This window comes from Rhipicephalus sanguineus, chromosome 7, assembly GCF_013339695.2.
Source record: "Rhipicephalus sanguineus isolate Rsan-2018 chromosome 7, BIME_Rsan_1.4, whole genome shotgun sequence".
Classification (NCBI taxonomy): Eukaryota; Metazoa; Arthropoda; class Arachnida; order Ixodida; family Ixodidae; genus Rhipicephalus; species Rhipicephalus sanguineus.
Genome location: NC_051182.1, coordinates 42493074 through 42565162, shown reverse-complemented (window position 1 = coordinate 42565162; position 72089 = coordinate 42493074). Strand labels below are relative to the sequence as shown.

Genomic DNA, 72089 nt, shown 5'->3' with positions numbered 1-72089 from the left:
GAGCACAAAGTTGCATGATGCCTTTCGATGTGCTATAAACACTTTTATCCAGTGAAATCTTTTGCTGGAGAAGTTGGCTGACATCAAGACATATCGAAGCCAGCTGCGTGTACTCAATCCCTGTATTTTGATAGGCTGCACAAAGAATATACTCCACTGTTTGTACTTTGTTGACAGCAGGTAGCACTTGCATATTTACTTCTCTGCAGTCTTCTGTAGAAGTTACTTAATTTTGCAGATCGCCACCCTTCCATTAGGACATTCTGCAGGCAGAAAAGGCCTGGAATGCCTCATTATTTTGACACGTGGCACATAGGAAAGGGTATGTTATAGATATAGCTCAATAAAGTAGCAATGTATGTACTGATTGCATGCCATTTTATGTAGGACTGAGGAAGAAGCTCAGAGCAGCTGCTAAACTACGCAACTGCGGTCTGATCCAAAATGGACTCAGAGCATTATAAATCATCTATATTGGGTGGCTGCTACGGGAGAAGGTGATGGGGAACTGATGGTCAGCATGTGGAAATCCCTGCTCAATCACATCTGCGACCAGCACCACGGACATGAAGGGCCATATTCAGAATGTATACATGGGCCTCTTGAAGACAGAGCGTGGATGAAACGAGGTAATGTGGTCAAAGTGCTCCCCTATTATCTAATGTGCAATTAGTAAGTGGTCATCTGCTCGTACTCATGCAACGCGTCAACTACTTTCAAATTTTCCTTCCATGTGCTTAATTCGAACACCACAACTTTCTCTTGTGTATGTAGATCAAAGTTACATGAATGTATTTGTACTGTGTGCAGACTGTTCAGCAAATTTGTAGCGAACTTGTGCCAAATTTATCAACTTAAAATTGATGACAGCAATAAGCGCGAAAAAACGTAAGACTAGACGAATAAGGCTACAGCACAAGCGCATACTAACAACTGAACTTTTATTAGAAAGACGAAAATATATAGGCAACCCAAACCACATGTTCACCACAAACACAACCGAAAACCTTAGATGTGCGCATCCAGGTATGTTATCTCTGCCTTAGTTAACGCAAGGGAAGGCTTTGCCACACAGTCATCTCCAGCTTTCAAAATGAAAAAAGCCTCAACTAGCTCATGTGCCGTCTGGTCCCTATGACGTGCGAGCACTTTCGCACCAGACAAGCGAGGAGTGCACCTACACTCACGGCGGTGCAGGGCCAAATTAGACGACGGCTGCCCATTCAAAGATCGACGGTGATCTTGCAGGCGCGAATTCAGACAGCGGCCTGTTTGTCCTATATAGTATTTACCGCACGTCAAAGGCACCTGATACAGTGGAACTTCGATTATACGTCCCCCGGTCCTGCGACGACCCGCGTTTTACGACGAATTGGCTTGGTCCCGGCAAAACCCCCATAGAAATAATGTATTAAAAACCTCAATTGTACGACGCAATTTTACGCCGGCCCCGCCTCGTACGACGCTTTGCTGGACTGTCCGAGAAAAAAAAAAGACCTACGATGACGCGGGCTGGCACGCAAACACACTGCGGCCGGGCGAAAAAAGTCGGGAAACCGAGGAACCGAGTTCGTATCCGCGCTGCCACCACAGGGCCTCTTCAATTTTTCGACACGCGGTCGGCCATAGCTAGCCAGAGCCAACGTTGGCCGGATCCAGCCGGAGCGCATTCGTTTTGTCGCATTGCACTGCGCACTTCCGTTGTCGCCTTTTTTTTTTCTCTCTCTCTTCTTTTGGGTGGTTTTGTAGTGACCGTGACCGTTGTGACCGCAGTGACCGTTGTGAGCAGATAACATGGCAGATAATCTCGAGCTCGCTTTCTAGTATACGATAACTTTCACTACATTTCGTTGTTGAGCCAATGTTTGCGACAGCCGCGGGAACCGGAACTCGCCGCTGTCTAGCTACCAGAGGGCTGGGGCGTTTTAGCCGCTCGCGATTGGTCGAAGCTTGCAAATCGAATAGGCCTACTGCCGTGCTGCCATTCAGCCATTCCTTCACGTGTTTGCCTCATCGGTTGGTTGTGCTGCGCCGCAGCTGCTGTGTCCACGTGCAAAATTTTCTGTGTTCGGTCATTGGTGTGCGAGGAAGCTTTCGAACTTTTGGTTGCGAGTGCTGCGTCTCGCAATGTCGCGGAACCGAAAACCGCTGACGCTCGGAGAAAAGCTTCGCATAATCGAGGAGGCAGAGAAGCGGAACGGAGCAACAAAGGCCAGCATTGCCCGCGACCTGAACATTCCCGAGTCGTCGCTGAAAACGATCCTCGCGAAGAAGGACAGCATCCTACTAAATGCGGCAAAGTTCGGCCTGAACAGGAAGGCCCCGAAAGATGGCAAATATGCTGCCATGGAGAAGGCCCTCGTTGAGTGGTTGCGTCAGGCCCGCAGTTCAGGAATCGCCGTGGATGGCGCAATTTTGAAGGAGAAGGCTGAGACAGTTGCATTGCGCTGCGGCATTGACGACTTTAAAGCCTCCAATGGCTGGTTGGATCGCTTTAAAAAACGCAGTGGAGTTGTGTACAGCCGCTGCTGTGGAGAGAGCGCGTCAGTCAGCTCCGACACTGTAGAAAAGTGGACTGCGTTGCTGCCGGAATTGATACGGGAATACAAACCGTCCGACGTGTTCAACGCAGACGAAACTGGATTATTTTATAATATGCAGCCAGAACAGACATTGGCATTCAAAGGAGAGAGCTGTCACGGGGGTAAGCGAAGCAAAGAGCGTCTTACCGTATTGCTTTGCGCTAATGAAGACGGCTCTGAAAAGCTTCCTGCCCTCGTGATCGGCAAGTTTGAGAAGCCGCGATGCTTCAAGAATTTGAAAAGGCTGCCGTGCCAGTACACGTTCAACCGGAAAGCCTGGATGACGGCTGCTATGTTTTCTACATATCTGCAGCAGCTGGACTCCAAAATGGGGGCTAAGAACAGAAAGATTCTTCTTCTGCTTGACAATGCGCCATGCCATCCATCAGATATGTCGCATTTGAGAAATGTGAAAGTTGTATTTCTGCCCCCCAATTGCACTAGCCAGCTGCAGCCACTTGACGCTGGCGTCATCAAGTGCATGAAACAGAAATATCGGAAGTTTCTGGTGCAGCGTCGGCTGGCGGGCATGGAACGCAAGCAGTTGGATAAGAAACTTTCTGTGCTTGACGCAATGCACTACATTGCTAGTGCATGGGACGCAGTCACGCCAGAAACTATCGCCAACTCCTTCAGGCACTGCGGCTTTAATAGAAGTGGTGCTTGTTCTACCAGTGAAGCTGCACTGCCTGTTGACGATGAACCAGAGTTCGGCAGCCTGGAGCTGCCTGGATCTTTCGCGGACTATGTTGGTGCCGACGACGACGTTGCAGTGTGCAGTGAAGTGTCGCTGGATGACATTATCGAAACTGTGCGTCCCGACACTGCGGGAACTTCCGACGAGGAAGAGATGGACGACGCTGCAGAGGCTAGCGTGTCCGTTCCGACTTACGCGGACGTGTTGTGCTACGTCGACCACATTCGGCGGTTTGCTTGCGCACGCGATGAGATCGGCGACTTGCTGCCAGATGTTGCAGCTATCGAAAGAAAGCTGATGCGTCGTGGCTGGGCAAACTCTCAGAAGAAAATCACAGATTTTTTTAAAAGGTGAGAAATAAAGGTTCGTTCACACCTCCGATAAAATGCGTGGTTGTCATTTTTTCAATTAATTTAATCTACGTTCCTCGGAGCAGCGTACGTTTGTGCCGCGGACTTTCTTAGGCATTATGTGCCCACTGTTGTGGGGCAAAAATGACCGTCACTGCCTATATTCTCGGTTTTTCGATTATACGACGCCCGGATTATACGACGATTTTGCGCGGTCCCCTGAAAGTCGTATAATCGAAGTTCCACTGTATACAACCCCCTTGCCACAAACCGAAGGGCTGTCCCTGTGTTTCACCTTACACTCATGCCATTTCTGCGCAGTCCCATCCACCTTCCTTTCAACAGCGGCGCATACTCTACCAAGCTTATTCTTGGCCGAAAAAACAACATCTATATCATATCTGGCACCAACCTTCTTGAGACGATGGGAAATACCGTGCAAGAAAGGGATACTTGCGAGAGGCTTCTTCTCACGTACCCTATCATTTTCGACTGAGCCTTTCAACTCAGATTTCAAGGTCGCGAGAATCCTTTCACACAGGCGGCCCAAATTAGCAGTAGGATAGCGCGCTTCTCGGAGCCTGTCCAGCTGCTTATTGAAACTTTCACACAACAGGTGCGGGCACATTTTCTTTAAAGCGGAAGTCAAACAAGAAACCGCAACGCCATTTTTCACTAACTTAGAATGACAAGATTGGAAGTCTAAAATTGGCTTCACTGAACGCGGGGAATACAGCCAACAAGTGTGAGCACCACCAAAACGAATGGTCAAGTCTAAAAACTGAATAGCGCCTTCCCGCGGCACTTCAAACGTGAAATTAAGGCCTGCCCCCTTCTCCTTAAAAAGTTTGAGAACGCTCGTCCTAGTGGAAACACACCAGCAGGAATCAACTAGAACCAGGTAATCGTCCACATATCGAAAAGTTCTTACAGCAACATCACTCAAGTGAGGTTCAAGTTCCCGGTCCACCCTGCTCAAATAGATATCGCTCAAAACTGGGGCGACCCTAGAGCCGATGCACACACCCGACTTCTGCGTGTACACATCACTCCGCCACCCGATCACTGTAGACTTCAAATACAGACCAAGCAACTGCACAAAATCCCCCACAGAAATGCCACATTTGTCCTGGAAAACTTGCTCATCGTTGTCCTTTACAATGCAATCATGCACATAGGACAGTAGCTTATCGTGCTGCAGAGAATAAAACAAGTCCTCGACGTCAACGCTGAACCCAGAGACGGAAGAGCATGAATCACTCTGAAGGAACTTGATCACCTCAGACGAGTTCTTGACTCGAAAGGGATCCGCGATATGTAGTGCCGACAGGTGTTTCTGGAGGAACACAGAAACACTGAACCCAGAACCCAGCAACACGCGGTTTCTGGGTTTCTCCAGAAACACCTGTCGGCACTACACATCGCGGATCCCTTTAGAGTCAAGAACTCGTCTGAGGTGATCAAGTTCCTTCAGAGTGATCCATGCTCTTCCGTCTCTGGGTTCAGCGTTGACGTCGAGGACTTGTTTTATTCTCTGCAGCACGATAAGCTACTGTCCTATGTGCATGATTGCATTGTAAAGGACAACGATGAGCAAGTTTTCCAGGACAAATGTGGCATTTCTGTGGGGGATTTTGTGCAGTTGCTTGGTCTGTATTTGAAGTCTACAGTGATCGGGTGGCGGAGTGATGTGTACACGCAGAAGTCGGGTGTGTGCATCGGCTCTAGGGTCGCCCCAGTTTTGAGCGATATCTATTTGAGCAGGGTGGACCGGGAACTTGAACCTCACTTGAGTGATGTTGCTGTAAGAACTTTTCAATATGTGGACGATTACCTGGTTCTAGTTGATTCCTGCCGGTGTGTTTCCACTAGGACGAGCGTTCTCAAACTTTTTAAGGAGAAGGGGGCAGGCCTTAATTTCACGTTTGAAGTGCCGCGGGAAGGCGCTATTCAGTTTTTAGACTTGACCATTCGTTTTGGTGGTGCTCACACTTGTTGGCTGTATTCCCCGCGTTCAGTGAAGCCAATTTTAGACTTCCAATCTTGTCATTCTAAGTTAGTGAAAAATGGCGTTGCGGTTTCTTGTTTGACTTCCGCTTTAAAGAAAATGTGCCCGCACCTGTTGTGTGAAAGTTTCAATAAGCAGCTGGACAGGCTCCGAGAAGCGCGCTATCCTACTGCTAATTTGGGCCGCCTGTGTGAAAGGATTCTCGCGACCTTGAAATCTGAGTTGAAAGGCTCAGTCGAAAATGATAGGGTACGTGAGAAGAAGCCTCTCGCAAGTATCCCTTTCTTGCACGGTATTTCCCATCGTCTCAAGAAGGTTGGTGCCAGATATGATATAGATGTTGTTTTTTCGGCCAAGAATAAGCTTGGTAGAGTATGCGCCGCTGTTGAAAGGAAGGTGGATGGGACTGCGCAGAAATGGCATGAGTGTAAGGTGAAACACAGGGACAGCCCTTCGGTTTGTGGCAAGGGGGTTGTATATCAGGTGCCTTTCATGTGCGGTAAATACTATATAGGACAAACAGGCCGCTGTCTGAATGCGCGCCTGCAAGATCACCGTCGATCTTTGAATGGGCAGCCGTCGTCTAATTTGGCCCTGCACCGCTGTGAGTGTAGGTGTACTCCTCGCTTGTCTGATGCGAAAGTGCTCGCACGTCATAGGGACCAGACGGCACGTGAGCTAGTTGAGGCTTTTTTCATTTTGAAAGCTGGAGATGACTGTGTGGCAAAGCCTTCCCTTGCGTTAACTAAGGCAGAGATAACATACCTGGATGCGCACATCTAAGGTTTTCGGTTGTGTTTGTGGTGAACATGTGGTTTGGGTTGCCTATATATTTTCGTCTTTCTAATAAAAGTTCAGTTGTTAGTATGCGCTTGTGCTGTAGCCTTATTCGTCTAGTCTTACGTTTTTTTCGCGCTTATTGCTTTCATCATGAATTACCAACTCGCCCAACAATCAATCCTTCTAAGTTAAAATTTGAAGCATGTACTTTGCAGCAGGCTTAGTGTGAAGGAAATTCTACCACTACCACATATACAAAGACACATGGGCAAGTGTCAACACACAACCTTTTAGCACTTGCCTGCATGTCTGCATTTGTGTGGTTGCTTGCTTACCACGAGTTCAAGCAAGTAAACTAAGTTCACACGCATGCATAAAAAGTTAAATGTTTGGCATGGCTTGACCTATAAAGAAAAACACAAGACAAATAATCGCGCATAACACAAAATAGATGATAACAATCTTTTATAATTCTGATCACATAATAAGAATAATGTTACACACTTTGCTTTCAGGATAAAGTGTTCCTTAATATTTCCATAAAATATTTGTCTCCAAAAGAAACGTCTTTAAGGTGACAAGACTATAGTCGGATATAACTTTAGAAGTCTGTGGCATTTCCTCCTGCAAGGCGGATGCACACAAGCCTGCACCAATGGGCGTGCACTCCAGGGTGACGTCATGAACCGGACGACCGGTGACCCGGCCTTCGAAACACATTGCCAAGTGCATGAATGGGACTTTAGTCACGGAGGCGATCGGCTGTCGCACTTCGGTCGTCTGGGCGGGGTCTCTTCAGACTTCTTAAGTTGTATCCGACTATAGTGCTTTTTTATCAAGGCTCGTTGTTGGCCATGGACCAAGTACTTTCTTTATAGTGAATGGTCTGCCATATAAAAGTAACAAATTTGCTCGTAAGACTTTTCATGTCGAGTTATATTTCCTGCACTTGAAGAGTAGATGCTGTTGTACATCTTCGTATGGGTGTCCACATGAACACTGAGGACTAGACGCCTGCATTATCCGGCATAGGAAGTGCTGCATAAATGCTGGACCAACTCACACGTGGTGCACTAATGTTTAAAATTGCCTATTTTTTCGAACATTTGTGAAAAATTTTCTGTTGCAATATTTTGTCATCACTGAAACAAGGAAATAAAGTAACTGATAAGATCAAAGGTCAATTACATGTCTCTTTAAAGAAATATATTTTATGTATCACAGTAATATGCTCTCACGAAGCAAAAGTATTAATATCCACATATAAGTTCGGCATCTAAAACGATGGTAACTCAAAAAACAGCTGTGGTTTAGTTTCCACACATTACTGATTAAGAACCCGGGAAGTACTCGACACCACTTGTATTACTTCTTGTGAAGTCATATTTCTAGTCAGATCAAACTGCTTCTAAATTGGCTCGGTCTGATTGCGCAAACTAGTAGAAGTCCTAGCAGGATTGTTCATAGTGTGCCTTTACCAATATTTCAGCCTTGATCAGATCCACGCTGCATCAGCTAAGTCACTGGTACCGGCGTGAGTGAAAAAGGTCCCTCTGCGGAAGCATTAGTCACTGGAATGCTCAGCCACCACAGTCAAAGCATTTGTCGCCACCGTGCACCAGCCGTGTGACGAGCTGACGTTTTTGTATGCTTGCACCCAATTATCGTACAGCCGAACACAAAGTCCTGCTGACAATAATAATCAAGTGCGAAATGCGGGACATCTTTGAAGATTTTCATACCTCTTGCGGGACGCTGGACAAAAGCCCTTCATGCGGGACAGTCCCGCAAGTCACGGGATGAGTGGTCATCCTACATGCACCAACACCATTTATAATTTCCACAATGAAGCACGTGCTCCTGTAAGATTTCAGGCAGCAGCTATTATACATGCCAGAAAAATGCTGTGGTTCTTTAGTTCAGTACTAAAATAAGCAAGCGTTGATTATTTCATAATAAGCATTAAATGCTTTCACATCATAATGCTTCCCAAATATGCCAAGTTCATCTTTTCATGCAAATGCCTCCTTGCAGGTAAATTTAACATGTTTCAATGTGTCTTTTGCAAGCAGATTCACCTGCCTTCCAGAAACTGAGATCAATATTGGAAAGCCCTCGCTTGCTGAGCGATTTGCACCACCTTTCACCTGCAGCACAAACATGCTCGTTGGAGTCGTTCAACAGCTTGTTGATTCGCTTTGCACCTAAATCTGTGGCCTACTCACCAGATGGCATGAAAGCAAGGTAGGCTGCCTATGTGGCATTATTGAAAAGGAGCATGCAATCTTCTAAATTTGTTTTCAGGACTCAACTAGCTGTTCTACACCACAATGAGAATGCTACAAGGCATCAGGCTCGCACCAGGAAAGGATCTTTGCAGTGGAAGTAAAGCTCAGCAAAGCAAGAAAGGGGCACTTTACTGTTTCCCCATACAAGGGATTGCCAACCTATGGTACCGAAACAAAATTCTTTTATTATGAAATTTACTACGTTCACGGCTAATGCTAACACTGCCTGATGCATGCCTATAACGTTTGCCTTGGTAACATATTGAAGATACTTAGCGCACGTTGGCATTCACTCAAAAAACACGCGCAGTCTGGGGTGTGTTCTTGAGTGGATGCGTGTGTGAATGAGAGTGTTTTTTCAGTGAATGCCAAGTTGCGCTAAGTACCTTCAATATGACAAGTAACCAACTAGCCCAACAACAAGTTCTAATAATGTCTTGGTAACATGTTTTATATGGCCAGCCCACTTACAGAAAAGAGTCACACTGTGACATGACAGTTCATTTTATTTACTTGTAGGGTATGTTGACGAGCTCATCACAGCTGTGATCATGAAGTGTGAGGCCAGCTCACACCGGAGCAGCCTTGCCAGCAGCTCATCGGGGCCACCCCTGCACATGACGGATGAATTTGAAAGACCAGCGAAGGAACAACTTATTGCTGCACGACGGTCACGATTTACTGACACAAATTAATCGTTTTAAAGGCAGACATCACAGGGACGTCATAGTGGAGGACTCCGCAAATTATGACCACGTGGGGTTCTTTAATGTGCACCTAAATCTAAGTACACGAGCCTCTAGCATTTTTGGCTCCATCGAAAATGCGGCCACTGCAGCTGGGATTCGATCCCGCGACCTTTGGGTCAGCAGTCAAGCACCATAACCATTAGACCACCACAACGGGTGCCGAGGAAAAAGAGTTTTTAAGTGATGTACACAGATAAAATGCCTCGACGTTACAATTACTTCTAATTTTATCTAGAACAAGCACATAGTGAATATTTATTGTTTGGCTCAACATAAACTAGACGTTTAAAGGCGAAAGTTAAGAGATGCCATGCCTGAAACAAAGTTGATGTATTGAAGTGTTTAGCGTAGATTTATCACGACGGGACAAGACGAAGGAATAACACGTACACAGCGCCTGTGTACGTGTTATTCCTTCGTCTTGTCCCGTCATAATAAATCAGCATTACACTTCAGATATGTCGTACCAACAAGGCCAGAAGTCGGCCCTTGCAAAGTTGATTACTTATAAAACAATAGTGCCCCCAACTCTAGAGTGCGCTACCATTATCTGAGATCCTCACAGTCAAAAGCTACTTGCAAACTGGAACGGATATGGAGGTAAACTTACAGTGCGAAAACACAACGACAAAAAAGAAGATGAAACACTGCGCTGTCTTACAACATAGTTTATTTATGCAGCACTTTCATATGACGAAAAGATTGCTATATTGATTTCCCTCCTAGTGAAATTACCTTTCTGGATGGGTCGTGATAGTTTATGCGGCCCCCTTTTGAAGTTGATAGTGCTTACTTTCGGCATGTACGCTGTACGAACGCCTTCTTTTATAATTTTATCCAAAAATGTTTTCCTCTTTCTTACCCTTCTGCGCATGCACCCGTTTTGCATATAAGTGCATGAAAGTGCTGCAGCAATAAACTATGTTGTAAGACAGTGCAGTGTTTCATCCTCTTTCTTGTAATTGTGCTTTTGCGCTGTAAGTCTACCGTTATGGAATTCCAACAAGCCCGACCCTCGACCCTTGGAATGGATATGACAATTAGCAGCCAGGTTTATTTGTTCATGTTACCACAGGACACCATCAGTGATGGCATTACTTCACAGGGCTAACCTTCAGAAGCTCTCTGAGCATGGACAGATAACATGCTTCAAGTTTCTGCTCCGGCTCTATGATAAAACACTATACAAAGACCCTAGTTTGTGCACGTCTTTCATAGCCCGAGTCATTTTGGGACGTTAAACCCCACAAAACCAAAACCTACTTTCTACTTGCACCTGCCGGCACGAGTGTCGCCGTCTATTGATCACCCGTATGCTATTCAAGTTTTCCTTTTTGCCCAGTACAATTACTGAATGTAACCAGCTCAATTCAAGTGTATTTGTGGATTGTCAATCAGCTGAATGTTTCCAGCAACATGTGGAACTCCTTTGTACATAGTACTGTATAATATCCTTTCCCTCTCCTGTAAGAGGCCGTGATGGCTTATTGTAAATAAATATTTCAAAAAATTTACCCAAATATTGTGACATGGCTGTTCATATTCTTTCATAGTGTTATTTTTATGCTGTTTGTACCCACCTCTCAAACGCACTTTTGGGCCCTGATGGGGTAAACAAACTGCAACAACATTGCAGTTTACTCTTCACACTAGCACCGTGCTACTAAGGTGAGAAATCATGGCACTCAACGACTGACTCTCTTAACGGTTCTACAGTGAGTGGTGAAGGTTGACTGTATGCACAAGATGGTTATAGTTATTTCTAATGACTATTCATGAGTTCAGCAGACAATGCAAATGCATGTCTCTAAACAACGTTTCATCTCGGTTCGTGAAAGTGTAACTGTACTTTCCCTACCGTAATTCATAGCGAGGGGTACTGGAAGCCAACGTAAGATGCTGATGGGAACTCCTTCCTTATCCTTGCTACAACGCAAGCAGGCAGCACAACCCTGTTGTTCCTCCCAAGCTTCTTCCATATCCACCTGGTGAACATCCTGTACGCCACGAAGCGATATTTTCTGTAAGCAAGAAGAATGCATGAGAAAGCCACCTTAACTACACGCTTAGCAGGTGAATTTTACTTGTGGATTTCTCCCATGATGTTAGTGCCATTCTCCGTCACCTCCCAGTACATAGCTTCCAGGACAGCCGGGTTCAAACAGAGGCTTGTGAAGTGTGCATGACGGGTAATGCAGTCTTCATTGCCTTTTTCAATTATTTTCGGAATATCCCGACAGCACAGGTTTTCTACTGCATTTTCGCTGGCCAAGCACAGGCCACAAGTGCACCTGCATAGTACATAACCATATGCATGGTTATTGCACGTTGTCATACCGGTTGCCTGCCAGCTCTGCGCACATGGCGCTGAGGTAGGCGCACATTAGCTACGTGCAGTTTGGAAGCTGAAACGGCAGTGCTATAATGTGAAGTATGCAACAGTTGGACAAGCGCTCCGGTTGCGTATAGCTCATTCTAAGCTGCCACAAAGTGCACAATAACAGCACCGTTCAGTGTCGGCGCGGCTTACAAGCAAGTAGCGATTACATACACGAGGGTTTCTGCCTGCAAGCCACGAAAACGCGATGCCATTTCGCCGAAACGACGTCTGCGACGAAAAAGTAACCCTGGTTGCGATGGGGCCTCCGGATCGAGTGCTGCTATACAGTCACTTTCGGTCGTGAGCTTGCTCGATCCGAATACAAGACGATCGTAGGGTAGCGCAATACCCTTTCCTACAAACGGCACACAATATATTCTTAAAAAAAAATCAAATATGTTTTATATTTACAACTCTGACTACTTATTACACAAATATGATATCTGCTTTGCGCCTACGATGGTACGCGCGAGCTCACCCAAACCTGTCCGGGTCGTTAGGCCACATCGGAGCTGCAATTGTCGATCACGATCAAGAAATTTGACCCGGGTCGGACTCGATCGCGATAGAAAGTGACGTTGTGAGAACGACATAAACAAGGGAACACACCACACTTTCAGCAATTAAACATCTGCGGCAATTTTAACACTTGATCCAAAGCATGCTAGATATGAACTATGACGAAATGTTTACTGCCCGGTGAAGGAAACGTGCTGTGTTGCGGTATTTCACGTACCAATTCATGTCGTCGCCGCCACGTTGTGGAGGTCCTGGAGGCTCTGGGTCGTCCGGTTCCCGAGTTGCAGACCTTAGTGGTGAGTCACTATAAGGGTCGAAACGCATTTCCCGTGTCTTACGTTCGATCCGTGCTCGGAGCGCGGGATCCATCGGCGTGCTGTTACGCCTGCTGCTGGCGTACGCGCACGATCGAAAGACAAGCCGCACACAGAAGACGTAAGCATGCGCGCTTCCAAGGCAGTAGGCGTGCGGCTAAGGGAAACACAGCGGCTTAGACGACAGTAGTATCAATGCAAATATTCGCGTCAGCGCCTAGACCCCACACCAGCCCACACGCGATACACCGCGCAGCGAGAAGCAGCCGACCGGAACTATGAGTTGCCAGCAGCAGCTGTCAGCACCTCTAAGTTACGCGGAAAGGAGACCACACAACATTGAAACGAGGTGACGTAATGCACACTGGGCGGGGCTCCTCGAACGGCGCTGTCCTCTCCTCCGGAATGAAGCGAGTTGAGAGGGTAAATATTGCGATCGTTATATCTCCGGTCCTACTTTAGATTTTCGAAAAATTCTTTCGGCTATATATTCGTGAGAGGGGTCCGACTCATTCCAAGGTGTTTTTCACGCCAAGCGCGAGGGGTGGTTCATGACCCCTTTAATGGTTATTGTGCCAAAATGACATAAAAAACAAGTGGTGATGATGCCACAACAGAGTTCCTTCACTGGCCCACCATGGTGTCACAATTTTTGACATCTGAAACATAGAAGACTGTAGGATTGGGCATGCTGGTACAACATGATTATGAGTGGAAATTAGCGCAACCGACAGGAGGGGACAGAAGAGAGGACACAGAGCGCTGAATTTCAGCCTGGAGGCTGGATGTTCAGCGCTCTGTCTCCTCTCTTCTGTCCCCTCCTGTCAGTTGCGCTAATTTGCATTCATATCTTTGACATCTGGTAATGACAAATAAATTTCTTTACCAGTAAATAGGGCTATATTGTGTTCTCAAAAGCCAGACATGACGCAGCAAACTATGAGACAATGCAGCTGCGATAGAAAAACAGTATTGTAATATTAGTGACATCACACGTACTGATGTATCTACTTTGTGGTTTCACTAAAATTCCAAAAATAAAAATCTCCCCTCTATTTCCTTTCTTTAAATAAATAATGTGCCCTCAATAATTGAAAAACATAGTTCTCAAAGAACAATCAGTCAATTTAAAATGGTTTAGTGCTTCTTTAGTGCACGTTTAGGATTGCAGCCTAAGAGTAGAACACGCCTGTTGCTTGGCCATACATACGTGCTTTTAGTATCGTGGAAAATCAGCTAACTAACAAGACTGCTGAAACCAGTTTTATTTTTGTTGTAACCTGACGTCAGCCTGCAATCTTTGTATCGTGCTGTCACATCACATGGTTTCTCTTCTCAAGCCGCCGCTATTCAGTATCACGGCGTTCAGTATCACGGCAATCTGCGTACTGTCGTCATTGTCCTGCCACCTGTGGTCACTGTCTGTAACGTAGGCGGGATTGCAATTTTACATGGTAATCATGAAGTTAATGAAATGCCCAACAAATGCAAGTTCTTTAAGCTTATGTCTGTGGTCTTGCAAGAAGTTGTATCACAAAATTTTATTGAATGTGATAGCCATCATTTAGAATATCTTGAGAAATGCAAGCATATCATAAATAAAGTATTTTCAACATAACATTAATGCCATGAAAATAAAGGTGACACATTTTTATAAGCTTACAAAATGTGTCATGCAATCGAACACTTACCATCAATCACTTCGCCTTGCTGCAAGCACCAGCTACATCCAAAGTACCCATTGAACTGTTTGCAGTTCAGGATAGCTGCCCTTGCTGGGGAGTCAACACAACAGGCAACCGCATGTACCGCCGATCTTATGGTTTGTCCAGCATGCGACCACACTAGTGTTCCAATACTGTTGACTTCAGCGACAAACTGTGTCATGAAGACATTCATGGGTGGGTGTGTTCTTCGAAACCACAGCCCTGTAATTAACACATTTTGCCACCGAATCAAAACAGGCAGTTCATTGACCACCACTTGAATGGGCCAGATTGTGCTTTTGCTGGAGTCGAACACAGGTGCCCCATCACAGTTGAACTACAATGTCACATCGCTCCACACCATTTTCATTTGTTTCCTTATGCTACGGTACAGACTTCCACCTGTTATGTCGGTAAACACACCTGGCACCTGGGATCCGGATGACAATTTGAGCAAATTGTCATGAAGAGCTTGACCGACTTGTTTTACGAGCTCATGCAACTGCTGCTTCAAGATGAGTATTAAAAAAAAACTCCCCGAGCTCATTAAGTCTTGGAATCTTTTTTCTTCATGACATGTGGCACAAATCACACTAGACTTAGTTTTCGCATGACAGGATAAGCCGAGGTACTCGTGGCAGTTTTGGCAATACAAGTGTACCTTTAAGGCTTCTTTTCTGCTTCCCCATAGCTTTCTCAGGGAGTAGGTAGTAGAGGGAAGAACGTTTACCCCAAAGAGAGCATTGATGAGTGTCAGAAGTCCTTGCACTTGGACCCATGTGAGGCCTGCACTGACTATATATGTAAGTGCAAGCACGAAAGCTTGTGCTTTGGTTGTTTCCTGATTAGGGAGGGTCTCCTAGCCTAATTTTCCAAAGAACTTTGCAAAATAATCATCTTCTATATCTTCACTGCCACTTCCATCAGCATCATGCGGCTGTGCAATGCTTTCATCACCACTGTCGATTCCATCTGGTTCTTCAACAGTATCACTACTATCGCTCAACTCAGCAGCAAAACAACCCTCATTACTATTGGAGCTTGGCGTATCTCCACAACCTAAGACATCTTGCTCACTAGCAGCTTGGCTCATATTCTCTGTAGCTTCCTCTTCCACGCACATGCCAACTGCAAGTAAATCTTCCCCAGTACGTAATTCTGAAGTGCTATAGCAGACTTGGCTGGAATCACCAGCACTGTGGTCAAGAGCATTCGCAACAGAAGTGCCATCGGTGGAAGGGCTGAGCGGGTTGACTGGTGTGCTCTGAAACAACATGGAGAAAATAAAGGCCGATTATGTTCGTGCACAGTTTACAAAAGAATAATAAGGAATGCTGACAAACACCCCATAGCTTTCTCAGGGAGTAGGTAGTAGAGGGAAGAACGTTTACCCCAAAGAGAGCATTGATGAGTGTCAGAAGTCCTTGCACTTGGGCCCATGTGAGGCCTGCACTGACTATATACGTAAGTACAAGCATGAAAGCTTGTGCTTTGGTTGTTTCCTGATGAGGGAGGGTCTGCTGGCCTACTCCATTTCCATTCACCACTACCGTTCTATCTCACCACTACCGTTCAGCACTGTCAAAGCTCCAGATATAATTGACTTGCATTTGGCAAGGTTGAGACATTTGCTGCATCTGCTGCTGCACATCAACAAGTAACATGTTTATTCTTCATCGCATTTACGACATACTTATTTAATTGTTGTATCAGTAACCGCCGGTAACTGTGCTTAGAAATCAACATGGCAGCGCCCATGCAGACGCAACTGGCCGTTTCAATCCGGACTTGCCCTTGACGCTCACCCAAAGCGCTCAGAGCAACAAATGAATGGTGTAATGAGCTATCGCTTTGTGCCATCTCACGATCAGGACAAAGCATCAGGTACGCTCTGTCGTTATTGGCCAGATAAGCTGTTTGTTTACCCAAGCCTGCTAAGCCTAACACGCCAAGAATTTGATAGCGGTTCATGGAAATAGCGCAATGTAGTCACGAATACATTGTTGCCGAAGCTCCAAGACATAAATCTAAAGCAAATACAAGCGTCAGTTTGGAACCTACGGGCCACAGAGTGTACGACGACGTGATAAACTCGAGGCAGAGGGCACCAGCGTGGATTGGAGCACTAGTTCCTATTTCTCTCAGTAGGTACCATCATTATTTTAACCATAGACGTGAAGGGCACATTGCTAGTATCCCTACGAACGACCCAGTACATATATCTCCTTCGTACAAGCCTGACATCCCCCACGTACACAATGCGAAATGCTCGAGAGTGATACATGACAGTTCTCTCTTATGGCAAATTCACGTACTGCAGAAAAAGGTGTTCTGACAGTTGATATATCGCAGAGAATAAGAAACAGAATATCAGAGATGTGCTGAACTACAGTGTTATCAATACACAACATGTACCACGTGTGCTATAATTTGGGTGCATTTTATACCATAGGAGACCACGGGGGCAGCGGGGAATCGGGACTCCCCCGGACGGCTTCATGGGGGGAAGAGCCCCCTCTGGTGTCGGCCCGGGATAGTTTTTAAGAGCTTCACTTGTGTGCGCGTCCACTGACAACGGACTATTAGCTGTCCTGTCTGGCAGCTATTTCACAGGGGGTTGTATATATCCGCTTCATTTTCCTTTCAGGATTTTAACATTTGGATCATGGGCCAGTGACAAGTGAAACATTCAGTGAAAATGTCCCCCAAATGAATTTGTATGTGCAGAATATGTTGCATTAATGAACAACTGAAGCGACTGCTCAAGCTATGACAAATTAAAGAGAAAGAAAGTAGATGTTTAATAGCGATCCTTGAACCTTAAAACTAAAGTGTGTGGGGCCCTTTGTCCAGTGCTCCACTGGCTTTATAGCTAAAAGAAGTCTTGAACTCTTGAACCGCATGCAAGTGGTATCCAGGAAACAGATATGTTTCTGAGAATGCAAGGCATCCCCAACACAGTTGGCCAAATGAGTGGTAAGCTAGGTTAGTTGGTATGGATAGTTCGTGAATGTGTACATTGGGCAGACGGGGCACTGCGTTAATGTGCGCCTGCATGAGCACAATTCTCTAAAAGGCCATGCTAGCTCGCACTCGTTGCCACACTGTCATGATTGTGGATGTGTTCCTCTGTTTGGCAACACCGCCATTTTGTATCGTCACAGGGGGCAAACAAAGCGGGAAATTGTGGAAGCTGCCCACATCAGTGCTCTATCCGATGAACGATTCGCTCAGGCCTCGATTGCCTTGCTTGACGAAGAGCTCGACTATCTGAACTTACGCAGATAGTTTTCAATTTTGCGGTTTTTTGTATCTTCTTTTCGAACTGGCCCCTCATGCACACCTGGTATGCAGCCTAGTTATTTTAAGCATGAGTTATGCTCAATACATGTTTCAGTTTGCCGTCAGCGCTTGTCCTGTGTAGTTCTTCCCTTTTGTAATTTTTTTCGTGCTGTTTATTATTATGCACACTTGGTCAGTGAATGCTTTCGCAGACTTGCTCACCAATAAAAAGGTGTTATTTCTTGGTTGTCGACAAATGGGTACCCGATGACATGCCGGCCTATAAAAGTGCCAAGAAAAGATGGCACACATTTCTTTTATTTATCAGAAAAGGGTTTTACTACCAGTTCAGTCACTGAGGAGCAACTGAAATACTTGCCCAGAAAACAACATTTGGCAGGAAAAGTCGTAACCCCAGCTTCCTTCATGGTGTAATGGTAGCAAATGGTATTTGCTACCATCTGAAAATTATGTTTGGCCATCTTAAATTTAATTCAATGGCATGACTGAAGCTTCCTGTGCCAGCATTAGCCCTGTCTCTCCTGTCTGGTGCATGTTTTAACAAAGTAAGTAAAGCATGAGAACAAGAAAATTTGGCAGATCCCCTGCATTGTGGGAAATGATTTTATGTGAAGCAGTCAGTGAGTAGCAGCCTATGTGGCCCTTTTCACTTTGAGCCGAGCGTTATAAGGTGGACCGACGTCTTTGTAAATTTTAAAAGTAAACCTGGAGTCTCCCGCCAGAGATCGTCATAATGATATCGCAGTGCTGGCCCCTAAGAGTCTAAAGTTATATGAAACATTTTAGTTTGGAAGTCACACTTGCTCTCTCTATATTACACACACACACACACACACACAGACACACACAATGTGTGTGGAGAGAGAGAGAAATGTGGGTCGGAGGGGGGGCGGCACTATCTGTGTGCTATTACTATTTGAGAAAAACGCATATTTTCACTATTTTATTTTCGGTAAAACACCGCTATACATTGACAATTGACATAATAAGGAAGGGGCCGCTGCGGCACACCGGGCCCGTGCCCCCCCCCCCCCGAAATTCTTTTCCCCGTAAGATACGAAGCACAAGATGACACTCGACCCCACATATGTCACCAAGCTACTATCCCTCGGCCTTGGTAACGTGTTTTGCGTACTTTTGCAGTTCTTAATGCATCTCATGGCATAAAAAAGCTTTATGGGGCGTTCATTCTTAAGCCGATAAAACTATCAAAATGCCTTTCCTACGTTGAGGAATTACAGGAATGGAATCGAACCCACCGGCCATTCGCGGAGTGGGAATGGGCTAAGTTTTTCATCCCGAGGAATTGAAAGGAATGGAATTGCGGCCTAATTCACCGGAATGGAATTGGAATGAGATGGAGGCGCCCATTTCGCAATACTGGCGAGAATACACACACCGCCTATGGAGACGGCGCATAGGTGCTTGATCAGGTGCAAATTGCTGCTTTGTAACATGCCGATGCGCCATTATTAAGCTGCTTGCAAACCGCTTGTGACTTTGATTTCAAATAATAAGCTTCTAATACATACATACCTTGGTAGCAGTGGCAGCGTGCTTGGTTCTTTTCGACACATAATTCCGAGTTTGCCTCGGAACCTGGGCGCTCGATCCAGGCTGCAGGTACTGCTGGTAACGTTTCGACGGCGTTTGCGAAATTGCGATCACCACTTCACCAACTTCACCGCAAAACCGCTTAGCGTAGCCAGCATGGCAGAAAACAGAAAAGGCGCGTCGTTATTAAACATGGAGGGAAAAAAACTACACGTCGGTGTATGAGTGCATGCATGAATGTGAATGAAGTGGGCTAAGTGGAATTGATGAATAAGTGAGTTGGGGTGTTGATAGGTTGGTTGGAGCCTGGTGGCGTGCTGATCAAACAGCGAAGTTTACACAATTTGTTGAGGGAAACCTTTTGTTTCGTACTGTGCTCTCCATGTCGTTGTTTCATCATGCAGAACTTCTCAAGCGATACGGAGCACCTCTGCATGAATGGATGCTGACGAAACGGGAATATTTGTTGTAGTTTCTTCGCGGTCTCGACAACGGTGGAGGACTCAACACATAACTCATTGACAAATTTTTCACCGTTGTGATGCGATAAAGCAAATTTCATTTTACAGTGTCCCTCTTGATGAATTAAGCTTTTGCCCCTTTTCACATTGCTACACTTTATTTCATCCTGTGTAGTTCATTTCATTTGGCGTGTCCCGCGTGGTACAAAAGAGTATCAATATTTTGCTGAAAATAAACCACACATGAAATAACAGTCAGTTCTACAATCCAGCCGGATGTAGCTCTTAGGACACCCGTGGGTCTCATATTGCGGCTAAACTATTTCCTGCCTTGTTTTCTTTTTTTCTTTTCGATTTGGTTTCTAAAAGTACTAAATGCTTTTTCGCAGGCACCAGGTAAGTACATATTAAGCCCAGCTATGACCTCCGCTGAGGAAAGACGCGTTAAAACCTCGTTGGCGCTCTTTGGCCATCATTGGCCCTTGCGCCACAGAACACATATCATCAAAACCTCGTCACACAAATGGAGTTGAATGAGCTGTTGTTTGTAAATGTGTTAACGTTCTCGTATAAGAAACGTGCGTAAGAGGGCACGTCGTACAGCCCTTGATAATTCACATTCCACGAAAATATGTGCCAAAATGGCACCAAACAGTACATTCACAATGATCTAAAGGGCAGTGCCAAAAACGAATGCAGAGGATCGACGCGAGTATATGACATCTCGTCATTGGCATTCGTTTCTGACGCTGCCTTTTCACGTCAGTATATGTATGTGAACCCAAACCAACTCGCCCACCTATCTGCTCCATACATTGACTTAATCGAGAGGGGGGGGGCTGCGATGAACCTTCGCCTTCCCCGAAGGGGGATCCTGCGCACGCCTGTGGTCATAAAACACTACATTCACGTAGTGAACAACTGCAAGAATTGCAGTAGCATAGCTTATTTCAGCTGGGTACGTGAAGTAAAAAGAAAGCACGTACGCGTTCATGCTGTTTTCTTTGTGTTTCTGTTCTATGGACTAGGACCCTCGTCGTTGCAACAACGAACAACTAACCACCCTCTGTGAATGTCTTGAGGTTTTATTGTAGTGCGTGGAAGTGGCGCCCTGTATTCACTCATTGTATGTCTGCATTCTTATTGAATAGCGGCAGACCATGAAGCCAGGAAGGAATATAGGGGTCGTTAATATGGTGCTGTTTCAAGTGTAATGTAACTGTGACATAGATTTGAAGAAAGTAGGAAAGTGGACGAAAAGACTGCAGGTTTTGTCCCTGTTGTCCCTGTTGTCTTATCGTCCACTTTATTTTCTTCATATCTATGTCACAGTTCACTACATTCCATTTTTAAAGTTCATTGTAGTTTTCAGTGAGGTTGTGTCAAACAATTAAGAAACTAGTCCTCAAGTTTCCCTTCATTATAATGGATTGCCTATTTTATTTCTTGTGTTTTCTATGATACTTAGGGAGTCTTCGAATAGGGGCCTCAAAGAACTAGCGCAGAGGCCACTGCGCATGTGCGAGACCCAAACAGCTTTTGGGTTTTACGTTGGGGACGTTATTTCTCGAATTTAGTGGGAGCCCCAAGCCTGCCACATTATTGTAAGAAACTCTAATGCCTGCCAAAAAAGATTTGCGTCAAACAATCGTGGCGGCACCCACAGAAGCGACGGCTCCAGGCAAAGACTAAAGTGACCAAGAGTAGGGGGAGTGTACAAAGCGCCGCAGACCCTATTTCTTTCTTTCAATTATTACAAAGAACATCCCCTATACTTTCCTTTGCAATATTGTCTGTTAGTTCTCATTAATATTGTGTCTATAACAAAGAAAAACGAGCCATTAAAAGTAATCTGCTTATCTTCATTTGATAACTCGTAGCTCCTGCTTGACCCATAGCGAGCACACGCAAAGGGCTTTGGGGCCCCTATTGGAAAACTTTCTAACGAAGTGAAACTGAAGTGAAAGTGATTGCAAGCAGGGACGTAGCCAGAAATTTTTTTCGGGGGTGGGGGGGGGTTCAACCATACTTTAAGTATGTTCGTGCGTGCATTTGTATATGCGCGTGTATATATATGCAAGCAAACTGAAAGAAATCCGGGGGGGGGTTGAACACCCCGCCCCCTGGCTACACCCCTGACTGTACCTAATTGCAAGCACAACTACGCAATCCACGGACGTGGCGAACGTTGTCGTCTCCTTCTTCATACCCTTTTCCTTATTTGTGCCTACACTGCGTCCGTTTCTACCGTTCAGTGCCGTTGTACATTCTAGATAAAAAAATAAATCTCTCGTAGCGAGGTGTACGAATAGGAAGCAGGAAGGTGGCGAATGCCACCAAGCCATCACACCCAGTGTGCACGTGTGGGAATAAGTTTTTCGGTTTCATTTTTCAGATCAGCGACCACCACAAGTCGTATCCGTAGTCGTATGTGTCCGTTTCTCCATGCGTTGTCTTGCACGCGTTCCGGCCGCACTCCGATAGTTTTGACGCGCTTTGAGTGACGCAATGTTCGTGTTTGCGCAATATGAAATCGACTCGACCACAGAGGTCATCGACCACGCCACTGTTGAAGGCTTCCACCCTACAAATGTGGCAGATTTCGGTGGAAGTCATTTATATAACGTATGTTGGAACGGGAATTACAATGTTGACGGCGGCTACTACAAAGCCAAGATCCTCCACATGACAGGTCAGTGGTTGCTCAAATCCTGCGGTGTTTAGTAATTCTAAGTGGCAAAAAATGCGACGGATTTATGGGAAGACATATGCACAACAGCAGTGCATATGTTCTGAATAGTGGCATTGTGATGACACTATTTGATCACGATCGGGGCCAACGCGGATCGAATTTTTTTTATCACGATCAACAGTGGTCATAATCACACTGTTCAGTCTAATCCGTATCGAATTTGGCGCAAACATCAGCCTAGTTGCTATCGTCTAGACCCCGATCGGGCCTGATCGCGATTAAAAGTGACCGCGCTTGTCGTTCTGGTGAAGTGCAAACACGTCAAAATGTAACGGCGTAGTTGAGGATTATCCGAATGTCAGCTCAATATGGTAGACTAACCTGCTATTTAACGATGGTATAGCATCGCGCCTGCCGTTACATGATCGTGTCTTGTGTGCGCGGTGCTTCTTAGTAACGTGATGCACACTTTCTCATGAATCACCGTCAACTTATGCACTTGTGTATAATTCCTGGATGTCATCAGTGATGAAAACAATGCAAACCTAAGCATGTAGGTTATATTCGTGTTGTAAATGTTTCCACGAAAAGCAGCCATAATCAACACTACTATGGTTGCTCATGCGCTTTACAATATCTCTCTTATGCCTTTGTGGATGAATATTGTTGCCGTCTTGTTGCTTCTATGTCAATTCTTATGGTCTGTGTAGAAACTCGGGAAGAAATTGATTTGTACCTCAGCAAGAGGCCGAGGAAAACGGTGAATTTGGAAAAAGCAAAAAAGAGGAAAAATCAAAGGTATAGTTACCATATTCATTCTATTCATCTTGGACATCGTATACATGGCTTCCACTTGCGTAACTTGACATCATGGCTCGGAGTGAGTCGGCCATATTGGTAAACAGCGGTTAGACCTTGTTGAGCGTGCCAGGCCGCTCCGGAGAGTTTCTTCCTCCCAGGGCTGGGCAAAGATACTTTGAAATTGTATCGCGATACGATACAAGATACTCAGGCAAGAAGTATTGGAGATACAGATACAAGATACTGCTGCGAAAATTGTATCCGATACGATACTTGGCAATTGTATCTTAAGATACTTCGATACATTCTCAGATTTGTTATTATAGATCCAAATAATGTAGCAGCAAACGCCTATGCACGAAAATGTCTGCTTCAAAATTTCTTAAGAGTGGCCTATTTTGTTTCACTTGAATGAAATGTCTGTTAGTATCTCAAAAGTTTTGCCCTTCCTGCTCAAAGTACATTAGTTTCCTTCCAAATTAATTTATTGGGGTTTGGTTTAGCTTCTTCACAGGACAATTCTTTGTACATTTCGCTGACAGCGCTACTTGCATTGCACAGCTTGCCGACCATCTAGCAGTTTGCCATATAATCACGACAACTTCAATGAGAAGCCTTCTCACGAAGGCGCAAATACCGGTGTGGACTTTTACTTTGTCCGTAAAAGACAGCTTGCAGAATGCCGTATATCCGGACAGGTGTACGGCAGCAACAACGCTGGTAGCGACTTTTATTTTCTTTTTTTTTTGGGGGGGGGGGGCGCATGGTGTATACTAGGGGTTTGAGCCATTTCGCTAGCGGCCCGGCCCGCACACATGACCGTCTTCGTCTCATTTGTTGTTATTTTCTAAATAAGTATGTTCGTAATCTGCACAGACATGACTGGTCTCAAGCATTCCTTTCTTGAGGAACATGTGGTCACCATGTGCCAAAACATAACCGTGGAACAAAAACTCTATATTTCAGAATCCGCGTCCAGATATCAGTCATTCTGTACATCCCTATCAATGTTTCTCGAATCCTGACTCTAAATCCCCTTCAGAAATGACCTATATATGAGATACGGGAAAGGCTTCCTCTCAAACGTCATTTTGTTCAAACTCTCTCCCACCACCTTCACTGCCCAGGCCATTGCAACTAAATTTCGCGACTGCGGTCCGCTGGCTATAAACTCAGTTTGAGACCCCTGGTGTATACGTAGATGACCTAAAACTGCAATGAATTGTCATATTCTACTTATCTGCTGGCGTAAAGGAACCTATACTCACTCACGTGCAATCTTTTTAGCAATTTTCTTCAACGAGAGAACATGTGCAACACAGATACGTCTCAGTCGTATTGTATATTTCCATAAAGCGTCGCAGCACACCGCCGCTATTCGCGCTATTGCCACTTATAGCTCCCGTTACGTGGCGATTAGTAATGCGAAAAATATTCAAGAAAGCCTGAAACAGGAAAACAAATATAAGTAAAGAGAGAGGTGGTTGTGTATCAAACATTCACATTGAATTTGTGCAGAAACACAATACAGACGGCGCCCTTAATAGCTACGAGCATGAAGTATTGTCAACTTACCTGTTGAGACAATGGAAAATTCAGTGCCTATGGAAAATTGCCTAAAACGGCTCGTTGGGACGTTCATGAGCAAAACAGAGCATTCAGCAAAACAAAGTTTCTCGAATCCCCTTCCTAACATCTTTAAGATGGCTCCTAATGATTGCCATTATTATAACGCAAACTCAATTTCGCTATTTTCTTCAGCGGTAAGCAGAATGTTTTGTACTGTTTACTCAAGGCACGCCCACATAATTATATATTTGTTTTCACAATCGCCTTGGCAACGTGTAAATGTGTAAACAGTAGTGGAAATAAAGTAGACAGAAGAATAATAAAGCAGAGATCTTATTTTGGGAGCGCGTTGCGAAAGACATACTGCAGTGACCAGACCGGAAAAACAGTGCAGAGACTTAGGTACTGTAAGGGATGTAAAGTGACAGCTAAGGAAGCACTTGTGCTAATAATCAAATTATGATTTCATAAATTCTTTGAATAAATGTAGCAAGAAGTGAAAAATACGGTACGCCAAGATAGTTTCTGTTAGGTAAACGCTTGCTCTTTTAGATCAGTACCAGTGGTGCTAACGTTGTTAGATTCTTATTTGCATATAAGTTAATTCATGGCTTGCAAGTCAAACTTACATCGACGAGATCATTCAAATCGCTGATATGCAAAATCCACACGGCGCAAAGGAACCCCATTCTTGCACGCATCACATTTCGTTACGGAGCAAGACTCAAGGGAATCTTCAATAACGACGCTGTAGCGACACAAGAATTTGCGCAACAGACGCGGCGCAGGACAGTGGCTAAGAGCAAGTGTCGCGGCATTGGCGCAACTAAAAAGAAAAGAAATCGAGCAAACAAAAGGTACGTGGGCTGGACGTAGACGTCCGCGCGCTTGTCTTCCTCATCTTCTGCCCGCACTGGGGTACTCTGGCGGAAAAATAAAATTGCGTCACTGCCCTAAGACTTATTCAGATGGCTTAGTGGCACCAGTACCAGCTTGAGAAGCGGAGCTTGGCCAGCGATTATTGTTTCGCACGGCTGTGTTGCAATAGAAGTATCTTGTATCTTAAGATACACGATACATTATCGAATGTATCGGAAATACAGATACAGATACTCGTCTTCCGAGAAGTATCGCGATACAGATACAAGATACTCATAGAGTATCTAAGATAGTATCTAAGATACATGTATCTTCGATACTGCCCAGCACTGCTTCCTCCACTATGAGAACTAACAGTCTTTTAGTTCTCATTAGTATTGTGTCTAACAAAGAGAAATGAGCCCAAAAAATTTTCCTTCTTTACTTCCTCCACTGTGGTAATATGCACAGTTGTAGGCTGCTCTAATCGTAGCAATAGCTGCAGAAGAGCGAAGCAGCCCACTAGTATAAGCGTCTTTCGAATACCAAAGGTTATTGAAGGCCAGTACGAGCGCATCAAAATACGGAGCACCAACCATCGAAGGACCTGGCTGGCGCACGCAAGGCGTGCAAATTTGGACGAAGAAAACCCCAATGTTCGTGTGTGTGAAGCGCACTTTGTAGCAGGCAAGCGAAAAAGTGAGGAGATATGAAGAAAATAATTAACGCGAATACTCTTGTGTTCGTAGGAAAGCCGTCCACGTTCAACGAGACAAACCCAGACTGGGTGCCGTCTCTATGCAAGCGCTGCGCGACATGAGCGCGCGAAAAACAGCATCACAAAAAGCGGCAAGCAGTGGACGAACATTGCCAAGCACAGGCCATTGCTTGTTGATGAAACCGAATACAGCTTGCTCTTGATGACGGTCTACATAACTAAACTCTCAGTACTATGTACACACACGTACGTACATCTCTCAATGTTTATAAGAAAACGGACAGCAAAGGGGATGCGTGATCTAAAAATGCGCTGCCACATAAGCATATTGCTGCACTAGCATGAGAACTAAGTGCAAATATCAGAATTTGTTAATTTAGCAGCGTTCGTGCATTGCTATTAGATAATTTGGGGCTGGCTAATGGGTCAATTTGATGAACCATTCAACTTACCTCTGCACGCACGATCAAATTTACGGTCATGAAACTCTTTTGTGGACAGGGTCTTTACCCAGTCGCTGGTAAAGTAGTTGTGTGATTCCATTGATGTGTATGCCTTTATTTCACCCAGAGTAACAAGGTTAGTGCTGAAAACCCGGTGGTTCACTATATTGCTGTGTGAAACTTCTGAGAAGGCAGAGATGTTCGAAGTAGTGTTCGTTCGTGGTTGAAGCGTGTAGGGATCCACTACAAACTAGTAATTTGTTGGGCTAGTTGGTTCAACACGTTGTGTAGGGGTGCGCTAAATTGGTTGGGAAGAAAGAACACGGACAGAAAAGATGCTTTTTTCTGTCTGTGTTCTTTCGTCCCAACAAATTCCATGCTCCGCTACTCAAGCCAGGGATCCACTCCGTCCGCACCTTTTCCTCATGGCGAGAACACGCTTGTTCTATCAGTTCTGAATAGTATGCCACATTTAATGGCTGCCTTGTGTCAACCGGCCGCATGGTGCGCAATAAACGGCTTGCGAAAAATAAAAGTGATCATGGCAATGCGGCTCCGTCATCTCTGTCGTACTGAACACTGTATAGTCGCACGGCTTGTCTGTGCGGCGGTTCACCAATACGGACGCCGCAGTAGGACCGAAGCAACGGTGACGTCACATGCAAGCCATGTATAAAGAACCAGGGCTGGCCAGGAGGGGCAGCAGCAATTTCAGTATGCAGTTGAAACATGCCTTTGCTGTGGATAAAGAAGCCACATATGCGTCCTGAAGCCACATAGAATTTTAACATGATGACAGAAGCATACCTGCTATTGGGAAGCATGTTTGAGTTGCAAAAGGCGTTCTTCGTTATGTGATGTATTACTAAGATGTAATTTTTCTGGTGTTTATGCACCACGCCGGCAATAACTTATTTTTTGTGATGGCAACTGCAGGCCACTCCATCAACAAAGAGTCTACGCCTGGAGTCACAATCGAAACGGGAAGAAGAGCTTGTGAATGAAATACTAGAAGCTAACAGGGATATTCAAACTTGTGGCGATGCCTGTGAGATGCGTGGCGAAACTGAAAAATTTAAACTGGAAAATGAAGAACTGAAAAGGCAGCTGCAGCAGCAGGAGTCGAAATTTGCTGCGAAATCGCAGAAGTTACGTGAAGACCTGGAACAAGCTCTTCGCTTGAACGCAAGGCTTCAGGAAGCACTTGCTTCGAAAGTTCTTGCGAGTGGTGAGTGACCTCCACATGTCTAAGGTTATGTTATGTAAGGTAGACACAGCTCAGCAAGGTAAAAAGTTGGGCGAGTTGGTGTTGGTTCATGATAAACAGAAGGGCGTGATAATATCATAGTCACAGATATTATCTCTTTATCACAGACACAGCTAGTTTTTGCAGTCGCCTCAAGGTCAGTGCACATGTCATCACGACTGGGTGTGACACATCCCTGCATGTGCATTATGAGGCCTTTTAAGCTGCCAGGAAAAAAGTATGAACTAATGCTGCTGAGTACTAGCAGGCACACAGCAGCAGAATTTTCCCCCCTCTTGAGAGAATCAGACGCTCAACTATTTCACCAAGGCTGTGGTGGACAGTGTGCACCCAGGGACTTCCAGAGGCCTTATGGTACGACGTTTTAAGATGAGAACCCATACACTACTGATTGCCAGGTTGAGGGTTCCTCTGTGTCATTAAAAAAACTCTGCTGTTTATGGCAGCACAAGAATTTAGCCCAGCAGCTCCTGGATTGGAGGTGGATACTACTATTTCACCACCACTGCAACTCTATATTTTAGCATTGCCCATTTGATAAATTTTCAGCCTTATGAATCAGCTCAACTAGCAAGAGAGTTTATTTAACAGGAAGATAAGCAAGAAATTAATCTGAGAGGTCTGTTCTACCGTGGAATTCATAACAACGTAAATTGCAGATGCTTAAAACTTGGTTAAGAAAAGTGATTGATTCTACAAAGTGGTGAATATAAAATACAATGAATGTTGACACACTGTCCTGGGCATTTTTGTTTAGAAATGTGCAAGTAATTTTTACAGTGTCGTGTCATAGTTGACAGCACTACAAAGCAATGTGTTGGGTGAGCTGGTTTCTAGGTTCCATATTTATAGCACAGGATGATACCGCAGAGAAGAAGCCGCATAAGAAAGCAGCGCTCCGTGTGTCTTGTATGCCTTCTTCTCTGTGGTGTCGTTTTGCTCTGTAAATATGGAAGTTGACAGTACTGTAATTATTGTTTCAGAGAGCAGGATTATTTACGCGAGATCTTTGGACGTGGTGGTGGGGGCCGAACTCCTGTATCTTCCCACTCATTGGCAGATATAGGAGCAAAAGGTAAGCTAAATATGTTGTTAATTTTTGTGTTCTTTTGTTTTTAATTTACTTTTATTGTAGAGAAGTGATCACTTCTACAAGACATCAGATTCACCTTGGTAGGCTAGAGGCTGCACTGTTGCACTACAAAGCTCAAGGTCACAGTCTATATTCCTGGCCATGGCAGCTGCATTTGAATTAGGGTGAAAGTCTGAAATCTTCAAGCATTTAGATTATGGTACAGTACAGATGAATTAAAACGAGACATCAAAAGTTTTAGTATAATGACTGGTACACGCAATTTCTCGAGATAACCGTGTAATGTTGCAATGAATCTAGCCACAATGGTAATATTGGCTATTATGTGTTCGAGTCAAAGTTACGCCGATATAACACAACTGAACACACCGGCAAACGAAAGTTACTGTTTTGGTTAGCCCTGAAATATCGCGTTTCAGTCTGTGAGTACTGCACATTATAAAAAGAACCTTGCGTAGTTAATGAGGGAACCAGTGCTGGAGATTTCGCGGACACGGATCGCCGCCCTCTCGGGAACGGCCGGATATACTTGGGCATACAAACAAATACAAGTGGCTGCTACCGTGAACCATGCTACTGTGCATGATGTTCAAACGAGGGAAAAGAATTCTCGAGGCCGGCTATATTGCTTTATTCACAAATGCCACAATCAAGAAAGTGCTTAATACATGAAAAAAAAATTAATCCACAGCATAGTTGACTCCCTTTGGCCTCGCTTTCAACCGATGCACATGGATTGGCGCTCTGGAAAACATCACAAGTCTTTTATTTGAAGCTGGCTTTGAAAAAGTTTAGCAAGCACATCACAGCTTAGGTTGCGTAAGCATTGTGCAGTACATTGCACATATTATACCTCACTGTCACGTGCACAGCTCTAGACCGGTTACAAAACGGTGACTGCTAGAAAAACCGTGTTGTCTACGCATGTTCCATTACTGATCACACACTGCATGTCAAAGACAGAACCACCACAAAGTCAGTTACCACTAGGTTCCTCGAAGGCATCTTATAAAGGGCCAGTAAACAGGCGCCGACTTTTTGTTTTACATCCACCAAACAAGCTCACCAATTCGTACAGTAGATCGCGGCGATCACATTTTCTGAATATTACAGCGCTGCTCGCCTCGCAGACCCTCCATTTCGAAAAACAATTCCCGCGCCACCTTTCTTCGCCTGACCAATCCCCCTCGTATGCGCAGTGACGCAAACTTGCCCATGGGCAACTTGACCTACAATCGAGCTCGTCGATTGGTCTAAACCAGGTCTCAACAAGTTAACGTCATTTATGTTCCCACCCACCGCTACGAAACTGCGCCTTGTTTCATGGCCCTGCGGTGATGCGGTTTCGGCCACGCAGTTGTCGGGATGTCGCGTGAATATTTCTCACACGTGTAGCACCTGCACGCACTTCGCCTTTGACATGAGGTGAAGCGTTGTTCAGTTGTCGGCTGCAAATCAAGCGAAGAGGGTAATCTCCGGTAGCTCGGACGGGTCGCGCTTGCTTGGTTTTCCCGTTGCACGCGCGGCAAGTGTGGAGCGGGAAGCGTGGTTCTCCAGGCTTTTCTCTCGCGCCCCTTCGTCGTCTTGGAAAGCAAGCACACATTCCTGCTGCATTGTGAACTGTCACAAAAGTTTAAAGTGTCAGAAGGTAAGGAGAACGTGCGACAATGTAAACAATAAACAACCAGGAGCCGGAGCAAGCGGAAGTGCATTGCGACTGATCAAGCTTGCCGATGACGTCAATTGCTGACGTGTCACGTTGCCGAGGTGGGCGGAGTCACGACGACGGGCTACGCCTTCCCCTCCCTGTGGCGGAGAAGGGTGGCGAGGCCTCGCAAAGTTTTGAAACCAGCTGAAACAGATGTTCTCACCCCTGTAACTTCCTTATTAAAGCACATAATCGCAAAATTCTTGCGCCAGCATGTTCACTTAGCAAAAGTGCGCATATTTCTCTTCATTACAATTTTTGGACCTCGGGGTTGTGTACTGGCCCTTTAAGTATCAGCCTTAGGCGACGGCCGACCGCAAGTTTGCAAATGGTCTGCACACAACGGCGGGTCGACATTGTTAAAGTACGGTCGTTACTACAGTGTTTGTATTTCCGCTAACACCACTAATCTCTACTTTACACCAGCCTTTCATGCGCAGGTTGCCTTGGACGTTTATTTCACGCTTCACCGTTGGCTTCAGAAACTTTTTTTTAACACTGCGACACGAGCATTTAGTGGGCACATACTAGTCGTTGAAAATAGTATAAAGGAAAGCGTGTAGCGAAACAGGGTCTGTAAGATAGTACGAGAGCTGTAACTACCGATTACGTAAATGTGGTGTGCTCGCTCAAAACAACTGTCACTGGGCCGAATGATACCTCAGTGCTGCCTGAGGCACTAATTTTACTTCAAAGTGGGCGCATAACGAGCACACTGCATGGGGCGTCGAGATTCGCTAGCGCTATTTGAACACACTTACCTGTAAGTTTACGTCGTACGATCCTTAGCACTTTGTCGAATGATCACAATCGCTGTCTCTGCAGAAAAGCTTCTTCCACGTCACAGACATTCTTCGCATTAGACAGCTTCGGCCCTTTTTGACAGCACACTCTCGCGAAAGTACCCATCCACGCACACCACATCACTGAAACCGTAGCGGAGAATAATCGGTGGCATCGTTGCTCGCTCGCTGCGTCACATTGCAGCGAAGTACTTACAAAACAACGCACATTGAGCAAAAGCCGTGTTAGTGTCAAATGACGTTCAGCATGCATTTCAATGCGCCATGAGGTGTGCGAGGGCACATTGAAAAGCTCTTAGCGTGTGACAAATTCATGTAATTCTGCTCATACTTCAACACAACTTTCTGCTGGGCAAGTTGGTTTTCTGCAAGGAAAGTTAGTTGCACGAAAACTGGACAAGAATGCAGGAGATAGGGACAAGCGCAGCCTTTCAAGGAACTTATTTTTCGTCACGGTCAATACGTGTGCATATTCACTCATGTGGCAACAACAGTATTCATGCTGCCACATTATGCAGATTATAACAGGCTGTGCATGAACCTCATTGTACTACCCATTAAAGAAATTGACAGTTGGCTTACCCAGACATCCCCTTTTTAATGAGGTACAAAAAGCTTCCATCAATTCCTGGGCCAGGCATGTGCATTTGCCTGTGCATGTCTAGCATTCCACATGTGCTCGGCAATTTCCGAGGTATCAAGATTCTGGGCAAAAGGCATGATAACGCTGCTCGCAAAATGGCAGAAGCTTTTTATATCTCATTAAGAGTCAGTGCCTGTGTCAGCCAAAGGCCAGTCTCTTTATCGGGTTGCGAAATGACGGTCTTGTGTGGCCTGTTGTAATTGCAGAAGATGAAGGCATGATTACTGTTGTTATCACATGAGTGAGTTGCATGTATATTGACAGTGACGAAAAATAAAGTTCGTTGAAAGTTTGTGATAGTCTGCGTCGTATGCATCCTTGTATAGTCAGCATGCAACCAAATTTAATTGCTCGTGCTTGACTGACATTAGAAATTTTTGTGGCAATCAATCGCTGATGCAATGAACTACACTAGTGAGGCCATTGAATAATTACTTGAAAAGTGTTGCAGGGCTTTTTTAGTACAGTACAGCAAAGAGGAAGATGCAATGGCAAAAGTGTGGCCTGCATTGTTTGATGTCATGGTGCTAATCCTGCAAACATTTCTATCAAGTGTAAAGTTAACTGTTTTTTTTTTTGGCAAATCAGTTTTGTGTACACTATATGCATGAAAAGGTGAAATCGTCATTCACCCATATGTAGCACAAAGTTTGAAGATGTCCACCAATGTTTTCTTGTGGCTTGCAACAAATCGGTGCGCACCAATTATACCCTTACATAACTGTTTATGGCGATTATACACATAATCTTTATGACTGTGCCCACTGCAAGGCAAATGCCATATTTCTCCAATTAACCCAGTCCTGTGCAAGTTGCAGCCACTTTGTCAGCACAATCTTCATCATCCTCTCTGCCCATCTAACTTTGAGCCGCCCCCCCACCATGCTTGCTTTTCTTGGAATTCAATTCTTCCCCCTTAATGACCATTACCTCCTGAATGTCATAGCAATCTGAGAAAATCTTAGTCTGCTGCTACTGTAAGTCAGTTCATTGTCCATGGCCCTTGCACCATTAAAACCCACATATCATCATCAATTCACTGTTCAGAGAGACTAGTTTGAATATTTGTTTTATTGACTCGAGATGTTTGTTTAAAGTTCAGTGAAAATGCTGCGTACATGACTGACAGATCAATATGTTTGTATAATTTTGTATTCAGGATCCAATGCAGCCACCACATCCCAAACTGCATCTGGGTTGCTTGTGCCCCGGCTGCACAGTAAAGTTTTATTGTTACATTTACTATCATCTGTAATTTAACGTGTGTGACAGGTAATAATTTGGTTATTTAATTTATATGTACTAATCGTGAATAGATGCTGTATACAGTTTTTACTTTATTAGCAGGCATGCAAAGTTGAGTATAGGTTCTATATGCAATGTTTTTTGTGTTGTATGCTCCGTCAGATGCATGATTCACAAAAAATGCAGTTTTCATGTAACAAGAAAGCTACTTGCATTCAGTTACGCCAGAATAAGCATGAGTTCACTGTGATGAGCTGGTGACACTCATCGGAGTCGGTGCTGCAAAAGTCAGTTACCTTCACTGTGCTCAACTTCGCAGTATCTGCTGAGCTAGATATAGTTTTCTGGACAATAAATTTAGCCAAGAATAAGCATTGCAAAAAAGAGTACATTCATAGTAGGCCTAACAATGATTACAGCATGGTAGCGTGCGGTCTTTGTTCCACTATTTAGTCACTGTCCCATTTCAGATCTGGCAAAAGTCTTCCTGATGTGAGTCTGGCCACTTCACTGCCATCTGGTAAGAGAATACTTCATAGATAAGGCTGCATTTTTTTAGTCATGTTTGTCAGCTTCATTAAAACAATTAGGTCAAGAAGGAAACACTATGTTCACGCTACACTACCTCTAAGCTTTTTTTTTGTTTGGTTTGGTTTATACAGCATGCTGCTACTTCCAGGTGCCTGTTATTTGACCTTTTTCAGGGAATATTCTTCAGCTTATGCATGCTGACACAATCGATATGCAATTTTTTGTGCATTGTTTTCAGTGCCTAGAACTTCTGTGGCTGCACGCAGCACCACAGAACTGCCTATGCCAGAGCAAATTGGTGAGTTTTCTCTTACATACATTTCCTATTCCTTATGAACACATGTAAAGATTGTCACTCTTGCTGTCCGAAAATTTGCTTGTGCTCACTTGGCTTCACCATTATACTCACCTACATTACCTTTAACACTGTGCGAAGCACTTGTTTGCGTATATATAGTGCTCACAGTCATTTGTATGGCATCCTGTAGCCTTCGTACAAGCACAGCAATATCTCGTTAACTCAAAGTAGCAAGAAGCAGAAAATGTTTTGAGACAAGTGCATTTTTGAGGTAAGCATAGCAGAGTGTCTATGGTGGCTCTTTGCAAAAAAGAAGAAATACCAGAGCTCGGAACCAGCTGCTGTTTGCAGCACAGCTTTTTCATTTAGTGCAGAAACAACTAAGGCTGGCCTGCTTTGTGGTAACACTTAGACCAAGCAAGGTGTCTTCGAGTTGTTTCATACATTGCATGTACCGATTCATCCCGCCGCATCAGCAAACAGAGCATGTTTCTTGTTTTCGGCTGATGCCTTCAGTAGTTGCATTGACACTTCCACTTTAACCGAGAGCTGGCTTTGACACCATGTTTTTTTCACTTGACTTGACTTGATAATATCCTGAACAAACTTGGTGATGTTGCTGGTGAGATCAGTGTAGCTCACCTCACAGTCCAAAGAATCGGCCTTCTCTACCAATGTTGTGGTGACTGGAAGGCTTCTCTACAAACAGTGCAGTCCCATGAGGAGTGCTGCTTCGATGTCTCGAAACTTTGAGCCTTGAATCCACTTCTTTGATTAGTGATGCCTTTCTTTGCAGCATCGTTGACTTGCTTTGGCAGTGTTGTAATTGCCACACCACACAGCTAACGAAAAAATCTGTGGCATGTGTGTTGCATAACTAAATCTAAACAGAGTAAATTGCACCATGCATGCTATTTTGCAGGGCATGTTTATTGTATCACATGACGTGGCACAGAGTTTCTTGACAAAGCTATGCCACTAGGTTTCAACTTCGTATTCAGAGACAGCGTCCACTCTGTCTTAGGCACGGCAGCCTTGCTCAAACATTAGTAAATAGTCCAGCGCCAAAGTTTTTGTTCCACTCTCAGTCAAGATTTCGAGATATCCTGATAATACTTCGAGATAAAGGGCCATAAATACATAGTATGTATGAGAAATGGTTCCAGCTGGCCACAGGAAGCCAAGCAAGCTGAAAACACAACTTCGTAGTTTTCGACATTGAGTGTCATGACTCAAAATGAATGATACAGTCTGGCAAAATCCAACTTTATGCTGTAAATTCTCTGAAAAAAATGATGTGTAAACATGTGTTAGTTCTGTGCGAACCTTGATGGGGCATTTATGGAGTCTGGAATACCTGTCAAGTAAAATAAAATATGGCGGCAACTGTAGCAACACTGTCTCTATGTGTCATTCTGAGACCCTCATTTGGTCATTCATGAGCATTTGATAACGCTTAATAGAGCACCTTTAGAAAAGCTATTGCGATAGATACCACCCTGTTAAATATACCTAATCATTTGAAGTGGTAAATCTACTAAAATTACTTCATTGCAGCATCTCAAGATCTCATGCCGAGTAGCAGTGCACCAGTGGAGCCAGATGAATATGGTATGAAATTTTTCGTCAAATATTTTTCTATGTAGTGTTCGTGGAGGTTTAGTGAACTGAAGTTCAAGTATAACCATTGCTTCCTGAACTGTGGCTTCTGCAATTATTTCTGGCATTTGTCCACTCTCGGTTTCTTGCATATTGTAATAAAAGGTGGTGATCACAAAGTCATCTTTGCGAGATATAATTGGTCAAATTTAATTATAATGTATACCGTAGCCCTGCTAGGTAAATAGAACTAATCAATTAGTTGGATTGGTAGAAATTTTACAAACATTCCTCATTGCAGCATCTCAAGATCTACTGATGTGCAGCAGGCCCACGCCAGTGGAGCCAGATGAGTTTGGTATGAAAAGTCTTAGCATGCTGTTTTTATGCACTTTTTATACAACTTGAGCAAATGAGTGTTAATGTAAATGTCACTTCTTTTACAGTGGATAGTGTTATAATTATTTTTGGCCTATGCCTGGTGACAACTGTCTGTGGCAGCACAGCCAAAGCTACGTGGGTAGAGCTTCTGCACATGCGTTACTATGCCAAGCAGTCCATTTGCAAGTGATTTCAGTTTTGATTTCCCATGTACACCCAACGTGTGTACTTTATACAAGCGTCCATGACTTACGATGTTCTTTTTGAAATAGTGTTATGAGAGTTAGGTTATGTATAGCTTTAATCAAAAAGCTTTGACAAGCCTTGATATAGCTATGGATACAGCACTGATGGAACAAATACCTGGAATCATTGCTGAGCTCTTCTGCAAAGTGCATTATATATAACCCTAATCTGCGCGCAAAGAGAACACCATATAGTCATATCTACATTTTTTTTCGGAAATCTGTAGATTATTGTGTATGGTGAAGGAATGTAGGAAGCAGCTTGATTGAAGCGGTCAGTTTTATTTTTGAAAGAAGAAAGGGCACGGCCAAGCAGGAACTGCACAATCATTACCATTTCCTAAATGTTGGTGCATACAAGGTCGGCATCATCGTTTTCATACTTTTGGAGACGCAGGAACTGTCTGAAGGTGCTCAAGTTCTTTTGTCAGGTGATGCGAAGGCATCGACAGTCAGGGAAAGTATTGGCTATGACCTGTCGGGAGCAGGCGTTTCACGTTGTCACTCCAAGAGGGTGAATTTAGCTCCTTACGTGCCATGTTCAGGAGCGCTGTTTTTGCTTACTGATAGGCTCACTGTCAACCACATAATAAACATGAGCTCATTTGTTGCCTTGGAAAAACTTTGAGTGTTAATTGAATCATCGTAAATTGATCTCATCACTGTCATAGCAAAGTGTCGAAAACACCTCCTGCTGTAGGCGCCGCTGGGCACGGTGTTACAGTACGCGATCGTCAGTGTGACTGTGTCTGCAAAAGTAGACAACTGAAATACTGACCATGTAAAAAACGCAATTTATTAAATGGGCCATTATTTTTACATAGTTTTTCAATCCCACTTTGGTAAATTTGATAAGCTGGTCTTACTGAAGACTGGCAGGTTGCCGGTGTCAACTTCACAGTTGCTATAGCGACAAGAGACCCACTTGCACTGGTGGTATCACTTGCACCCAACTTCTTTCCTGGTGATTATGCACGGGTAACATGATATTACACTACGCACAGCTCTCTTCATTTCTTTCTGTTCGATGAATACGGATGGTCTCACAAACAAGCGCTCATGCTCTCATACTAACTTCGATGTACAGCTGCTTAAACCGAGCTAACCGAGCGACGCCTTTGTTGTTTACTGGGGCAGGAAAAAGTGAAATCAATGCCAGAAAACCAGAAACACGAAAATATTCTTCACGGGATAAGCTTTGTTGCTAAAATACAACTGATCTTGAACATAATACCCATTTCTTTTATGCTACATTGTGTACAAAAGCTTGCATTCGCAGATTACAGGTAGAAGTGTTGTAAAAAAGTGTGTGCTTCCGTTCTGTAGCCATGGTTGTGCTGCCACAGAAAGTTCTCACTAGATGTAGCGTGCATTTCTTCCATACATAATAGTAGGGGTGTGCGAATAGTGAAATTTCACTTCAAATCCAATACGAATCGAATAGTGCCGAATAATGGCCATGAATATCGAATATCGAATTGAATATCGATTAGTGTATTTACAGGAAATGTCTTCCGCCAGTTACGGCAACACAAAGGAAAAATCAGGGGCGCTACGGCGTGCCGACAGTATTATTGTGCACTTGTTAGGGAGTGGCTTTTGTTTCAGTTCTTATGGGTGCGCAAGCATGTTGATAGAGGAGCCACCATTCCAGTCAGCAGCGCCACTCCTAACCTCCTAACGGCGAACAGAGGGGGATTCGGGAGCTAGTTTTTTTCCCTAGGTCGCGCAATACGGCTCATTTGACAATGGTCGCATGTCACGTGCTACTTTTGGCGACATAGAGGAGCGACGTCACAGCACTACAATCTACGTAGGGCCATTCCATCGCGTACGTCATCCCCTCATTCTCTGGCCGCGCGCCCGCGCCAGAAGGGGAAGGGGAAGCAGCGTTCAGCTTGAAATTCGACCCATTTCCGCGGTGCGTAGCGTTGCAAATTTTGGCTGACGTGATCATGACCCAGTGCATGCATTGCGCTCGTCAACTCAAAATTTTCAAACCTGGTGAGGGACCCTTTAAGAGATTTGCTTTTATAAAAGGAAGGGTTTAATCGACACAAGCCAAGTTGGGTGTTACTGCAACAACTGCTGAGCCAGCGTGGGAGCAAACGCAGCTGCCGCAGCACAGTAGACACTCTACAGTAGCCCTGCAGTCTCCTTTAGTGTTATGCGTGAGATAGCATGGTTGTTTGTGCAGTCTGTGAAGGAGGTGTGTGGGCTGTTCTCCCTGCTCATTCGCATAGCGGCAACAGGCTCGTGGTTCGACAGGGCCTCGTCTGTTCGACGGGGCAGACCTAGGAGGTTAGTGAAAAATGACAAGGCGTGATGTTAAGGATGAAGGCACAAGGTGACCACCAAGGTTTGAGCAACTGTTTCGTTGGTACGTTGGACTGGGCTAGTTGGTACATTGTCAAAATTTCATTAAAAAGCCAGCGGGAAACACAGAACACAGTGAGAAGTATACGAAGGGACAGGCTTATACCCACCAGCAACGACCTTGGGCATGCGTTGCTTTAAACAAAATCTTAACTGTCAATCATGGCGTTTAAAAAGCTCATCTCTTTGCTAGACATGTGCACTGATGCGCTGCTGACGCAGTTGTTTCCCAATTTCTTTATATAGAAAGTTTCCAAAAGTTTTCTTTGGGCCTTCCCCGGCCGAAAATGCTAGCATTGCAACAAACAGGTGTGCACCAGCACTGCCTGCAACGCCTCGGCAAATGAGATGAGCACTATCACTCGTAGGAAGGGAGGTCCTTGTAATTCCTGAGGTGATCATTAATACAAGGGCCAGTTTCGGCCGATGTATGCTTTGCCACACGATAAATGAATGTGATAAATCACATGTATAGTGCAAGGCACAAATTTCAAAACATGTTTTGTGCCACACGTAGCCCTTCTCTCTGTGCATGCCGGTTGATGCGGCTCAACAGACCGCTCAATTTTAGCGGGCCTGAGAGCACCAAGCTCTTGCGTGTTTATTTGCCACCTTCTTGATATTGTGCGACAGCTTATACACATAGGATAACAAAGCTATCTTGACAAACTAGCATGACAACAAAACTATCTTTCTCCGAAGATGCAGAGGCAGTAGCTGCGTCTGCCCTGCACAACCTTTCCTGCCCTTTGCGCAACTTCTCGTCTACCGCTCGTGTCACATGGTCTGCAAACCGAGCAGACTTCAGTCTACTAGCTTGTTGCTCTACACTGGCCTGTATCGTGTGAAAGCAGCTCTTTTGTAATGGGTTCTTAAAACAAAGCATTGCTATGCCCCTTTTTGTTAGCTTCGAGTGGCATGAACTGTATGGAAGGACATTTTTCTTAGTGCAGTGTGTACGTCCAGCACACATGCATGTCGACACGGAACGATAGTTCGAAGTCTAAAAACCCAATGGCATCACTCCTTGGTAATTCATAAGTGAAACGAAGGGACAACAGCACAAGAACTAAAACACTTACGAATATCTGTGGCCACAGATTCCAGACTAGTGGTTGTCGTCTAAACTGTTGTGCAACATGCTGTGTGCAGCAAGTGTGCTTGTTTTGTTGTGTATACAGCTGAATCCCTTTATAAGAGACACCAGAGTGCCTGCATAAAAATGGGGTTTGGTCAGAAAGTGAGAACGTCATGCCCTACTTGTAAGAGACACCTCATGTAAGAGACAAAAAATGCTCCCTTGTACATGTCTCTTATAAAGGGGTTCAAGTGTAATTGCAGTGCATTAAAGATATAAGGTCAAATTCTTATCCATAATAAGTGGTTTGTATGCTAGGAGAAAGCCTGGACTCCGCTGCAAAGCAATGAAGGCCTGCAGACTGTGATCGGCAGTTCACGAGACGATGGAGAGGTACTTGCATGGCATGGCATGGCAGCTGCTTTTGTTCATATGAAACCGCGTTATTGCCCAAGAAAAACTGAACATCTTGACTGAGTTGTATCGACTGCAGTATGCTTCAGAATTTTGAAACATTGCATTTCTGCACCTTATGCAGGCTGCTCACTGGTGCTGATGTGGAATCTGGTTTTTCAGTTTGTGTGATTAGCTAGCTGGTATACATTGCCAAGAAAATACACTATCATTAGAGGGAAAGTCACTTTTTCGAACTATCTGCAAGCTTCAAGGTTCTTACACAGTGCACTGACAATGGAAAGTTCCACAGAAAAATTGGATCCAAAACCTGCCTACCAGTAAATGCATAAATGAGTATGCGTCTGTAATTGTAACTTTTTGTGACAACTTTTTACATATAGCTGATGCCTTGGGCAATGCAGCAGCAGTGGTAGTGATGTATGAGTGCAACAAAACAGCCTTTGTGCATATTTAGATGACACTTTCAGGGTATGTCCACACCAGTGGCATAGCCAAAAATTTTATTTGGGGGATGAGGAGTGGCTTGCATGTCAACGTCTGCTTTTGTATATATATCAATACTCATACTTTCTTTGTTTCAGGATGACACTCTTAAAGCAGAATGTCTCTTAGAAATATCTATCTAATGAAAGGCATTGTTTTTTTTTCTGTTATACAGTAGACTCTCGTTAAACGGAACCTGAAGGAACCAGGAAAATATGTTCCATTTAACAGGAGTTCCGTCTACTGAGAGATGAACAGAGTTGCAGATTGCAAGTACGCAATCAATAATATTAGTCACGGTTCTTCTGTTTAAGCAGCAGCTCCATTTAAGAGATTTCCGTTTACTGAGAGTTTACTGTACTTCTGATCATTCACAGCACCTCTTCGACGAATTGTGGCCGATTACCAAAACGTTCTACTTAAGTTTTAGTTTGGTATTCGTTCAAAATAGACTTTCATTATTAGTAGCATGCAGACGGAGGTCAGTCACCTATGAAGAGGTGTGATGTTAAAGGTGCCATACGACACCCTATTTTCAACCATTATCCGTGTTAACTGGGTTAATCCTTGCGCATTCGCAAATATGCTGGCAAAAGTTTAGCGCATTTGGACGAGCACTCAAATTATAAGTGAATATTTTTATAAACGCAAGTGGCCTGAGAGTCGGGCAACACTGTCGTACTCGCGAGCCGTGATGTAACAAGAAGCTAGCTGTGCGAGTGTCTGTATTCTGGTGAATGAAATTGTTCCGTGGTCAGCTGCGCGTGAAATAGATATAACTTAGCTTTCTTCAGTTTGGCACTAAGAGAGAGAGAGAGAGAACTAAACTTTATTGAGGGACCAGGCGCGCGTGCTCTTCGCCCAGAGGTGGGTGACTTCCTCATTCCAGGTAGCCATGGCTTGCAGCTGACGCTCCAGCCCTGTCCACCAACCGGAGCTGGTCCTCAGGGTTCGCGGACGTCAGCAGCGAATTGAATGATTTGCAGCGAGCGGCTGATCTTTGGTAAAAGATGAGGGATCTGCTTCCAGCGCATAACGTCACGTGCGCCATGGCAAAATGGTGGTCGCCAGCAGTTGGTGGTGTTTACAGCCATGCGATTTTTGGGGCTTGTTTTCGCTACAATATTCTTTTACAGGCCACTTTTCGTATCTGTATAAGCATATTAGACCTCCCCAATTCTAGTTTTTGCTGTAAATCACAAAGTGTTGGGGTGGCCGTGTCATGGCCCCTTTAATAATGGAGACTCAGGCTCACCAGTAAGGTGTGAGCAATTGTTTTTTTTTTGCAGTGCTATACAAGCATCATGGTATCTTAGTTCTTAAGATGTTTTTTTGTACCACTGGTTCAATGCGGCGCACTTTTTTAACGTTTGTGTGATGAACTGGAGCTAATCGCAGAAGCTGCAAACTTAGTGTGGTGCTGTGTGACATTCACGCAACTTATTTCTGCAAAGAGTCCTTGAGAACAAGAAAGGGGGTTTACTGCAAAGCACTTTCCTTGTGTCAGGGGTAGTAGCAGCCTTGTCGATGTGGCTTCGCCTCTCGCACAAGAAAAAAAGATTAGGGTATGTTCCAATAGACTTCTCAAAGGTCCACTCACTGGCAGCACTGGAGACATTACAGAACCTTGGAGAGCGGAGTCATGAGCGAAAATTAAAGAGTGCGCTCCCTCCCTCTTTCCCTTCCTTATCCATAGGGATATGTACCTCCACTTGTCGACATAACATATAGCAGGCCCAATTACCAGCTGCATTTTGTTCTAGAAAATATTGTGAACTGCTGGAACAAACCATACATGAACACGCTTCCAAATCTTGTCTCCGAAAAAAGACTTAAATTATTTTCTCTGCTTTTCTTAATGAACAGTTATATCGACATCTTCCTGTAGCCCTCCCCATCCTGGAATACGGGGAACTTAAGCGTCACAGATTGTTACCCGGCAAGTCGGTCCTAAGTTGTTGACGGCGAATGACAAGCTTGTATGTAGGTTGTTAAAGTCCCATAAGCCTTCCACCTCACCCACTCCCTTGCTACCCCTTCTACACCACTAAAATGAGTACTGCTATGTTTCAGGAAGCTGTGTGCGTCACTTCCAGAGTTACGGAGGTCTAACAAAGTGGTTTACGTGCATTCCCAAGGAAAAGCCTGGAGAAATACCAGTGATACATATCCCAAGTTGTAACAGAATTATTTTAGTCAATTATCCTTAAAAGAAAAATTAATGCAACTTGAGATGTCATGAATTTTAGCCAGCTGCTGCCACCTGGTGGCCACTGGCTGAACTAGGCGAGTGCGTATGGCTGCATGCATTGTCTTCTATCTTGGTGCAAATACGATGTCTAATGCAGACTTTAATTAATGTTGCAGATCTATGCAGGCAACGAAAAATGGGTGGAAAAGGAGGCCTGGGGCACCCTTTTCCGAGCAGGCACAGATTCTCTATTTTGTAGGATGGCTACAATGTTATATTGGACGCCGGACGAACTAAAGAGCCGTAGCGTGACGTGGAAGTTGTCCAATAAATCTAGATCATTGGGCCAGACGGAAGCGAAACCTCCATTGACTCCTGAAAAGGTGGCTTCTTTGAAAGGTATGCAACACAGTAAATATGTATGTTATACGGTCATATGCATTAAAGCTATAGTTGTAGCATTTTTAAACTTGTTTATTGCTTTCGCTTTAACCACGGACTGCCACTGGTGTTTGAATGGTTCACTACACTGTAGTAATTTATGCCGATTATGAAAGCTTTCTTCTGGCATACTACGTATACTTGTGGTATGCCTAGTAGATGATGCCGTGGACTGAGTTGCCAGGAGATTAGGGTATGCAGGGGCCTTGTATCGCCCATCTCAATTTTCAAGCTGTTATAAACAGACTCATTTGTTACTGAGTAGCTTCTTCTGAAGGTAATGCTCACATATCTGAGGCAAATGCTGTATCGAATCAGCAAGTCTTGGTTCAGAAGAATGGGCTTGTTGACACAGCCTTGTTGAGACTCCTAGGTGTAGTGTGGCCAAAGTTGTGGTTTGCTGTAAACAGGGCTTGTTGCTGAGCTATTTGGTTCATTACTTGAGGAAAAACTGTTATGACGCAACCGTGTCTGTCTGTTCGTGTCTTCGCTTCGTCCCCGTCTTCCTTGCGTCATTACAGTTTTTTCCTCAGGTTTCGCTGTAGTTTGTCAGTGATTTTATACTGGTCACTCATGGGCACTGCTGGAATGGCAGCGTGTCTTGATTAAGAACCTTTGTTGAGTGGAAGACATGTTGGACTTGCCTGCAGCTGAGGGCAGCTGCTTCATGAAGTTGTCACCCCGTTCAGTTTTGAATGAAGCCAGCGCAGTCTTGGGGCAACTGGCTCTGCTTTGAGTATTTGATTTTAAATTTTTCATTTTCTTACTTGCTTTCTGTTTACAGCTCTGTTCAGAATATACATGGGCAATGCACCTGAAGAAGAACAGAAGAAACGCCTGAAAGATGTCAGGAAGCATCTTGCCCAAAAGCTTGGGGACTTGCGGCGCAAGTAAACACGTGCTTCTTGCAGGCAGCGGTGGGAATATATTACTTATTTCTTATTCTATTTTAATCAGTGCAGGTGGTTGGAGAATGCTCTGTTGTTTATTTAAATATCATAAAAACTCATGATAGCACGTTATAAGGAAGAAGTAATTATATTACAGTCTGTCGAGGGCCAAAGATTCTGGTTGTTTTAACACGTTAGCTTTATAGAGCTCGTCTCACAGATATTCCGGAGTTGGTGCCTATTATATGTGAGTGAAAACTCAGCGCTTGTCCATGAGCAAAATTTCAATAGCTGCAAATATATAAATAAATAAATATTTGGCTCGACTAAGGAATCGAACGAAGGTTTTCTGCATTGCAAGTAAATGTTATATAGCAGAGCCACATCATTCCTTGGAGCTGCTTTTGAAGATAACCCCATATGAATGTCAGGTAATGTGAGGAGTCTCCTTCACGCATGTAATATGTTGCATGGCAAAGGCATAGAACTGCACCAGGCGTCAAGGCATGTGAATTTTACTATGAGTGAGGGGGTATTGATAACATATTTCAGGGAGGGGTTCTTTTCAATACAAAGCACTTTCGAGATATCGAAGTGTTCAGGGCTTCAATTATGCTTCACTGTAGTAATGATAGAATCAAGCTTTTAACATGAATGCCTCTGCAGAAGTTTTTTTTTTTTTTGCCTTATTTCGATGTCTTTGTGTGAACACTTATTCATTCTAGTCCACATTTTATGTTTTTAATCTGCAATATTTCATGAAAGATTCCCACATTCAAGGTAAAGTAAATTTTGCTAAATAATATTTTCTTTTTGTCGTTCATTGACAAGCCTTCAACGCAAAACTGTTACTTTAACACATCAGCGCTAATGCAGTGTTTATTCATTCTGTAGTCGCCATTTAGTTATTCAGTAATTAGCTAGCGTATACATATACATCATTTGTTGCAATTTGAGAAGCGCTTCCCTTGTATTCACTGACATGTTTTGACTCTTGCATATAGCCGGCTTTGGCAATGAAATAGAAGTCCCATGTGGATCCAAGCACGCGTCAGCAGATGGAAAATGCACCGGGGCTCCTGGAAAGCCGCAGGCACTACCACTCTCTTGGACCCCTTGCCTGCCACGACAAAACAGCAACTACGGCACAGGTGCTTCAGCTGCTGCTTTACAGCAAAATAAAAAATTTCGAATTTGTGGAAATGCATATTTTACTAAGCACTTCGGCAAAACACACCGAGTTGTATATGCCTGTGCAGGTTGCTGAATTAGGCTTAAGCCATAGCCTCCAACAAGCCAACAAAACAACACGACCAACGAAACACACAGGGCAACAAACACACAAGCCAACAAGCCACAAAGCACACAAGCCAACAAACACAGAAGCCAACAAGCCACAAGACACACAAGCTAACAAAAGAACAAGCCAATAGGCCCAATTTCCGCATAGCCAACAGCTATTAAATTTTTTGACTGGGTGGTCTGTGTCTGCTTAATCTAAATGTGTTTGATCAACATCGATAATGGCGAGAGTTTTACGTGCTAAACATGGTATGATTATGATGCACGCCGTAGTGTGGGAATCAGGATTAATTTTGACTAGTTGGGGTTCTTTAATGTGCGCATAAATTTAAGTACACGGGTGTTCTTTCTATTTCGCCCCCGTCGAGATGCGGCAGCCGTGGCCGGGATTCTATTCCGCGCCCTCTAGCATAGCAGCGCGACACCATACGTGCTGTGCTACCACGGTGGTTTGCTTGATCAACGTCCGCGTGCATACATACCACGGCAGAAAAAAAACGACGCAACCACCCCTTGCCTCTATTTTTTTTTTCATTTTTACTGCAGAATTGGGAGCGTGGTATCGACGCAGCACGGACTTAACAATGGAGGCTTGTCAGCCAGCACAAACTTGACACAAATCCCAGCACGCAGACAGAAAATTATATCGAGAGAGTCGCCATCGCGGCACAGCGCGGTCTCTTCGACGCCATATGCATAGACGTATTCCACATTGTAGAGCGTCTGTCTGTTTTCCAGTGCTTTTGCTGCGAAAGTCGCCTTCAGACGAACTTACTTTTTTTTCTAAGCCATAGTGCAGCGTTACTGACGCAATGGCTGTTCGAACTGTTCGAACATCTAACTGCGCTGTTTTCAACAACGTACTAACCGCGTGCTAGCTTGTTTCGGCAAATATAGAAAGCCCGTGAAATCTAAAAAATGCCACGTGACTAGAGGCTGCAGCGCGCATCAGGAAGCAGCACCATCGAACAGGATCACTGCGAGGTAACAAGACAAGACTACGCTCCCACCTTTTCCGGGTGGGAGCGTAGTCACGTATAATTTTTCATATTTAGCGTGGTTTCTTTCATCATCATCATCGTCATAATCATCACCAACCTGTCTACGCCCACTGCAGGGCAAAGGCCTCTCCCATGTTCCGCCAATCAACCCGGTTCCGTGCTTTCTGCTGCCGCGTTATACCTACAAACTTCTTAATCTCATCTACCCACCTAAGTTTCTGTCTCCCCCTCACGCGTTTGCCATCTCTTGGAATCCTGTCAGTTTCCCTTAATGACCACCGGTTATCCTGCAGACGTGCTACGTGCCCGGCCCATATCCAATTCTTCTTGATTTCAACTATGATCTCCTTAACCCCCGTTTGTTCCCTGACCCACTCTGCTCTCTTCCTGTCTCTTAAGGTTACACCTATCATTTTCCTTTCCATCGCTCGCTGCGTCGTCCTCAATTTAAGTTGAACCCTCTTTGTAAGTCTCCAGGTTTCTGCTTCGTAGGTAAGTATCCGTTTCATTATGAGCGGGCAAAAATCGAACACGTAAATACTACATTGCTGAAAATGGCGCTGTTAGATGCCATTTGAGTATGCCTGCATTGCCTCATTGACATTTAAATGATTAGGTGACTATTTGTTGAGTTAGAAACATAATTAGGACTAATTGCCTAAACATCGTTAACAAATAAATTAGTAGTGGCTACTACAGTATACTGGGAATATGCACTTTGTGTGCTTCGCGTAGCGACGTTCCTGTTGTTCTTATATCGTGCTGAGTGATATTTGGAACGCCCTGTACATATATATGGTGCCAAAAAGGATGGTGTCCATGTCATTAGTCATACTACAGAATTTCATTTTGAGACCGCCGCTGGCCGCTCTTGATGAGATATATGCGTCATGCGGAACAAAAACACCAGTATCTTTGAGTCTTAGAAGACTAGGATTGGGCGTGTTGGTTCAGCATGATTAAGAGTGCATATTAGCGCAACCGACAAAAGGGGAGAGAAGAGAGGGCACAGTGTACGTCTCTTTGTTCACTGATTATAGTCGAAGGGTTGCTGATCGGGCGAGTTGGTCATCCATGGACCATAGATGTAGATATACCTAGGTTAGCGCCTACCTATCTCTACGTCTGTGTCGTGTTCCTTTCTTTTCTGTACCGCGCTAATACGCGCTACGTTCATCAATATAGTCGATAATAAAAAGATGTGAACGCTCTATATCAATATTGATCCGCTATATTTGCAGCTTCGCCGGCTTCCATCTTCACAGTACTGGAAAGGCTTTGGATTTTTCGGGTCAGCACACATGAATCCAAACAGAAACCTATTAGCCCTTGTTATTCCTCATACCATGCATCACCATGTGGCCGTACTAATGGTGCGCTTGAGAGTTAACATTTGCGTGACCTAGTGCAGTTGTATTGCTAAGTAATAAAGGAAATGAAGCAAATTTAGAAGAGCACGCAAACCACAACGGCGCTCGACAGCCGCACATGCTTTGGCAGACTCGCTCTTAAAAAAAAACTACAGTGAGGCGATTCAGCACTAGGGTGATCGCATTTTGAATTCTCTGCAGCGGATGGCTTGTTTTCATCAGCACAAGCAGGGCAACGCAAGTGGTGTGTAATATTTCGCAGAAAAATTCCCTGCAATGCAGTATAGCCAAGCGGAAAGTATTTCCCAAAGTCAAACAAAAAGCTTAATTGCCTGCTTAGCATTGCTATCACGCTTTATGCATTCGCGGGAGTTACAAGTAGTAAATATATTTATACGTGTGATGCCTCATATGCAAGTCAAGTTGTATCTACCGCGCAGCTCTTAGAATTATTCAACGCTGGTTACCGAAGCAGCAATAGATAGTTTTTGCAAGGTATCTTTCACACAAAGCTATTCAGAAAGGCTCCCAGTAATGCGGGCCTGATATGGCAGATACTACAACCGCAAAAGCTTACTGACCACGTGAGCGTGCGCTAAACTGCCTCCTCGCGCTACCTATAGCCACGCCCCACGTACCGCCGACTGCGGCGCTAGTCTGCATGTTGGTCTCCTTGTTATTCACTGGCATACGCTGTCTATACTGCCGCGCATCGCATGGTTAGTTGGTTGCTTTCTCGCGAAGCGCACGCAGCAAGGCCAACAAGCCTACACACTTCCAAGTTCATGTCAACATCACAGCGCTCACAGCATGCCTCGAGCGGAATGCCGCTGGCTAAATATCAACTTCTGCAGAGGGTTGTGACTGATAACAGTTATACTGATATGCCGCTCTCGAGAAAGAAGCACGTATCCATGACTGCCAAAGAGCGCGTCGGGATAAAAGAAAAAGATAAGAAATATTTGTGCCCAGTGAGGAATGCACTGGCCATGGAATAAAAGAGGAATGCGTTTCGGGCGCAATGCTGTTGTAGATCGCGGCTGACGTATATATAGTGGAAATGTCACAGGGGATGATGGCCACGAGTTCGCGATATCTGCAAAAATTTCGAGGTTGACTCTACGCCTTGTGATTCAAGTGAAAACTTCGGCAAAAAAATTGAGGCATATCCTAGGCATTGAAGGAATAGAGTTTACACGAGGCAGTCAGCGAGTAACTGCCCATCCTGCATTTTTTGGCTTTGAGCTAAGCCTTACTAGGTGGAACGGCGTCTTTGCATAAATTCAGCAGTTGTGTGCATGTTGTGAGCTCGCCAGGCAGTCCGACTGCACTGGAGTGTAAAGAGTAGCTAATGGTGCCACATAACGCTTGGTACTCACGTTACAGCACAGATGTCACTTATATAAAAAAGTGGAGGCAGCGTTCATTAGGTGCACTCCTTTGGGGACGAGCAGTGCTAGACTACAGTTTGCAGAATCATAAGGGCACATATGTTATGTTTATTACATTGTTATAAAGCAGATAGCTAACACTGAAACCACGATTGGCTTTAGGCAGGCATTACCACCAAAACTGGTTCAGGCAACCGCTGAAATAACACATTTACGGTCTGTCCATGTGGTCGCTGGCTAAAAGTTTGTGCAGCACCTTTATGAGTATATGTCTACCACATAAAAGTCGCAATGTGACAAAGAGTATGCATTTCTCTTTACCCCATGCAAAGTGCCTTATAAAGCTTTCAATGTCTATTTTTCTCTTCCTATGTTGATATAAAGTGTATATCAAGTGTGGCGCACACCAACTTACCATAGTCAGCGGTATGCCTCATAAGACGCTATCTTTAAAGAAAGAAAGAAAAAAAAACATCCAGCAGATCCCACGCACTGTGAGAATCGATGTAATGCGAAGCAGCCAGCAAAGAGCTGCATACATCGCTTTGTTTATTTTTGAGCCAAATGAAATCACTCATGCCATGGCATCTAGTTCACCATATATCGCATGTTCCATGCACAATGTGGTATATACCATGCCAATGAAACGTATATTCTGGTATATACACTGCATGACCGGTCATTTATGTTCATCACGCACTCCTGTCATGCCATACCAATTTTGGTATATATCCAGTTATCTAAACGGCCGGAAGCGCCACCATAATAGTGTCATGTATATCATACCGTACATGACATGCATAACGTAATTCGCATGTTAGAAGCTGTCAATTATGTTCGTCATACAGTCACATCGCACAATACCAATTTTGGTGCATATCAATCTAGCGAAACGGCCGCGAGCGCACCATGAGCGTGCCATGTAAATCATGTCGTACATGACACGCATGTCATGATTTTCGTGTTACCACCTCTCATTTACGTTCTTCATACAGTCGCGTCGTGCAATACCAATTCTGGTGGATATCGAGCCCGCGAAACGGCCTCGAATGCACCCTGAGCGTAGCATGTAAATCATGACACACATGACATGCATGTCATGGTTTTCATGTTACCATCTCTAATTTACGTTCGCCATACAGTCGCGTCGTGCAATACCAAGTTTGGTGTTATCAAGCCTGAGAAACGGCCGCGAATGCACCATGAGCGTGGCATGTAACTCGTGACATACATGACATGCATGTCGTGGTTTTGATGTTTCCACCTATTATTCATGTTCTTCATACGGTAACGTCGGGGATTACCAATTTTGGTGTATATCAACCTAGCGAAACGACCGCGTGTGCGTCATGAGCGTGGCATGTAAATTATGTCGTGCATGACACGCGTGTCATGATTTTCATGTTACCATCTCTAATTTACATTCATCATACAGTCGCGTCGCGCAATACCAATTTTCGTGTATATCAAGCTAGCGAAACGGCCGCGAATGCACCATGAGCGTGGCATGTAAATCATGACATACATGACAGGCATGGCATGGTTTTCATATTACCACCTGTTATTCATGTTCTTCATACAGTCACATCGCGCAATACGAATTTTGGTGTATATCAACCTAGCGAAACGGCCGCGAGTGCTTCATAGCGTGTCATGTAAATCATGACGTGCATGGCACGCGTGTCATGATTTTCATGTTACCAGGTGTCAGTTATGTTCGTCATGTCGAAATGTCTCGTCATACCAGTTTTCGTATATATCCATTCATTTAAACAGCCGCGAGCGCCCCGAGACCATGTCATGTAAATCATGCCGCACATGACATGCGTGTCATGATTTGCACGTTAGGACCTGTCATTATGTGCGCCATGAACTCTTGTCACGTCACACCAGTTTTGGTATATATGAAATTAGCGGAATGGCCGCAAGAGCCCGAAGGCCGTGGAATGTAAATCATGCTGTTCATGACATGCATGTCATGATTTTCATGTTATGACCTGTCGTTTATGTTCGTAATACGGTCATGTTATTCGATTCCAATTTTTGTATACATCCGATTAACGAAACGGCCAGGAGGGCACAAAGTCGTAGGCGGCTAGATAGATACGCTCAAACTCGCAGAAGTTCGCTAAGAAATGCTTCTCATTTAAAACAGCGCGGCACATTCCCAGGATTTGGGGACACCTGTACGTGGCGCCATCTCTCGGCGGCAGCAACGGCGTTCTGTCATAACTGAATGGGAAATAGGCGAAAGAAATCAGATCTCTTAAAAAAAGCTAGTTATCAGAAATGACTAGAAATGACTCAGGGTTCGATACAGCAGAGACCTACTGGAACATCGCTGTAAAATTGCAGTATCGCACTACAAAGCGTGTGGCTTCCCAGGACAATTGAACACTGCTTATGAGAAACACATGGGGCCCCATTGTAAAATAGTAAACACTCTGGGAAGCCACGCGGCTTGTAGTGCGACCCTAATTTTAACAGAATGTTCGAATAAGTATCTGCTGTATAGAACCGAGAGTCGTTTTTAATAACTAGCTTTTTTCGTCAAATATGCTTTTTTTTTCGCGTACATCCCAATCAGTTACGGCAGGCCACCGCTGTCACTGATGACAGATGGCGCTATGTGCACATGTCGCGTAGAGTTACTGTGTATGCTACCTTTAGGTAGCAGAGTTGCGCATCTGTCTTCCAACGCCGCTAGCAACCGTGTATTGCGGAGAAGCTGAAGCTCGGTCCAATTTTTTTTGTATTTTTTGACGCTGCCGCTGAAGCGAACTGAATTAACAGTAGTCATCGATAATCAATGTTTATCGCCGGTCTTCGACACGCCGGACATGTTAATTGCCGACACGATAGGCATGTCGCCTGCACACACGGAGTGCTACTTCATATTGCATAGCTGTGGTTGCTAGCCAGAGCTATGCACAACTCTGCTACCTAAAGGTAGCATATACATAACTCTAATGTCGCCAAATCCTGGTCACGTGTGATAGAAATAGACGCACTATCTTAATGATACATAGGCAGCGTTCGAGCCAGAATCTAGCCCTGTTATTCCGCGTGGCAGTTAAGTTTTCAACCAAAAACCAATCAATGCCAGTGTTTGAAACTGTTATTGAAAAATACCCTGTACAGCAGTCATGTCTGGCAAGGAATCGCGTTAAGAAATGTAACATTCCATGGCAGAAGCGTGGAATCACACCATACGTCACACCATGTGAACTGCGTAGCGAGTGGGGGAGTGAAAGCTGCCAACCCTTTGGAAAGGGCTGAGCTAAGGTTCGTTATCATCACCAGACACAGTATCAACAAAGACGCTGGCCTAGAAAACGCGGCGGCTAGCTGTACAGGAACTCACGTGGCCGCTCAAACTCCTACGATGATTACGACGATGACGGCTTTCGCCTTCGAGTCATCTTAGGGGAATACTGAATCTGCGTTTTAATGTCATCACCTGTTAATCAACAAAAGGGTAGTGAACAGAACTATTTGGTTCATAACTAAAACTGCTTCAAGCAACGGAAGTAACGGAATGAATAGCCAAGCGCGCGCAGTCACCACTAGATGCCCAGCAGTGGTTGGCGCTTGGTGTCGTCTCCACGTACTCTTTTTTTTTTACCTGCCAGAAAGATACGACAGTTATTTTCTTGTTGGAACCTCTGACGCTGCACTGACGCACGTGCTATAACCAGAGTCATTCAATACTTCTCCTGGTCATGAAGCTACCTCGAAAGTTTGATATAGGGACAGGAGCAGCCGCTAGGGGCGCCCTCGCCCGTGCGTGGGCATCGGAGCGGCATCGGCGCTGAAGTTGTACGGCGCCGGTCGGAACTGCAAAACGTGATTGAAAGTACCCGCGAACGTTTAGTACATCTTCAGAGTGATGTTACCCTCACGGAAATTCGGGGACTGTCTAATACAGTGCAATTTAGCGTCGAATGAGGCCTTAAAGCTAGAAATGCGATGGCAACAAACGCATGCTGCTTCCGCTGTGCGCGATATACTACTGCTATAAACGCAGGTTTTTTTTTTTTTTCTGAAGAATCTAGGGGAACTTTGTGGATGATACGGAGTCCTTCAAGGACTGTGGCGGATTTTCGCGCGTCGCGGAAACGCAGTGGTTGCAACTTTTTATCGCGCATATCAAATCTTTCAGGCTATACCTGGTTGTATACGAATATATGGCAATATAGCCTCCTATTTAAAGAACCAAGAGCCAGTTTGAATGAATTAGTTCTTTGAAAATTAACGATGATCGAGGGATAGTTCGCAGGGCTTTCCCCAGGTTTTCGTGTTTTATTTCGCGTTCATTTATCACTACAGTGCCGTGCCGCGTTTAAACTTCGCTTGCTCATGCAGTACTGTGTAGTTTTCCGAATCCTTCTTTACTGTTTTTACTGTCAAGACGAAAGCCTTACATGCCTCATCAAACGCGAAAATTGATCGTCGGTGTCCCACGTCGGCGGCGTCAACACGTAACGCAAAAAATGATCATCTCTCGTGAGTACGTATTTATTGCGCTCTTTAGTTGTGACTTCCGCTAAATTATTTTTCTTCATTTCCGGCATCCGTAAGCGTCTCGGTCTTCATTACGTGTTCATACATATACAATTAGCACGTCAGAACCAGGCTTATTACGCACAACGGTTAGGAACTGTTTATTGATCCATCAGATTCAAACCCTATTAGATCACCAGCACTCAAAACCAAATGTTTTTATTTAGTACAGACGTTTGCCCTAATACACATGCACAACACATATCTTGTGTGTATATTAAACGTTTTAAAGAAATCATTCGCTCGCATAACGAAGGTGCGCCTCTCTTGCGCTGTCACCCTAGCAAGCTTCAGCTGAGCGCTGAAGTCGCCGTTCCAAGCAACGAACGTGTGCTTCCAATTTTTGAAGCTGCGAGGAACTGCATATAGCTCCGTCTGTTTGGCATGCCACCTCTAAGTTTTTGGTGACCTCAGTGCCTGTATAAAAGAAAACGGCGAACGTTGCACTCCTCGAACTCATGTTTTACGGGCATGCAACGAGTAAGTGCGCGTCAAGGCGGTCAACATGCTCACCTTCATTAGCTGTGTTTTTCTCCGCAGTAGCTGTGTCAGAGGGGCTCGTGCACAGTGTCGGTGGAGCCTCAACGGTATCCACATCTGATGATAGTTCCCGACGACGCTTAGAACGCGTTTGCTGTCTAGGCAGGCGAGCTCTGGACGTTTTCGCGCTTGACAAATACGCCGGGAGGCCACGAAAATCCTCGGCAGTTTCGGAACGTCGCGCTGCGACGTCACGACAGCACCCCCGATTATCCACTGGTCCACGCGAACGATGTCACTCTCGTCAAAGTGCTTTTCACAAACGCGTACATGTGGGGAATTGAATGTGAAACCACCAGTTCCTTGTCGCGGTATGGCGCGCTTCCACTTTTCCCGCCGTTCGGTGTCTCGAGGAAGCGAGAACATCGGCACTTTTCCGTCCTTTCCCTTGTATCCGGATCGACATCCGAGTACGCAGCAGGTACGCGGAATCCTTCCCGACCTTCAGGCACAACACACTAGCCACATGAAAAAAAACATACGGCCGAAAAGGACGCGCTAACACGCCACAATATTTCGCAGTGACACGGGCAGCCACCTCTGCTGCCGTCGGCGCGATGCCAACAGAATGGACGCAGCGCCGCCCCGCGGCCTCTGCTTGCATGGCACAAAGCTCCCTCATAGAGTTACGGCGCAGCTTCTGACCAGGAGAATATTGAAGGACTCTGCTATAATTTCCTTCTCGATCTCTGTGGCTTATCTCCCTCTTGGGTTTGTTGCTTCCTTTTGCTATGACAGAGACTTGATCGAGATGTGTGCGCAGTCCCTGCAATGAGCCTCTAGGTGTACACAAGGTGTTGTTGTCTTCAGTGAGGCAGCATGTTCCCTTGTCCGCTCATTGAGGTATCGACCAGTTTGACCGACATAGGCCCGGTCGCATGATAAGAGAATTATATACACGACAGCTTGTTGGGCATGAGTAGTAGCAAACCTTCAATATCAGCATCGATAAAGTGGAGTCTCATTCCTGAAAGAGATAAGGCTTTGCGCCTTATTTTTATCGTTCTCCACTCAAGGCGAGCCATTCCTATAGATAAGGGCACTTGTTACTGATTGCTGCTTCAAAAGAGCTTCATAGAGAATAGAGAAAGGAATTGGATGTCGCGTCGTGCGCTTACACCTTTCTGTTTGCACGGCTGCCAATTAATCGCCTTTTTGCTGTGCGCGTGGAGACAGCACTGAAGACACTTACGAATTCTGTTCTCTCTCAAATTTTTCGTATTCAAGCTGTTTTGGTAAGTTTTCACCAATTTGTACCGTAAGGTAACGTGCGCAGTTCAATATATGGATTATCTTAGCCAATATATCTTAGCCAAGGGACAGCGAAATTAGTGAAGCTGCCTTTAAGCAGCTTTTTTTTTAATATTACCTTCAATACGCCTTTATAATTTGTTGCGTTTTGAGAAAAAAAACGCAGACTTAGGTACGTTTCTATAGTTTTACTCGCATAACGATTCTTGCTACGGCGTTTTAAAAATTATACTGCAATTAGGAACGTATTCACATGTGTCGACCGAATGTTATGTGGCGAAGTGTGCCTCGGAAATGGCGTGCAAGTGCAGTGAGAAGCATGTCTAGGTCAAGGATGGCACTTACATTCGTGCTCTATTTTTCTTTTACCGTCATTACGTCAATTCCACCAACAGCTGCTGATTTGTGCCCACTGGAGGGTCAAGTTTTCATGTTGAAATAGTCGATCAACATCGCTCTGCTCAGTTGGAAATCTACAGGTTGTGGAGATGCTCTCACCCCTTTAAAGTCGTTTGCGCCTCATGGCGCCATGCGCGTCTCGCGCATTAGCCGCAGTTAGGTTTAACGGCCGCCGATCTAGATGTAGCGCTGTACTCGCGCGGGTAGGGTTAGCGCGGTGGCGCCACAGGCGGCAGTGAGCGTCTCTTTTGGGGTTTGGTACCGTGCGTGCATGGACGTTTCCCCCGGTGGGTGCGTGGGGGAAGATACCGCGGCTCGTTTCCCGCGGACCCCTCGTGGTGAGTCGAACGTCGGCGACGCCGCATTCGTGGTGCATTGTATGTCTAATGTTGTCTTTGGTGTGTTATATCTTCTGTGTATTGTATCGGCATTGTATAAGGTTATTTACCAAGTTAACTAGTTGTGTGTCAGATTCGGCAGGCATGCTCACCGTACGTAAAAGCAGAAGTTAATAATTGCACACGTGTTTTTGTTGCACGACCACCTGAACTATGTCCGTGTTCCGAGAGCGGCGCTCTATATCTCGCAGACCCCACAACGTCCGTCGCATTAGTAGCGCCCCCATCAAAAAAAGAGAAAAAAGCAGCAGTGCGCTTTCCTTGCAGAAGATGTGACACGCATTTTAAGCCATCTAATTTTTTCCCCAACTTGGTCTTACTACTCTTGCGACGCGTCGCCGAATTGAATGCCGGAAATTCCTTCACGTGTTAAATCTCCTCGTCTTTCTTCTCTAAAGAAGTATCTGATTTTCTCCAGACATTCATCAACGAGCAGTCACATTGCCTCAGATATATCAAACTTTTATTAGATATATCAAACTCAGATTATCAAACGTGTAAACAGAGCTTTATCCCGTGAACAAAACGAGGCCTGCAAGCCATTCCGTTCAGTAACGTGGAAAGAATTCATGCAAGCCTGCTTAAATGTTCGTACTGAAGCCTCGTTAAGGCTTCAGTATAACTAACTAACTAACTAACTAAAAACTAATTAACTAACCCAATAACTAACTAACTAAATAAATAAATAAATAAATAAATAAATAAATAAATAAATAAATAAATAAATAAATAAACACCAGCGCCTGCAGCATCCGCACTCTGGCCGGACACGCGCGCTTTAGGGGCAACAACACGCAATTAATAACGTAATAAAAAATCCTAGGGACGTGATATGTTAATATAAGACGGCTTATGTTGCCCCTAGGATATGTCTTCTCAGTGATGCGTTTGTATTAGCAAGTGAAGATGACTTTAAAGGGATTGGTGTTAGCTTGATCTTTGTAAGCTGGCTTGTCCACATTGTTTGAGTGAATACTGCTGTTAAAGATAAAGGGCGCGCACGCGTGTCGCGAAGCGGATAATGCCGTACAGTGGGTCGGCTTGGCGAGCAAACGTTGTTTAATGTGGACCTCGATGGCGGTGTCGTCGTTGATGTGCCGCAGTACACGTGGTTTCAAATTTGTTGGGCACGTTGACAACAGACCTTTGATACCAGACTGCAGAGAGAAAGAGGGATATTTGCTCGCTGTCTTCAAAATTGGCCTGTCTGCAACGGCAGATATTTTAAGGCGACTAGTGACACAAGTTGTGACAACAAGAAATTAAATTACCTTTTATAGAGGAGACAGGTCGTCGTGTATAATTGGTGAATTGAAGCCCACAATAAAAGGAGTCCCCTGCCGCTTTGATATTTATAAAAAGCGACAGCTGGTCATTTTTGCGGAGTTACGAAATCTGACCAATTTTGGGCCTAAACCGTAACGGAAACACCGGAATCGCAGCTGCCATACTCTACCGAGGCGCCTAGAATTAGCGAGTGTCGTAAAATCATTTATCGATATACTTTGCTCCGTGCACCTGAAGCTCGCTCTTGTCATTATATAGCATGCGAGGCGCACGTAGGTTAACGAATGAAGAAATACGAATGCCACTGCAATCGTTGTCTAAAACAGTGACGAAATTCTTTGTCGCCTGCTAGGGTATGACAGTTGCGCTCAGGCGCGTTTCAGTTCCGGTTTCACGCACCCCCCCCATATATATATATATATATATATATATATATATATTGTGGCGAAGCAATTGGTACTGCTTAACGGTTGCGCTCTCCAGCGCCTCCTAGTGGGTTGTCCTCTTCTAAACGCCGCTCGCGCTCGGAGCCCGTGCTTTTGCCTTGACTGTCGCCATAGTGCATTGTCCCCGAGTGCCGTCCAATAAACAGGTTAACAAATTGGTGGAGAGTGCTGTGCTCCCGTTCAATGCCCCTGGAGCTTCGTTCCCGTACCCTGCCATCTACCATGCCTCAAGACGCCGCTCAGCAAACGCCGCCTCCCACACCGACCACATGTCCCGGTGTCCCACGCATCCGTGATCCACCTATCTTCACTGGCGCCGATGGCACCGACGTGGAGGACTGGCTCGCAATTTACGAGCGCGTGAGCGTACCCAACAAATGGTACGAAGCAGGCAAGTTGAGCAACTTGGTCTTCTACCTCGCTGGAGTAGCAAGCTTGTGGTACAACAGCCACGCGTCCGATTTTGCTACTTGGTCGGATTTCAAGACCGCCGTCATCAACATGATTCGAATTTGTAGGCGCAAAGTAGACACGGACGAGAAGGGAGACACACACACAGGGCGCCCTGTGTGTGTGTCTCCCTTCTCGTCCGTGTCTTCTTTGCGCCTACAAAGTCGAATCATGCATTACCAACACGCCCAGTTGCTCACTCTCACACCGTCATCCACGTTTTTGGCGGCCCTGCAGTTCGTAAGCTGCAAGCAGAACAGCGCTTACGCGAACGAGCTCAGCAGGCCGGTGAATCTTTCACCAGGTATATGGAAGACGTCCTGGACTTGTGTAAGAAAGCCAACGGCACCATGTCCGAGTCTGACAAGATCCGGAACATTATGAAGGGCATTGACGACGATGCCTTCACCATGGTGCTCGCTAAAAACCCTTCCACCGTGGCCGAGGTCATAACACTGTGCCAGAGCTACGAGGAGCTCCGCCGGCAACGTTCGATGACCCGTCGCTCTTCATCACGCGACGAAGAGCTTGCTGGCGTGGCGGCCATACCTGAGCAGGATACGCTGCTGGCAGAAATGAAGGCATTCGTGCGCGAGGAAATCGCACGCCAGTTCTCTCTCCTGGTCTTCGCCCACCCGCCGCACGTTCAACAGTCGTCGACGACCCTTCTTCCTCCCATCCGCCGAGCGATTGAGCAGGAAATCGCGGAGGTGATGCCTGAGTACCACCAGCAACCTCCGGCTCCTGCGCCACAGAGTTACGCTTAGGTTGTCGCCAGGACGCACCAGGCAATCCCTGCGGCTGCACCGTTGAGTTACGCCGAAGCCGCCGCTAGACCTCCGTCCTTCGAAGCGGGCGTACCGGCTACGTATGCTGCCGTCATCCCTAGGCCCCGACTGCAACCCACCTTGCAGTCATTTCAGCAGCCGCCCCGTCAATCGCATCCTGCGACGTGGGCGGGACCTGCCCCGGCGAACCGATGGCGCACACCCGACAATCGGCCCATCTGCTTTGCATGGGGTTATGCCGGTCACGTGGCCCGTTACTGCCATCGCGTGCAGCCGCCTCGAGTCGCGTCAACCACCACCAGCCAGTCCAGCCGTGCATTCTACGACCCGCCTATGTCACCGACATCACGCCCAGCTCCATCCACTCGCCGCTCTCCGTCCCCACGCCGTCGCTCACTGTCACCAATGCGGCCACGTTCTGTCGCACGAGAGCAGGAAAACTAGTCGTCGCAGTCCACGAGGCAAGGGCTGCGACGCTATCGAACTGTAAAAGCCCTCAGCGAAGTCCATCGAATGTCATAGACGTGTTTGTGGACGGTGTTCGCGCATCTGCCCTTGTCGACACTAGAGCCGCCGTATCCGTTATGGGCGCAAAACTTAGCCGCTTACTTCGAAAAGTGACGACGCCACTTTCTGGGATGTCCCTCCGTACCGCCAGCTCCCAGAGTATTAGGCCCAAAGCAGTATGCACTTCTCGCGTCGTCATTGAGGACGTTCTGTACGACGTCGAGTTCATCATAATTGCTGCATGCTCCCACGACGTCATCCTGGGATGGGATTTTCTCTCACGCCACGACGCCATAATTCACTGCGCACCAGCCGCCCTCGAACTCTCACCGTTCTCACATTTGACGCCGGCAGACAGTCCATCGGCATTCACCAAGACCCTCGTCAAAGACGATACCAAAGTTCCTCCAAACTCGTCCACGGCTGTGCCAGTTTACTGCGCCGGTCTCTGCGACACAATTGCGCTCCTTTCGCCATCTGACCGCGTTTGCACTAGGAAAGGGTTGCTGGTGCCTTTCGCGACCGTGCAAGTCACTCAGGGTAGCACCGCTATTTTTGTTACCAACCCATCCCCGCACATTGTTACGTTGGTGCGAGGGGAATGTCTCGGCAGAGTGGAGCCCCTCGAAGACGCACAAGTTCTGGACGCACCCGCTGACTCGCACTGCACCAGTCCCCGTACCATCAGTGCCGTTTCCACGTCTGATTCCTCACCCGCGGATGTATTTGGTCCCTCCATTGCTGGCAACTTTACGTCGGTCCAGTGTTCCCAGCTTCTGTGCCTGTTGGAAGAATTTCGTTCTTCTTTCGATGTCGGGCAAACTTCTCTCGGCCGCACGTCAGCTGTTACGCATCGCATCGACACTGGCGCCCAACCACCACTGCGGTAACGTCCATATCGCGTGTCTCCCACAGAACGTCGGGTAATTAATGAGCAAGTGGACGATATGCTTCGACGCGACGTTATTCGACCCTCGGACAGTCCATTAAACCGCTTAATAAACCGCTCCGTGCCGTCCAATAAACCGCTTAACAATATATATATATATATATATATATATATATATATATATATATATATATATATATATACACAGGGTGTTTCAAGAAATGTGTCTGTCCAACCTTCTCAAAAAATCTGGAAAATGTGATATTTGCTCGGGGCTTTCAGAATTGCTTTTTCTGTGGCGGCAGGAATCTTAAGGTAGTTAAGCACATCATTTAGGACAGTAATTAAGAAAGTTACATTAATTAACTTTATAATTAGTGGATTTAGGTGATTGTGTCAAATGGGAGAATTGAAGTTCTTCATACGAGGAACCCATCCGAGCTTTGATATTTCGAAAAAGCGTCCTCTAGTAATTGTTGTGGTGTAATGAAATTCAATGAAATGCAACGGCTTTCAACAGCGAAAGTAATCGAATTCAGTTGAACTTCATTACTTCGTGATTATTAATAGAGGACGCTTTTTCGAAATCTCAATGTTGGGATGGGTTTCTGGCACGAAGAACTTCAATTCCCTAATTGGACACAGACACCTAACTCTACTAATTAAAAATTTAATTACTTTAACTTTCTTAATTACTGTCTCAAGTCATGTCTCTAACCATCTTAAGATGCCTAGCGCTACAGAAAAATCAATTCTGAAGGCAGCAGTCAAATATCGCATTTTCCTGATTTTTTGAGAAGGTTGGACACATTTCTTGAAACACGCTGTATATATATATATATATATATATATATATATATATATATATATATATATATATATATATATATATATATATATATATATATATATATTGTAGCAAAGCGTTCGTAGTCGGTAATGGGTCGTCCTCTCGAGCGCCTTATAGTGGCTCGCCTCTTCTCTTTCAACAACTACAGTGCGCATTCGATGCCCTTGGAGCTTCGATCCCGTACCGTGCCTGCTCCTTAATCCAGCCAAGCTTCGGGCCGTGACAGAGTTCCCCAAACCTACGTCCGTCAAGGAACTGCGCAGTTTCGTAGGCTTATGCTCCTACTTTCGGCGCTTTATCCGAAATTTCGCGACTATCATATCGCCGCTGACGAAGCTCCTTGGCAGAAATGGGCCCCTCAATTTGTGGTCGTCACAGTGCGACGACGCTTTCGCAAAGCTCTGTCGTTTGTTGACGTCTCCTCCCATACTACGCCACTACGACCCAACGGCCCCTACAGAGGTACACATGGACGCCAGCGGTGTTGGCCTCGGCGCTGTCCTTGCGCAGCGCAAACCTGGGTTCCCTGAATATGTCGTGGCATATGGAAGCCGTACGCTTACTAAAGCCGAGACCAACTACACCGTCACGGAGAAAGAATGCCTGGCAATCATCTGGGCCCTTGCGAAGTTTCGGCCTTATTTGTATGGTCGCCCATTTGATGTTGTCACCGACCATCATGCACTGCGCTGGTTGTCGTCGTTGAAGGATCCCTCAGGCCGTCTCGCCCGTTGGGCACTTCGCCTGCAAGACCACATCCGCGTGCTGTGTACCGCAACGGACGCCAGAATGCTGACGCCGACGCCCTGTCGCGCTCTCCCTTCCCTGACGAAAATGCCCACAGCTCAGTGTCTCACTTTGCCGTTTCTTCCATCGACACCCACACCATTGCTACCGAACAGCGCAAGGATTGCCTCACTGATAGACTTATTGACTGATCCATCAGCCACACCATCTACTCGCGCGTTGCGTCGTCAAGCCCACCATTTCACCGTTCGCGACGACCTGCTCCATGGACGCAATTCCGCCGTGTGCGCACTCTGGCGTATCGAAAACCTACCACCGCATTCGCCAACGGTACTTTTGGCGAGGGATGTACCGCTGCGTGCAGAAGTTCGTTCGCTCCTGCATCGACTGTCAGCGCCGCAAAACTTCAACGCACCTGTCTCCGGCAAGTCTGCACCCTTTACCTTGCCCTGACCGACCGTTTGGGCGCGTTCGCATCGATCTGTATGAGCCACTTCCTCTGACATACGCTGGTAACCACTGGGTCATCGTTGCTGTAGACCACCTCACGCGATACGCTGAAACTGCCGCCCTCCCTGCGGCTACAGCGCGCGATGTGGCCTCCTTCCTGCTCCACCGATTCATGCTGCGTCACGGTCCACCCCACGAGCTGCTCAGTGATCGAGGCCGCGTCTTCTTGTCGGAAGTCGTGGAAGCCATTCTCAAAGAGTGCAACGTTGTTCACCGTAAAACTACTGCTTACCACCCGCAGACGAATGGCCTCACCGAACGCTTTAACCGCATGCTCGGCGACATGCTCTCGATGTACGTCGCCGCCGACCACACAAATTGGGATGCCATTCTGCCCTTCGTCACGTACGCCTACAATACCGCCTCTCAGAGCACTACTGGTTTCTCACCATTTTTCTTATTGTACGGCAGTCACCCGTCGCACACAATCGACACCATCCATCCCTACAAGCCAGAACAATCTGAATGTGCGCCTATTTCGGACACGGCCAGGCTTGCTGAAGAATGTCGCGAGCTTGCGAAGACCTTTACAACGCACGAACAAGAGCGTCATAAGAGCATTCGCGTTGACACCACCACTTCTGAGTCCACGTTCCTCCTTGGAGCGCTCGTGTGGCTCTCGCTCCCGACCACTGCAACTGGCCTCTCTTCCAAACTACTGCCCAAATACGAAGGCCCCTACCGTGTCGTGGAACGCACATCCCCGGTCAACTACCTGATCGAACCCATCGAACCATATTCGGACATGCGCCGTCGAGGGCGCGACATTGTCAACGTGGAGCGCCTGAAGCCCTACCATGACCCGCTCATAGTGACAAGCTGCTAGGTCGCCAGGCGGCTAACTTTTCGTACCCGGGGTAATTGTAGCGAAGCGTGCGTTGTCGGTAATGGGTCGTCCTCTCAAGCGCCTTCTAGTGGGTCGCCTCTTCTCTGAGAGCACGCCCCGCTTTGACTGTCGCCGTCGCCGAGTGCCCGCTATATATATATATATATATATATATATATATATATATATATATAGCGTTAAGCAGCACCGATTGCTTCGCCACAATATATATATATATATATATATATATATATATATATATATATATATATATATATATATATATATATATATATATATATATATATTGTGGCGAAGCAATTGGTGCTGCTTAACGGTTGCGCTCTCCAGCGGCTCCTAGTGGGTCGTCCTCTTCTAAACGCCGCTCGCGCTCTCGGAGCCCGTGCTTTTGCCTTGACTGTCGCCATAGTGCATTGTCGCCGAGTGCCGTCCAATAAACAGCTTAACAAATCGGTGGAGAGTGCTGTGCTCCCATTCAATGCCCCTGGAGCTTCGTTCCCGTACTCTGCCATCTACCATGCCCCAAGACGACGCTCAGCAAACGCCGCCTCCCACACCGACCACATGTCCCGGTGTCCCACGCATCCGCAATCCACCTATCTTCACTGGCGCCGATGGTACCGACGTGGAGGACTGGCTCGCAATTTACGAGCGCGTGAGCGTACCCAACAGATGGGACGAAGCAGGCAAGTTGAGCAACTTATTCTTCTACCTCGCGGGAGTAGCAAGTTTGTGGTACAACAACCACGCGTCCGATTTTGCTACTTGGTCTGATTTCAAAACCGCCGTCATCAACGTTTTTGGCCGCCCTGCAGTTCGTAAGCTGCAAGCAGAACAGCGCTTACGCGAACGAGCTCAGCAGGCCGGTGAATCTTTCACCAGTTATATCGAAGACGTCCTGGACTTGTGTAAGAAAGCCAACGGCACCATGTCCGAGTCTGACAAGATCCGGAACATTATGAAGGGCATTGACGACGATGCATTCACCATGTTGCTCGCTAAAAACCCTTCCACCGTGGCCGAGGTCATCACACTGTGCCAGAGCTACGAGGAGCTCCGCCGGCAACGTTCGATGACCCGTCGCTCTCCATCACGCGACGAAGAGCTTGCTGGCTTGGCGGCCATACCTGACCAGGCCACGCTGCTGGCAGAAATGAAGGCATTCGTGCGCGAGGAAATCGCACGCCAGTTCTCTCTCCTGGCCTTCGCCCACCCGCCGCACGTTCAACAGTCGTCGACGACCCTTCTTCCTCCCATCCGCCGAGCGATTGAGCAGGAAATCGCGGAGGTGATGCCTGAGTACCACCAGCAACCTCCGGCTCCTGCGCCACAGAATTGCGCTCAGGTTGTCGCCAGGACGCCCCCGGCAATCCCTGCGGCTGCACCGTTGAGTTACGCCGAAGCCGCCGCTAGACCTCCGTCCTTCGAAACGGGCGTGCCGGCTACGTATGCTGCCGTCATCCCTAGGCCCCGACTGCAACCCACCTTGCAGTCATTTCAGCAGCCGCCCCGTCAATCTCATCCTGCGACGTGGGCGGGACCTGCCCCGGCGAACCGATGGCGCACACCCGACAATCGGCCCATCTGCTTTGCCTGCGGTTATGCCGGTCACGTGGCCCGTTACTGCCATCGCGTGCAGCCACCTCGAGTCGCGTCAACCACCACCAGCCAGTCCAGCCGTGCATTCTACGACCCGCCTATGTCGCCGACGTCACGCCCAGCTCCATCCACTCGCCGCTCTCCGTCTCCACGCCGTCGCTCACTGTCACCAATGCGGCCACGTTCTGTCGCACGAGAGCAGGAAAACTAGTCGTCGCAGTCCACGAGGCAAGGGCTGCGACGCTATCGAACTGTAAAAGCCCTCAGCGAAGTCCATCGAATGTCATAGACGTGTTTGTGGACGGTGTTCGCGCATCTGCCCTTGTCGACACTGGAGCCGCCGTATCCGTTATGGACGCAAAACTTAGCCGCTTACTTCGAAAAGTGACGACGCCACTTTCTGGGATGTCCCTCCGTACCGCCAGCTCCCAGAGTATTAGGCCTACAGCAGTATGCACTTCTCGCGTCGTCATTCAGGACGTTCTGTACGACGTCGAGTTCATCATAATTGCTGCATGCTCCCACGACGTCATCCTAGGATGGGATTTTCTCTCCCGCCACGACGCCATAATTCACTGCGCACCAGCCGCCCTCGAACTCTCACCGTTCTCGCATTTGACGCCGGCAGACAGTCCATCGGCATTCACCAAGACCCTCGTCAAAGACGATACCAAAGTTCCTCCGAACTCGTCGACGGCTGTGCCAGTTTACTGCGCCGGTCTCTGCGACACAATTGCACTCCTTTCACCATCTGACCGCGTTTGCACTATGAAAGGGTTGCTGGTACCTTTCGCGACCGTGCAAGTCACTCAGGGTAGCACCGCTATTTTTGTTACCAACCCATCCCCGCACATTGTTACGTTGGTGCGAGGGGAATGTCTCGGCAGAGTGGAGCCCCTCGAAGACGCACAAGTTCTGGACGCACCCGACGACTCGCACTGCACCAGTTCCCGTACCATCAGTGCCGTTTCCACGTCTGATTCCTCACCCGCGGATGTATTTGGTCCCTCCATTGCTGACAACCTTACGTCGGTCCAGCGTTCCCAGCTTCTGTGCCTGTTGGAAGAATTTCGTTCTTCTTTCGATGTCGGGCAAACTTCTCTCGGCCGCACGTCCGCTGTTACGCATCGCATCGACACTGGCGCCCAACCACCACTGCGGCAACGTCCATATCGCGTGTCTCCCACAGAACGTCGGGTAATTAATGAGCAAGTGGACGATATGCTTCGACGCGACATTATTCGACCCTCGGACAGCCCGTGGGCGTCTCCTGTTGTTCTCGTTGCCAAGAAGGACGGTTCTGTGCGCTTCTGTGTGGACTACCGAAGGCTCAACAAGATCACTCGGAAGGATGTTTATCCACTGCCGCGAATCGACGACGCGATTGACAGCCTCCAAGGAGCAGAATACTTTTCATCTCTCGATTTGCGCTCGGGGTACTGGCAAGTACCCATGGCTGATGACGCTCGACCGAAGACAGCCTTTGTCACGCCCGACGGCTTGTACGAGTTCAACGTCATGCCGTTTGGTCTGTGCAATGCGCCCGCCACCTTCGAGCGCATGATGGACACCGTTCTGCGCAACTTGAAATGGCACACGTGCTTGTGTTACCTGGACGACGTCGTCGTTTTCGCTCCGGACTTCTCCACGCATCTTCAACGTCTGCGGCATGTTTTGACGCGTTTGACCAACGCCGGCCTCCAACTGAACCTGAAGAAGTGCCGATTTGCAACACGGCAGCTGACAATCCTAGGCTACGTCGTGTCCAAAGACGGCATCCTTCCCGATCCGGCCAAGCTTCGGGCCGTGGCCGAATTTCCCAAACCAACGTCCGTCAAAGAACTGCGCAGTTTCGTAGGACTGTGCTCCTATTTTCGACGTTTCATACGCAACTTTGCCACAATCATATCGCCGCTGACGAAGCTCCTTGGAAGTAACGGACCCCTACATTCGTGGTCGTCCGAATGCGACGACGCGTTCGCAAAGCTCCGTCGTTTGTTGACGTCTCCTCCCATACTACGCCACTACGACCCTACGGCCCCAACGGAGGTACACACGGACGCCAGCGGTGTAGGCCTCGGTGCTGTTCTTGCGCAACGCAAACCAGGGTTCCCCGAATATGTCGTCGCCTACGCAAGTCGTACGCTTACTAGAGCCGAGACCAATTACACTGTCACGGAAAAAGAGTGCCTGGCGATCATCTGGGCCCTTACAAAATTCCGACCTTATTTGTATGGTCGCCCATTTGATGTCGTCACCGATCACCACGCACTGTGCTGGCTGTCGTCATTGAAGGATCCCTCGGGCCGTCTCGCCCGTTGGGCACTTCGCCTGCAAGACTACGACATCCGCGTGCTGTACCGCAACGGACGTCTGCATGCTGACGCCGACGCCCTCTCGCGCTCCCCCTTGCCTGACGACAATGCCTCCTGCTCAGTGTCTCACACTGCTGTTTCTTCTATCGATGTTCACACCATCGCTACCGAGCAGCGCAAGGATAAATGGATCGCTTCGCTAATAGACTTGCTCACTGATCCGTCGACAACACCAACCACTCGCGCGTTGCGTCCTCAAGCCCACCATTTCGCCATTCGTGACGACCTACTGCACCGACGCAATTACAACGCCGACGGCCGCCAGTGGCTACTTGTGATACCCCGAAGTCTGCGTGCTGAAATATGCGAGTCCTTCCACTCCGATCCGCAATGCGCGCACTCTGGGGTATCCAAAACTTACCACCGCATTCGACAACGATACTTCTGGCGAGGGATGTACCGCTACGTGCAGAAGTTCGTCCGCTCCTGCCTCGATTGCCAACGCCGAAAACCTTCAACGCACGTGTCACCAGTCGGTCTACAACCATTACCTTGCCCTAACCGTCCGTTTGGGCGCGTGGGCATCGATTTGTATGGACCACTGCCTCTGACGTCGGCTGGTAACCGTTGGGCCATCGTCGCCGTTGACCATCTAACGGGATACGCCGAAACCGCTGCCCTCCCAGCGGCTACAGCGCGTGATGTTGCCTCCTTCCTGCTACACCGATTCATGCTGCGTCACGGTCCACCCCAGGAGCTTCTCAGCGATCGAGGCCGTGTCTTCTTGTCGGAAGTCGTCGAAGCCATTCTCAAAGAGTGCCATGCTGTTCATCGCAAAACTACTGCTTACCTCCCGCAGACGAATGGCCTAACCGAACGCTTCAACCGCACGCTCGGCGACATGCTCTCAATGTACGTCGCCGCCGATCACACAAATTGGGATGCCATTCTGCCCTTCGTCACCTACGCCTATAATACCGCCCCTCAGAGCACTACTGGGTTTTCACCCTTCTTCCTGTTGTACGGAAGGCACCCGTTGCACACCATTGACACGATACTACCCTACAAGCCGGATCCATCTGATTGTGCGCCTATTTCTGACACAGCCAGGCTTGCTGAAGAGTGTCGCGAGCTTGCAAAGGCCTTTACAACGCACGAACAAGAGCGGCAGAAGAGCCTTCGCGGTGGCACCACCACTTCTGAGTCCACGTTCCTCCCCGGAGCGCTCGTATGGCTCTCGGTCCCTACCACTGCAACCGGCCTCTCCTCAAAACTACTGCCGAAATACGAAGGCCCCTACCGGGTCGTCGAGCGCACATCCCCGGTCAACTACCTGATCGAGCCCATCGAACCAGCTTCGGACATGCGCCGTCGAGGGCGCGACATAGTCAACGTGGAGCGCCTGAAGGCCTACTATGACCCACTCATAGTAACGAGCTGTTAGGTCGCCGTACGGCTCCCTTTTCGTACCCGGGGTAATTGTGGCGAAGCAATTGGTGCTGCTTAACGGTTGCGCTCTCCAGCGGCTCCTAGTGGGTCGTCCTCTTCTAAACGCCGCTCACGCTCTCGGAGCCCGTGCTTTTGCCTTGACTGTCGCCATAGTGCATTGTCGCCGAGTGCCGTCCAATAAACAGCTTAACAATATATATATATATATATATATATATATATTTATATATATATATATATATATATATGTACGGCGCCACACTGCGCACAAACTGGCGCAGCTTCCGCCTCGTCACTCTAACCCGGCGTGACACGGCTGCATGCTACACCACGCCTCCGATAAGGGACAGCGCCACCGATGCGTCACCGGAAGCTTGCGTCACCGATGGTGGCTATAAAACCAAGCTGCCAAGCTCGGAATAGATAATTCCTTCGCCACCCGACTGAGCGCAGCGTCGGTATGCTCGCCCCGCTGCTGCTACTGCACTAATAAACAGTCATTATGTTTTATGTTGGGATGCGTCCTTCTATCGACACGGCATCCCACATCTGGTGACCCGGAAACCGAACGAACCGCACCGCCATGGCCGACCCAGAAGCCCTCACCGCCCTGCGCCAGCAAGTGCAACAACTTCAACAGTCACTGCAGAACCAGCAACAGCAGCATTCTCGCAACGCTTCCACATTAGGCCGTGACTGCCGGCTTCGCTGAGGACGTCAGAGCTCCCACAGTAGGCATCCCGCACGCTGCCTCATACGACACCGGGCGTGTCGCTGTCAAGCTTCCACCGTTTTAGGCGGACTCGCCCGAGGTCTGGTTCGGGCAGGTCGAAGCCCAGTTCTCCCTGGTACGCATCACGCAAGACCGGACCCGCTACGATTACGTCGTCGCCCACCTGGACGAACGTTATGCCAACGAGGTCCGGAATCTCCTTGCCAACACACAAACAGCCAAACACTATGAACACCTTAAGACTGAACTCATCCGCCGCCTGTCGCTGTCGGAAGAACAGAAGGTGCGACAACTTCAGTCCACAGAGCTTCCTAAGCGCTACCCTTCGCAGCTCCTGCGCCACGTCCGTGCGCTCACGGGCAACATGCATGTCCAGGATTCCTTCCTGCGAGCGCTTTGGCTCCAACGACTCCCGCCGCACGTCTAGGAAATTTTGCAGGCTCAGGTTAGGCTACCTCTCAAAGAACTTGCGGAGATTGCTGATCGCGCCATCGATGTCTCCTTGTTGCAGTTGTCGCTCACCATCCAGGTTGTCACCGCACCGCTGAACGCCGCGGAGCTTGCACGCCGTATCGATCGACGACATCGATCGACAGCTCACCTCCATTTAACAACGCCTGGATGAACGTCTTCCGATGCACCAGCGCTGCCACTCGCAAAGCCGCGACCTTAACACCACTTCGTCGAGAAAACCCGAAAACAATGGTCCGTGTTACTATCACCTACGCTTCGGGGATAGAGCCCGACAATGTCGACCACCCTGTTCCGCTGGGCATGCGGAAAACACCAACGGCAGCTCGTAGAGACGGCCGCAAGCCGCTAACCCGGAGGCCGTCGCATCTTCGTCACCGACCAAATCACGAAGCAGCGGTTCCTTGTCGACAGCGATTCCGACATTTGCTGCTACCCGCGATCCCATCTTCAAGGTTCTCGTCCGCCTACATCTTTCGAGCTAAGTGTGCCAAACCGCTCCACAATCCAGACGTACGGCTCGCTCCGCCTGCACATCCAGCTCAGAAACTTACGCCGTGACCTTCGCTGGAATTTTGTCATCGTCGACGTCGCCGAGCCAATCAACGGCTCAGACTTTCTGGCCCACTACGACCTCTTTCCGGACTTCCTCATCGACACGACAACGGGACATTCCACGCCAGGCCAGCGAACAACCGCCCAACAGCCAAGCATCAAAGTACTGTGTTGACAATCATTCGCCGTGCCACGCCATCCTCGCCGAATTTCCCGGATTGACGCGGCCCAGCGGACTGCCACGCAAAGTGCAGCACACCACCGTGCACTACATCCCGACCACTTCAGGCCCCCGGTTTTCTGCCGCGCCCGTCGCCTTGCCCCGGACCACATGCGCATAGCCAATGCAGAGTTCGAGGCCATGCTCCGCGAAGGAATTGCCCGCCGCTCTGACAGTCCTTGAGCCACGCCACTCCACCTTGTTCCGAAGAAGACCGAAGGCTGGCGGCCCTGTGGGGACTACCGTGCCCTCAACGCGCGCACCATCCCGGACAGGTACCCCTTCCACCACATACAGTACTTTGCCCATCGCATTTATGGCTGCCACGTGTTCTCCGTGCTAGACTTCGTGAAGGCGTACACACATATACCCGTCAATCCGGATGACATCCTGAAAACGGAAATCATCATCTTTGGCTTGTTCGAGTTTCCCTTCATGAGCTTCGGCCTGAGCAACGCTGGCCAAACCTTTCAGCGCTCCATCGACGAAGTCGTCCGCGGCCTCGACTTCTGTTTCGTTTACCTTGACGACATAGTGGTATTTTCTCGCGACGCCGAAGAGCACCACAGGCACCTTCGTCTGTGGCACCACAGGCACCAACGCCTCGATGACCACGGTCTGGTCGTCAATATCCAAAAAAGAACGCTAGCCGCTTCCGTAGTCCGCTTCCTCAGCCACGAAGTTTCATCTGAGGGAACTCGGCCCTTGCCCCAACGCATCTCGGACCTGCCAAATTACCCTCAACCCACC

General features: G+C 46.6%; 4 long non-coding RNA genes across 5 annotated transcripts; 3 read left to right on the top strand and 1 right to left on the bottom strand.

Moving 5' to 3' along the window:
* Window positions 1-8178: 8178 nt before the first annotated feature.
* LOC125759275 (uncharacterized) lies at window positions 8179-9363 on the top strand. The gene is made up of 3 exons (XR_007416854.1): window positions 8179-8661; window positions 8722-8869; window positions 9225-9363. It is a non-coding gene; the product is annotated as an uncharacterized LOC125759275 (long non-coding RNA).
* On the bottom strand, window positions 8880-13225 carry LOC119399412 (uncharacterized). The gene is made up of 3 exons (XR_007416852.1): window positions 12571-13225; window positions 11313-11745; window positions 8880-9316 (listed from the first exon to the last, which is right to left on the bottom strand). It is a non-coding gene; the product is annotated as an uncharacterized LOC119399412 (long non-coding RNA).
* An 8910-nt stretch (window positions 13226-22135) lies between these two features.
* On the top strand, window positions 22136-36704 carry LOC119399411 (uncharacterized). Of its 2 annotated transcripts, XR_007416850.1 has the most exons (7): window positions 22136-22383; window positions 23094-23263; window positions 29023-29114; window positions 33446-34051; window positions 34301-34360; window positions 35918-35971; window positions 36261-36704. It is a non-coding gene; the product is annotated as an uncharacterized LOC119399411 (long non-coding RNA). The 2 variants fall into 2 exon arrangements; XR_007416849.1 differs by lacking the exon at window positions 23094-23263 and having other exon boundaries at window positions 36261-36699.
* Window positions 36705-40360: 3656 nt separating this feature from the next.
* Window positions 40361-45645, top strand: LOC125759274 (uncharacterized). Its single transcript, XR_007416851.1, has 4 exons — window positions 40361-40432; window positions 43307-43529; window positions 44356-44488; window positions 45466-45645. It is a non-coding gene; the product is annotated as an uncharacterized LOC125759274 (long non-coding RNA).
* The last annotated feature ends 26444 nt before the right edge of the window (window positions 45646-72089 follow it).